Source organism: Sciurus carolinensis, chromosome 11 (genome assembly GCF_902686445.1).
Source record: "Sciurus carolinensis chromosome 11, mSciCar1.2, whole genome shotgun sequence".
Taxonomy (NCBI): Eukaryota; Metazoa; Chordata; class Mammalia; order Rodentia; family Sciuridae; genus Sciurus; species Sciurus carolinensis.
In genome coordinates, this window is record NC_062223.1 from 17,202,788 (window position 1) to 17,274,876 (window position 72,089).

Here is a 72,089-nt window from a genome sequence, read left to right on the forward strand (position 1 = left end):
ACCACTGACAAAATTGACTTACTAATATAAGACCTGTGACTATTATGAATTTAGGCCATTAAAGCTGTAAAAGCAATAGAGATTTCTTATACATTAAGGGGAAATAAAAATGGTTAACCTGAGATGCATTTTCAAATGATTAAGAGTATGTTTATTGTAGGAGAATTTTATCCATTAAATCAAGAAATATAATGAACAGAATCAACCAGGTCCAAGACAAGATACATAATGTATATCAAGAGAGTAAATAATGATGTAATTCATAAACTTTAAAACAAATGTTCTTCAAATTCTCATCAGTTGTGGAGGAAATACCTGCATTAAACAAGACTATAGAAGGAAAGAAAAACATGTGTTCATTAATCACTTCTGGATGTGTGTCCGTTAAAACAAAAAAGGCATAAAAAAATCCCTGGAGATAAACTTTACCTTATCAAAAACATGTAAATTTTTTAATGGATGGGTTAAATATTAATCTAAATAAAACTGTAGTCAGAATCAACATGTGGATACCAAATTTAAAAATATTTAAATACTCCTTTAAAAAAAGAGAAGAAAAAAATGAAAAGCTACTAAAAAGACAAGCAGACCAGAATGAGAAGCTCCAACATAGACCTCTAAAAAATTAGAGAGGAAAATCTTTCTGAGGCCTTGAAAAAAATATTCAAAGTAATAATAAACAAACTGATAGCAGACTTTCCATCAAAAACTATAGAAGTTGGCAAATATTAGAGTCACATCTTTCGTATTCTTTTTGTAATATGTCTTTACATGGTTAGGTTTCATGGTGATACCGGTTTTATAGGATAAATTTGGGTGTATTCTTCCTATTTCTATTTCATAGGTTAATTGGAAGGACATTGGCATCTTTGTCAAGAATCAGGTGACTCTGTGTAGGTGAATCCCTATGTCTTTTATGCAATCCCATTGGTCTATGTGTCTGTTTATGTCAGATCCATGCTGGTTTTTTTGTGAGAGCTCTATGTATAACTTAAAATCTAGTAATAGATGCATTCAACATTGTTCTTAATGCTTAGAATTGTATGGCCTGGTCTAGAATTCAATGAACTTGGTTCATTGTTTTTCCATATAAATTTTAAGATTTTATTCCTAGGTCTGTGAAGAATCACATTAGCATTTTGGTGAGTATTATACTAAATTTGTGAAGCTTTTTTGGTAGTATAAATCATTGGCCTTTCTTAGCAGTGAGCAAAATGGGCATGTTTCTGGCAGTGGACAAACTCTGTATTCACAGAGCAACAGAGCATAAGAAAGACAACCTACTCTTGCAAGTCTGTTTTCTGGCAGCCTTAACCCATCAGTGGGGGCAAAGCCCTCATCACTTAAAAACTTTACCTAAAGTCCTATTTTCCCAACACCATGGCATTTGAGATTATGTTGACAGCACTGGAATTTGGGATAAAACTGCAGATCATACCAGTTGCCATTTGACTCAGCAATTCACTCTGAAGTGTGTACCCAGTGAAATGAAAACAGGCCTAAACACATATCATAGACAAATGGTGTCATTTAAGAAGTAAATGGCAGAAAAAAGGTTCAGCCACTGATGAACAGAATAAATGAAATATGACAAATCCTTATAATGCAATATTCTCCAATAAAAGGGAACAGAGTACCAATATATACAACAAAATGGATAAGCTTAAAAACACTGTAAATGAAGAAAACAAGTATAAAATAACCATGACCACATATCATATGCTTTTATTTATGTAAGGTGTCCATTCTAAGGTACTCCATGGAAACAGAAACCAGGTGAGTGGTTTACTAGGGCTTAGATAGAAATGGAAGGAAACAGGAATCACTGCTAATCATTTCAGAGTCTTTTGAAAATGTTCTTGAATTATTGTGCAACTGTCATAAAACTCTATATATACGTTTGAAATTGGCAAATGTTGTGATCTCTTAATTCTATCATGACAAAGTTATTATATAAAAAACAATGAGTCAGAATAAGGGGAGGAGTTCCCAAAAACTTATCTGAATTTTTTAAAATGATACACAGTGTATTATATATGCTATTAGGTAGAATGAATTGTGTTACATATGGGAAAAAATAAAGTCAATATCTCAATAATTGAACATGACAAGGATTTATTTCTTACTTTGCTGCCAGCTGCACATCACAGGGTGTCTAGGACACTCTTGGTCCCTCTCCACATGTTCACTCAAATTCCTAGTCCAGCGGGAACTTAGCCTCCTGGAGCTCTTCCCTTGGGAGCACAGAACTAAGGAGCTACTCCGGTGGAAACAGAGACAAGAGACTGGTTGTGCACAGAGCTCACTGTACCTCAACTCAGAAATGACACACATTGGTGATTCTCTTTTCCATTTGGTAGAGAAGTTTGAAGACCCTGCCAACTTCACACATTCAGAGCAATATAGGAAGTAGCTGTAGTATTTCCACACTACTATTTTTTCCACTTCCAAAATCAGCTTTAATAGGTGATAAAGTAGTAACACTGAACATCTTTTTTTGGTAAAAATATTTGGGGGGGGGTGCTGGGGATCGAGGTAAACATATTTTTTGAATAACAAGTATGCCTGACATAAGCAGATTTGGGAACAACCATAATAGGACCCATGTCAGCACATGATTCAACAATAGGAAGCAGGAGTAACACTCAAGGTTCTTAAACTCCTGGTACACATCATGCTTAGCTTTCTCATTTCATTTCATCTGCAAGACTCTCCTATGAGAGATAAATAATATTTTTGCTTTCTTTTCCTCAGGGAAATACTCAGTTTGGCAACACTAATTAATTGACCAAAGTTACAAAAGCAATAGGTGGCAGGAGTGGATTTGAGCTAATCCATATGGCCACACAATACTAACTCACAAAACAACCCTTGAGAACACTGATAAAAGAAATTTACACTAAGCAGTGGGATAAGAGGTGGGAAAAAAAATGGACACAAAAGGATGGAGACATTCTGGAAATTTTATAAAAAGGAAGAACTTGTTCCTCCTATCTACAATAGCACGATTGAGCAGAGTTACTATTACCTACTATAATGCATTGCATATATTAAATCACAAAAAGCAGGATTTTTAGTGTTCTCACAATAACAAAATGACATATGTTAAAGATGGAGGCCATGCTCTTACTCTGACTTCATGATGACCTTTACTTAGTATGAACATGTGCTGAGATCCCATTGCACCCATAAATGGGAATATGACATGCTTCCAAAAAGTGTTTTAAAATAACAGCAAAAAATAGCCCCACCCCCGTCCTATAGAGAAAAGACAAACAGATATTTTTTTTTTAAAAAAAATAGAATAAATGAAAGAAAAATTGTACCATGAAAATTCCAGACCTTTGAAAAAAAGGTAAAGGTGAGAAAGATTGCATGAGGTCCTGGTCTCACTGACTGTGGATATTTTATCAAGGTTTTACTTTGTTGCCTCACATGCCTGAGGCACAGCTCATTGGGTGACTGGGCCCTTGTTGCTCTAAGACACTGTCCCCCTGGGTCCTCACCAGCACTCTCAGTAAAAATGCACACAACACCCTCTGCTCTCTCCAGACAGGGTCAAGTTAGGGGGCCAATGTGGGAGTGGAGGTCTCCAGAGGGCTCCACTCTCATGGCACTGTTTCCCCTGGGACTCCAGTGCAAAGCTGCCATCTCTGCCTTCATATTTGCAAGAGCACAGCCCACACTGTGTGCCACAGCACAGAGCTCCGTGCTGGGGAAGGAGACTCCTGCAGGATGCTTTTGCAGGAGTGGACGTTGGGACAATGGTCTGGATATCTTTCCATTTGTTCCATCCTATATCTGTTCCCAGGACAAAAGTAAGTATCATAAAAACAGACAATCGTATCTGGTTAGAAGTCTAAGGGGCAATAAAATGCCCATTCATTTTTATTTTACAAATGAAAACAAAATAAAAGGGAAATAACAACCAGTGAGTGTAAACACCAGCAGCACAGAAACTTACTGCTGGTCTTCTCACTCCTAGTCCCTGCTCTCTCCTCCCTACAGTGCTACTCTGTGGCATCCAGATGTACACGCTAACTGCCTTGCCTTGTGCAAATGGCTGGAGTGATGGTTAGACTAAGGGGAAAACACACACCTCATTTTCTTGCATTGAGAATGTGATACAGGAATACTGCTGCAGCATTTCAGCTACATTTCTCAGTGTCAAGAGTTGTGGCTCTTGTTACATATCCTTGACCATCTGAATAACTAGACTGCATTCATTAGGAATCTCAAAGTCTGGACATTAATTTTGGTTAGCTGAATATTCTGCCAAAGCTGAGAAAAGATGAGAGAAGCAAATTATGACTCCAGCGCTTTCTTTTGAAAATGTTAGTGTCATGATTCTCAAAGAACACTCATGTTAACGACCACAAAGAGCCAAGGAGGGAGGGAAAACTACTTTCACATTAGTCATGCTTAACAACAGGGGCTGCACCATCCCTGCCTTGAAGTGGCAGTTTGGTCTTCCGGGAGAGACCAGGATCACTCAGGTTTTCAGTCAGCAGGTTCTCCTGGGCTGAGACGACCTCTCATGCTATAACCACAGCAGCACAGTGAGCTGGCACCTGAGCACCCGAGATGAGGACAGCCAGATGCACCATGAATGGTGGCTTGGTAGAGGACACAGAGTTTCTAGGTCAGGACAAATGTAACTCTACTCTCTCTCTCTTCTCCCTCCCCACAACTAAAGCAAAGATAGGGGCAATGGCAGGAGATGGAGAACTTAAGTGTATGTGAAAATGATGATTGTGACATAAAAAAGAGAGCTAATATTTGCATCTACATTTGGAAAATCTTTTCCTCCCATATTGTGGCACCAAAAGACACTGAGACATCACTACATATGTGTCCATACCTTATGAATGCTCTAGGGACCAAGGTTTAAAAAGGAGCCTCCAATTTAGGACCCTCATGACTTAGAGATAAAGCATGTATATTCCTAGAGTAGGGCCTCAAGACACTGTATATCCACAGTTATTATGAGCAAATTTGAGAAAAATTTATCAGAGACTGGACATGCATTTTACAGTTTTTGCTAGTGTCATACACCAAAGAGTAACCAAATATTTTATAGATTGTACTTCTTCCTGATTAAGTTTTGCATGTATATTTTAGAAAAGAGTGTTGCAACATATTTCAAATAGTGAAATGGACTCCTACATGCTTTATTATAATAAGCAATGCCAGACATCAGAAAAGCTGAACTGAGCCCTTTTGTGAAAGTAAGGGAAAGTAAGGACCGCCGGGAAAGCCACACTCAACACAGACCTTCAAACCCATCTATTATTTTCTGTGATCAGAAGAAGGACCTGCCTCAACCATCATGTTCTCAATGCTCAGTTCAGCTTCTTTCACAGACTATTGCATGAACAGGAAGTTATACATGAGCAAGAGTCCCTAGACACACATCAGCTCTCATGGTAGTATACAACTTGAAGGACTTATTTTCTCATCTCGTCAGTCCTTTCTCATGGTAATTCCCAACTGACTGTGATGGAGAACATCTCAAAGGTGACTGAATTTATTCTGCTGGGGTTATCAGATGCCCTCGAGCTACAGGTTCCATTATTTATGGTCTTCACTCTCATCTACCTCTTCACTCTGATTGGGAACCTGGGGATGATCCTGTTGATCCTGCTGGACTCCCGTCTCCACACTCCCATGTACTTCTTCCTTAGTAACCTGTCTCTGGTGGACTGCATTTATTCTTCAGCTGTCACTCCCAAGGTAATGGAGGGGTTGCTCACAGGAGATAAGACCATATCCTACAATGCATGTGCAGCCCAGATGTTCTTTGCAGGCTTTGTCACTATTGAGAGTTTCCTCCTGGCCTCCATGGCCCTGGATCGCCATGCAGCCGTGTGTAAGCCCCTGCATTACACCACCACCATGACAAGCACTGTGTGTGTCCTGATGGTCACCGCCTCCTATACCTGTGGACTCCTGCAGGTTTCTATCCATGTTGCCTTCACGTTCCATCTCTCCTTCTGTCATTCCAATGTGATCAATCACTTTTTCTGTGACATTCCCCCACTACTGGCTCTTTCTGCTCAGATATCTACACAAATGAGATTGTGCTTCTCACACTGGCAGCATTTGATGCTTTTTTCACCCTCTTGGTCATCTTGACCTCCTATTCATCCATTATGGGTGCCATCCTGAGGATGCGTTCACCTGAGGGACAGAAGAAGGCCTTCTCCACCTGTGCATCCCACCTCACAGCTGTCTCCATCTTCTATGGGACCATCATCTTCATGTACTTACAGCCAAATTCTAGTCATTCTATGAACACAGACAAAATGGCATCTGTGTTCTACACAATGATCATCCCCATGCTGAACCCCCTGGTCTACAGCTTGAGGAACAAAGAGGTTAACAGTGCATTCTTGAAGGCTATTGGAAAAGCAAAGTCCTCACTAGTCTTAGTCTGTTAATTGTATCTTGCTTGCACTCAATGTGAAACAGTCACTGGACATATAGTGCTTAATAATATTATGTAATTACAATTAATCCTTTTCTATCATTTCTCTGAACAGTTCTTTCACAATGAGAATTCTTCTCTTCATGGTTTGGAAATAAAATTAGATGTTAGGAAAATTTGCATGTCCTTTTTAAGGACATGGATGCCACTCCTATTTTAAGAGCCAGATTCTAATCCTAGGTACTATAAGATCCCATACTGCCCCACACCATTAGAATGAGTTCCTTTGTAGGTTATCCTCATGTGTACATTATACCAGACTTGTACACTCAATTCTTCAAATACAAAATAGCAACATGCTTCTCATACACAGCATAGGCCATAGTTGTCTGATGTCCTTGCTCCTGAGAATCACCTTGAAAGACTGTCATAGTGCAGAATACCAGGAAATAATTTAAAAATAATATCTTTATGTATTTGTTGTACGATTCATAAATCTATAGTATGATAGTTCATTATCTGCATCTACTTGACTCCAGAGCTTCAATACAGCATAAGATACAATGAAGAGTTTGAATAATGAAAGATACTTTAAAACCAAATCTATTTCTTTGTCCATTTCAGGTATCAGAGACAGAGTTCAGAGTAGAGCAATTTATTCCAAATATATTAATATGGAATCCTTACCTGAGTTCTAGATAGTAGTCAGGTCTACCAAAATCATTGTATAGTAATATGTCCTGTCATAGATGCTTCTATGTGTTTTTTAATAAAAACAACAGAGTTGTAAACCTGGTAGTTTATGTTTGCATTTTTTATGGAAATGGAATTCAGAGAAAGAAAAGGAAGGCAAGTTCTTCCCCACACTACCAGCTGTCATATTGCCTTCTAACGAGGTGCTGAGGTCAAGATCAACAAACACAGGAAACTCTTTCAGTTGTGTTACAAAGGAATGAAATAATATTGTTAATCCCTCAGAGACATGCAATCATGCACATTCAAAATCACAGCCTAGACTGAGTTTCCTCTTTTAAGAAGCAAACTCTGGGACTAGCATGGAAGGGGAATTGTACGTGTAAGGAGGACTGGCATCAGCTCATACTTCAGACCTCTCCTCTCCCACTGGGCTCATTTTATTAGAGGAATCCTTAAATGCTTGCTCCATTAAACGAAATAAGTATAATAGGGAACTAAATGATGAGAAAATGAGTGACTGGTGGTTACCCTAGTGAGGAAGTGAGTGACTGAGTGGGAGCAAGGGAACTGAGTCTGAGTACTTGATCAGAACCAAACTGGATCTGTAATGACTGATCCCAGGATTCGAGGCTCCTTATGTACGTACATAGGGGGAAGATGTCTGTAATTCCATCTGACAAAATTCTCCCTTTGTTTGCCATTTGGTATAAATACCATGTATTTTTTCAGTAACTAAACCCAAAGCCCATATGTAAGGATGTAGCCCATATGACAACCTGCTACCTTCTGGAACATCATCAAATTCAAAAAGTAGAAAATCACCAGTGTGAATCAATCCATCAAGGCAATTAAGATCAGGATGGCCAATCCTTATAGGAAAACCTGTAATTGTGAAAATGGAGTCAAAGAAAGTGAACCCCTTTTTCTGCCTCTGTGGGGCCAGACATCAGTTGGTAGCTATGGCATGAGGACTGACATGCTTCTAAAGCATCACCAAGTGTCACACATAGTGCTCGATGCTGACAATGAGGGTATTTGTTCCTCAAAAGAACTCACGATGGAGGTTCTCAGTCCTAGAAAGTCAGTTCAATGAACTAAACATTTTATTGGAGGAATTCTCAATGGGAAGAAAAATATTGAGAAAAGAGATCACCAGCAGCCTTACAAATGTGAGAAGATCAATTCATGAATTATCTGTAAAGAAGTCATTTTAATGTATTCATTTAATAATGACGATCAAAGTACCAATAGGAGACAATATGATCAAGTGTGTAATTTCTCTGTGTCGCTCTTTCTCTGTTTCCAATATATGCATCATAATGCTACCTACTCCATGGGGTTGGATGATGTTTAGTGAGTAGTACATATCAGGTATTTAGTACAGTCCTTGGCCTTCTGTAAGGAAATAAATATAATGTACGGTTATTACACCTTCAGCAAAGGAATAAAGAATTGGACCATGTCTTCCTTCTCTCTCTCTCTCTCTTTCTACTAAAGTGCTGTCTCACCTTTTTTCTCTACTTCATAATAAGATATTTTTCAACATGGACCTGCAGACAGGCCTATATCTATCCACCTAGAGACACATTCCTGCATCAAGCACCTTCTGAGGATACCAGAACAGGGACACATTTCTCTGTCGGTCTTTAAGATAATCAGCTAAGAAATGTTTAACTCTCTGATCTCAGACACAAAATCACCTCATTCTTCTCCAGGATTTGCAAGAAATGTGTTGAGAACCCAGGAACTTCACATACTTCCATCAACCATACTAAAATGAAAAAGAATAAGAATTCCCAGGAATAATCACATTAGTGATATCCTCTACAGCATTATTAAACAGGGAAATACTTTTGAACTTTTTTATTGCACTAAACATTGTTGATTGGGGAGTTAAAAGATTATCTGACTCAAGTCAATTTGCTGATATTTCACTACTTTATATTAGGGACAAATTAATTTCTATCAGTAGCTGCCCATGAAATATGTGGTATAACGTAATAAGAAAAAATATTCTATATACAATTTATATAGAATATATTTATAAATTTGTAACCAAACTCAAATATTATTTGCAAATATTGTTGTCCAGAGCTATACAAAAATATGGTAAATGAGAGATGAGCCTGTGATTTACAGAGCTTTAGGAATAAAACAAACTGTTGAGCCCTGATGGCAATACTCTCTCCAAAAAAGCAAAAAAGGAATGTGTACACATTCAGGATAGATTCCCTGGATAAAAGCAGGAAATCTATGTTGATTCCTCCAATGAATCAAAAAAAATGAAGTTGGGTTATTCATTTGGGGATTAAAAAAAAAAACAGAAACAAACTACCAATGACAAAACAGACTTACAAAGACCTGTGAGTATTAAGAATTTTGGCCATTAAATCTGTAAAAGCAATAATAGAGATTTCTTTCACATTAAGGGAAAATAAAGTAAGTTGGTCTGGGATGCATTTTCAAATACTTAAGAGGATATTAAATGTAGGAGGATTTTATCCATGAAAGTCAGAAAATCTAATGAACACAATCAACCAGACCCAAGAGAAGATACATATTGTATAGCAAGATAAATAAATCATAGTGCAATACATAAACTTTAAAACAAATGTTCTTAAAATTCTCATCAGTTATGGAGGAAATACCTGCGTTAAACAAGAGTGAGTAATAAAGGAAACAAACACATGTGCTCACTAATCATTACTAGATGTGTTTTCTTTACAAAAAAAAAAAAAAAGAGCAGTTTCCAAAAAGCTTATCTGATATTTTAAAAGACATATACAGTTTATTATATAATGTATTAAGAGAATAGATTCTGTCACATGTGGAATGAAATAAAGCCAATACCCCAATGATTGAACATGACAAGGATTTGTTTCTTACTCTGCTACTAGGTGCACATCACAAGGTATCTAGGACAGTCTTGTCCCTCTCCACATGTTCATTCAAATACCCAACCCAATGGAAACTGTCTCCTGGAGCTCTTCCAAAGAGAAAAGAGACTCCTCAGCATCCCCAGTGGAAAGAGAGACAACGGATTGGTTGTGCACAGACCTCAAATACCTCAAATAACTCAAATCAAAAATGACACACACAGGTGATTCCCTTGTCCATTTGGTAGAGAAAGTTGATGACTTTGCCATCTTCAACGATTCAAAGAAATACAGGTGTAGATGTAGTATTTCTACACTATTATTCTTCCACTTCCAAAATCAGGTTTAATAGGTGATAAAGTAAAAGCACTTAAGCTTCTTAATCTCTTCATACATGTTACACATCATGCTTTTCTACATACATACATCATTTCATCTGCATGATTCTCCTATGAAACACAAAGAATATTATTACTATATTTCCCAAGTGATATACTCAAGTTTGGCAACATTAGTTAATTGGTCAAGGTCAAAAAGTGCAATAGGTGGTAGGAATGGAATTTGAGCTAATCCGCATGGACACACAATTCTGAATCACAAACCTACACTTGACTGTACTGATGAAAAAGAAAATTCTATTCTAAACTTTGGATTAGAGGTGGAATATATGGAGGAAAATGATGGATATATTCCTTGATTTTTAAAGATTAGAAAGAACTTATTCCTCCTACATACTATAACACAATTGCACAATAGACTTACGGAATGTAATGCATTGCATATTTTAAATCACCAAAATGCAGGATTTTGAATGATCCCACAATAGCAAAGTAAGACGGATGTTTAAGCAAGGGACATGTTTTACTCTGATTTGCATGATAATTTTTATATAATATCTACTTGTGCTGAGATTCCATTGCACCACATAAATGGGAATGTTACATGCTTACAAAAAATTGTTTAAAAATGAGACTAAATATCAGGCTCACAGCAGCTCTATAGTGGAAAGCCAAGTAGATATTCAGTTTAAAAAATGGAATAAATGATTGAAAAAATGTACCTGGAAGATTCTAGACCTTTAAGAAAAAGCTAAAAGGCAATATAAATTGCATGGGGTCCTGGCCTCACTGAAGACAGAGATTTTTTCAAGGCTTTTACTATGCTGCCTCACATGCCTGAGGCACAGCTCATTGGGTGACTGGGCCCTTGTTGCTCTAAGACACTGTCCCCCTGGGTCCTCACCAGCACTCTCAGTAAAAATGCACACAACACCCTCTGCTCTCTCCAGACAGGGTCAAGTTAGGGGGCCAATGTGGGAGTGGAGGACTCCAGAGGGCTCCACTCTCGTGGCACTGTTTCCCCTGGGACTCCAGTGCAAAGCTGCCATCTCTGCCTTCATATTTGCAAGAGCACAGCCCACACTCTGTGCCACAGCACAGAGCTCCGTGCTGGGGAAGGAGACTCTCCTGCAGGATGCTTTTGCAGGAGTGGACGTTGGGACAATGGTCTGGATATCTTTCCATTTGTTCCATCCTATATCTGTTCCCAGGACAAAAGTAAGTATCATAAAAACAGACAATCATATCTGGTTAGAAGTCTAAGGGGCAATAAAATGCCCATTCATTTTTGTTGTTGTTCTTGCTGTTCTTAAAATGAAAACAAAATAAAAGGGAAATAACAACCAGTGAGTGTAAACACCAGCAGCACAGGAACTTACTGCTGGTCTTCTCAATCCTAGTCCCTGCTCTCTCCTCCCTACAGTCTCCCTGCTCTGTGGCATCCAGATGTCCACACTCACTGCCTTGCCTTGTGCAAATGGCTGGAGTGATGGTTAGACTAAGGGGAGAACACACACCTCATTTTCTTGCATTGAGGATGTGATACAGGAATACTGGTGCAGTATTACAGCTACATTTCTCAGTGTCAAGAGTTGTGGCTCTTGTAACATCTCCTTGACCATCTGAATAACTAGCCTGCATTCATTAGGAATCTCAAAGTCTGGACATTAATTTTGGTTAGCTGAATATTCTGCCAAAGCTCAGAAAAGATGAGAGAAGCCAAGTTATGACTCCGACACTTTCTTTTGAAAATGTTAGTGTCATGATTCTGAAAGAACACTCATGTTAACTATCACAAAGAGTCGAGGAGGGAGGGAAAAACTACTTTCACATTATTCATCCTTAACAACAGGGGCTGCACCATCCCTGCCTTGAAGTGGCAGTTTGGTCTTCCAGAAGAGACCAGGATCACTCAGGTTTTCAGTCAGCAGTGTCTCCTGGGCTGAGAGGACCTCTCATGCTATAACCACAGCAGCACAGTGAGCTGGCACCTGAGCACCCAAGGTGAGGACAGCCAGATGCACCATGAATGGTGGCTTGGTAGAGGACACAGAGTTTCTAGGTCAGGACAAATGTAACTCTACTCTCTCTCTCTTCTCCCTCCCCACAACTAAAGCAAAGATAGGGGCAATGGCAGGAGATGGAGAACTTCAGTGTATGTGAAAATGATGATTGTGACATAAAAAAGAGAGCTAATATTTGCATCTACATTTGGAAAATCTTTTCCTCCCATATTGAGGCACCAAAAGACACCAAGTCACTACTAAGTGTGTGTCCATACATTATGAACGCTCCATAAGGAACAGTGTCTAAAATGGATCCTCCAATATAGGACCCTCGTGAATTAGATATAAAAACATGTGTCCCTAAAGAAGGGCCTCAAGACATTGTGTGTCTTCAGCTATTATGAGCAAGTTTTAGAGAGAACAATCAGAGAAAGGACATGCATTTTAGAGGTTTTGCTAGCATCATACACCAAAGAGTAACCAAATGTTTTCTAGAAAGGACTTTCTGCTGACTAAGCCTTGTGTATATATTTTAGAAAATATTCCACATAGTGAAATGGACTCCTATATACTCTAACATAATAAGCAATGCAAGACACCAGAAAAGCTGAAATGAGCCCTTTTTTCAAAATAAGGACCGACTGGAAAACCAGTTAACAAGATCTTCCAAATCCATCTATTACCCTTTAAATGACCAGAAGAAGGACCTGCCTCAACCATACTGTTCCCACTATCACTCCATCTTCTTCCATAGACTGCTCCATGAACAAGGAGCTACACATGAGCAATAATCCCTGGACACACTTCAGCTCTCATCGTAGGGTTCAACTTGAAGGACTTGTTTTCTCATCTTGTCAGGTCCTTCTCATGGTAATTCCCAACTGACTGTGATGGAGAACATCTCAGAGGTGACTGAATTTATTCTGCTGGGGTTAACAGATGCCCTCGAGCTACAGGTCCCCTTATTTATGGTCTTCACTCTCATCTACCTCATCTCTCTGTTTGGGAACCTGGGGATGATCCTGTTGATCCTGCTGGACTCCCGTCTCCACACTCCCATGTACTTTTCCTCAGTAACCTGTCTCTGGTGGACTGTGTTTATTCTTCAGCTGTCACTCCCAAGGTAATGGAGGAGTTGCTCACAGGAGATAAGACCATATCCTACAATGCATGTGCAGCCCAGATGTTCTTTGCAGGCTTTGTCACTATTGAGAGTTTCCTCCTGGCCTCCATGGCCCTGGATCGCCATGCAGCCGTGTGTAAGCCCCTGCATTACACCACCACCATGACAAGCACTGTGTGTGTCCTGATGGTCACCACCTCCTATACCTGTGGACTCCTGCAGGTTTCTATCCATGTTGCCTTCACGTTCCATCTCTCCTTCTGTCGTTCCAATGTGATCAATCACTTTTTCTGTGACATTCCCCCACTACTGGCTCTTTCTTGCTCAGATATCTACACAAATGAGATTGTGCTTTTCACATTGGCAGCATTTGATACTTTTTTCACCCTCTTGGTCATCTTGAGCTCTTATTTATTCATTTTGGTTGCTATCCTGAGGATGCACTCATCTGAGGGACAGAAGAAGGCTTTCTCCACCTGTGCATCCCACCTCACAGCTGTCTCCATCTTCTATGGAACCATGACTTTCATGTATTTACAGCCAAATTCTAGTCATTCTATGGACACAGACAAAATGGCATCTGTGTTCTACATGATGATCATCCCTATGCTGAACCCACTGGTCTACAGCTTGAGGAACAAAGAAGTCAACAGTGCATTCAGGAAGGCTGTTGGAAAAGCAAAGTTCTCACTAGGCTTAGTCTGTTAATTGCTTGAAAACATTGTAAAAGTTCATTGGGCATCTAGTGCCTGATTATTTAATTATAGTTATTCATTTTCTTTCATTTCTCTGAACTGTTAGTTCAGAATGAGAATTCTTCTCTTCATATTTTGGAAATTTAATTAGTTATAAGGAAAATTTTCATGTCCTTTTTCAGAAATAAGATGCCATTCCCATTTTAAGAGCCAGATTCTAATCCTGGGTACTATAAGATCCCATATTGCACCACACCATTAAAATGAAGTCCTTTTCAGATAATCCTAATATGTATATGATATCAGACTTATATTTTCAATTCCTAAGATGGAAAATAACACCATGACTCACATATATAGAATACAGTCATAATTCTTAGAAATTCATGCTCTTAACAATCACTTAAAAAATTTTACAGAATGCAGAATACCGGGATCTAATTTAAAATGATTATATTATGTATTTGTTGTAAAATTCATGAGTTCATAGTGTGATCCCCCATGATCAGCATCTTCTTGACTCCAGAGCTTTAATAGAGCTGTAGGTCTAATGAAATTTTGAATAATGGAAATACAAGCATCTAACCAAATCTATTTCATCTGTCAATTTTAGATATCAGAGTTCAAAGAATAAGAATTTGTTCTAAGTATATCAATATCTAATCCTTATCTGACTTCTACATACAGTCATGTCTACCAAATTTGCTGTACAGAAATATTTCCTGTCACAGATGCCTCTATATGTTTTTTAATAAAAACAACAGATTTGTAAAACTGGGAGTTTATGTCTGCATTATTTTTGGAAGTGGAATTAGGAGAAAGAAAAGGAAGTCAAGTTCTCCCCCACACTACCAGCTGTCATATTGCCTTCCAACAAAGTGCTGAGGTCAAGATCAACAAACACAGGAAACTCTTTCAGGTGTGTTACAAAGGAATGAAATAATATTGTTAATCACTCAGAGACGTGCAATCATGCACATTCAAAATCACAGCCTAGACTGAGTTTCCTCTTTTGAGAAGCAAACTCTGGGACTAGCATGGAAGGGGAGTTGTAAGTGTAAGGAGGACTGGCATCAGCTCATACTTCAGACCTCTCCTCTCCCACTGGGCTCATTTTATTAGAGGAATCCTTAAATGCTTGCCCCGTTAAACTTATTAAACTTATTAACTTATTATTGTTAAACTTATTATTATTGTTAAACTTATTATTATTATTGTTAAATTCCGTTAAACAGTAAATACTTATTGCTCCGTTAAACACAATAAGTATAATAGGGAGCTAAAGGGTGAGAAAATGAGTGACTGGTGGTTACCCTGGTGAGGAAGTGAGTGACTGAGTGGGAGCAAGGGAACTGAGTCTGAGTACCTGATCAGCACCAAACTGGATCTGTAATGACTGATCACAGAACTCGAGGGCTCCCTGTTAGATGTACATAGGGGGAAGACGTCTGTAAGTCTATCTTACAGTTCTCTCTGTCCCATTAACGTACATATCAGGGATGTTTTCAGTAACTAAGCCCATAGGTAAGGATGTAGCCCATGTTGCAACCTACTAGCTTCTGGACGATCATGAAATTCAAAAAGTAGAAAATGATCCGTGTGAATCAAACCATCAAAACAATTAAGATCAGGATGGCCAACCTTGTAGGAAAACCTACAATTGTGAAAATGGAGTTAAAGGAAATGCACCCCACTCTTCTCTCTCCAGTGGGCCAGTTGGGAACTGGTATGTTTCTAAAGCATTTCCACGTGTCACACGTAGTTCTAGATGCTGATATGAGGTTATTTATTTCACTAGAAGACTCACAGAGGTGATTTTTAGTCCTTGCAAAACCAGATCAAAAACAAAACTTTTTCTCTAAGGAATTCTTAATGGGAAGACAAATATTAAGAAAAGAGGTCACCTGCTGCATTATGTAATAAATTAATTCTTGAATTCTCCCCTCTGTAGTCATCACTTCAAATTGTACTAATTTAATGATCAAGATCAAAGTCCCCAATAGGAGATACTGTGTACAAATTTTATAATTTCTCTGTGTCTCTATTTCTCCTCTTTCAATATGTGCATAATAATGCTACCTGTCCATGGGGTTGGGTTTAGTGAATAGTACATGTCAGGTATTTAGTACAAAGCTTGGTCTTCAGTACAGAAGTATGTGTAATGTATGTTTAGTACACCTTCAGGAAAGGAATGAAGAATTGGACCATGTCATCTCTCTGTCCCTCTCTACTAAAGTGCTGTCTCACCTTTTTTTTTTTTTTTAACTTCTTCATTTTAAAATATTTTTCAACATGGGACACAGACAAGACTCTACCTATCCACCTAGGGACATATTCCTGAAATCAAGCACTTTCTGAGGAAACCAGAACTGGAAAAATTTCTCTCTCTGACTTTAAGATAATCAGTAAGAAATGTCTAACTGTCTGATCTCAGACACAAAATCACCTCATTCCTCTCTGCATTTTCCTGGAAATGTGTTGACAACCCTGACCTTTTCATGTGCTTCTCATCAATTGTATTAAAATTCTAATGGAAAAAATCCCCATGAATAATCACATTAGTGATATTCTTTACATTATTCTTAAAGAGGGAAATACTTGAACTTCTTGTTTGGACTAAATATTCTTGATGGGGGATTAAAAGATTAATTGATTCAAGTCAATTTGCTGTGTAATAGTTCAGTATTTTATATTAGGGAAAAATTAATTTCCATCAGTAGTTTCTCATGAAGCATCTGATATAAAGTAATCAGAAACATATTCGTCCACTACATTAAACTTTTACAAATTATATAGCATATATTTGTACCCTTGTACTTTTAAATTTCATATACAAACATCCATTGTCCAGAACAATACCAAAATAAATGATAAATGAGACAGAAGCCTGTCATTGACAGAGCATTGGGAATAAAGCAAGCTGTTGGGACCTTAATAGGAATATTCCCTCCAATAAAAGGAAGTGTACACATTCAGGATAGATTTCTTGGAAAAACCAGGACATCTATATCTCATTCCTTCCAAAAACCAGAAGCCCCATTTGGTTTGTCCCTATACCCAGTTCTCATGTCTCTAGTAAAGAAAGAAGTTGAGTTGTTCATTTGAAAACAAATGAAACAGAACCAAACTACTCCTTACCAAACTGACTCCTTAATATAACATCTGTGAATGTTAAGAAGGTGGGCCATTAAAGCTCTGAAAGCATTATGCAAATATTTCTTGTACATTAAGGAAAAACAAAATAGTTAGCATGAGATGAGTTTTTAATGAATTAAGAGTATGTTAAATTTAAAAGAATTTTATCCATGAAAAAAGAGTGAGGAAATATAATGAACAGAGTCAACCAGACCAAGAGAAGATTACATACTATATATCAAGAGAAAAGAAATCATAGTGGATTACACAAACTCTTAAATAAATGTTCTTAAAATATTCATCAATAATGGAGGAAATACATGCATTTAACCACAGTAAGCAGTAAATGAAAGAAAAACTAGTGCTCCTCCCATTATTGGATGGATTTAAAAGAAAATAAAAAGCACAAGAAAAGCCCTGGAGATAAAATTTACATTATTAAAAAAAAGTTATAAAATTTTTGAATGGATGGGTTCACTATTAACCTATACAAAATTGAATTCAAAATTAGCATGTAGATATTAACTTTAAAAATTATTCATGTAATACTTCAAAAATACATGGAAAACTCAAAAAAAAACTATTTAATAGACAAGCAGATAAGATTGAGAAGTTCCAACAAAGACCCACTAAAAACCAATGAGAAGGAAAAACATCTAGATGCCTGAATGCAATATATACAAAGAATTATAATCAGACCAACAGCATACTTTCAATCAAAAACTATAGAAGTCAGTAAACAGTAGAGTCACATTTTTCCAAAGGATCAGGGAAATTAAATACCAATTCAGATTTTTATACCCAGATGAACTGTCACTCCAGTGTGAGGAGAAATTAATGACACCTTCAGATATGCAAAAATTAAAAGTTAATTTACTCTTCATGAGAGCTGAACAAAGGAACATATTTAAGCAAGGAAGGAAAGGCAGTTTGAAAACTGACAAGAAAGAATGGAGTGTTCTTGGTTCATAGGCTACTTTCTCTGTCTATTTTGCTCTCCCAAGTGTCAACAGGAGATGTTTTGCTAGAATCATTATATTTTTTATTGGAACATTGTAATTAAGTATAATAACTATTCATTGTGCATATACATAAATGCATATAACATAATTTGGTTGATTCCATTCCATGGTATCTCTTTTTATTCCTCCCCTTCTCCCTAACCCAAGTACCTTCCTATAATCTGCTGGCCTGTTTTCTATCTTTGTGGAATCCCTCTTTCATTCCTTTTTCTCTCTAACTTTTAAATATGAGAAAAAATATACTTCCCTGAACTTTTGGAATCTGGTTTACTTCATGTAGCATGATATTCTACAATTCCAGTCATTTACCAGTGTGTGACAGGATTTCATTCTTCTTCACCAATGAGCAAAAACTCCCCTGTGTATACTTACATATTTTCTTTATCAATACATCTGTTGATATGTACTGAGGCTGGTTCCATAACTTGGAAATTGTTAATTGTGCTGCCGGAAACATGGGTATGTATGTATTTCCATAGTATGCTGACTCTAGTTCTTTAGGATAAATACTGAGGGTAGAATAACTGGGGCATATGTAGGTTTCATTCCTAGTCATTTTAGGAATCTCCATACTGACTTCCATAGTAGATGTACTAAATTTTAGTCACATCAATGTGTCAGTGTTTCTCTCCCTGCATCCTCACCAGCATTTATTACTCATCATATTCTTGATGTTTGCCACTCTAACTGGAATGTGATGAAATCTCAGTGTATTTTGACTTGCATTTCCCTGATTGAAAAGGATGTTGAATTAATTTCTCACTTGTTTGTTGACTCTTTTTCATTTCTTTTGAGGAATATGTGTTTAGGTCATTTGCTAATTTATAGCCTGGGTTTCCTTGTGTATCTGAGTGTGTGTGTGTGTGTGTGTATGTGTGTGTGAACTAGCATGCACATGAGTGTGCTAAATTTGTGAATTTTTGTATATTCTAGATATAAATACCCCTCCAGAAGAGTAACTAGCAAAGACTGCTCCTGTGGAGAATGGTGATTTGAATTATGGTCTGACTATCTCATGACTGTATTCTGTGGGAAACTGCTTGTATAAAGGTGCAGATCAAGATGTCCCAGTTTGGTGACACTAGCCTGAGAAACTCTGTGTAAAGGCTCAGAGTTATCAGTTGAGGCCTTGAGTTCAGTCAACACCTCTCAGGAACAGAGAATTCTGAACATAACAAGATAATCCTAATGTCTTGCCAGTCCTGTGTCCTTCAGATTGCCTGCTTTGCTGAAACGTTCTGACAAATAACTTTTTGATGAAACCTATAAAATTAATATGCTAAGCTAGCTCTGGGTCAGTCATTCCCCATCAGAGGTTGGCCACCCACCTGGCCCCAACGTCTTCTCTCTGTGTGTATCTGTTTGTCTTTTCTTCATTCCCCCATCACCCCTCATCTGGTATCTCTTTCATGAATGAGCATGGCTCAGAGAGATGAGAGGGCGACAGCTTTCTCCCATTCTGTAGGCACTCTCTTCATATTCTTTGTTGTTTCTGTTTCAGTGCAGAAACTTTTCAATTTAATTCCATCCTATTCATTGCTTATTGTTTTATTTCTTGAGCTTCAGGGGTCTTATTAAGAAGCCAATGCACACACCTATCTTGTCAAGTGTTGACCCTATATTTTCTTCCTACATTTGCAAATTTATGTTCTAATTCCTAAGCCTTTGATCTACTTTAAATTTACTCTTGAAGGAAGTGAGTATGGGGATCTAGCTTCATTCTTCTACATATGTATGTCCAGTTTTCCATCATAATTTTTTAACAAGAGTACCTTTTCTTAAACATGTTTTAGTGCCTTTCTGAAGCATCAGGTGAACATATCTCTTTGGACTTGTCTTCTATTGTTTTGGTCTACATGTATAATTCTATTTTGTTATGATGCTACTTTTGTTCCTATAATTCTGTAGCATAATCTGAGATTGGGTCCCCTGATGTTTCCAGGATTGCTCTTAGTGCTGAAAACTGCTTTTGTTATTCTAGGCCTTGTATACTTCCATATGAATTTCAGCAGTGTTTTCTATTTCTTTGCAGAATGCCATTAGTATTTTGATGGGTTTGTATTGAATCTGTATATCTGTTTTCATTTTAACAACAACAAAAAAAAACTTCTGCCCATCCAGAAACATGAGTCTTTCCTCTTTTAAATGTCTCCTTCAATTTCTTTCCCTAAGTGATATGGAATTTTCATTATATAAGGTTTTGCCTCCTTGGTTAGATATATTTGTAGACATTTTAATTTTTAGGAGTATTGTGAAACTAATTGTTTTCCTATTTCTTTCTCACAAGGTTCATTACTGTTTAAAAAAAAAAAACACTGATATTTGTATGTTGATTTTACATTCTGCAACTTTGCTATATTGTCACCTGTAGAAATCTTCTGGTAGAGTTTTCTGGCCTTTTAAATGTAGGATAGTATCATCTGTAAACAGAAATCATTTCAATTCTTCTTTTTCTATTAGTATCTCTTTAATTTTCTTCTCTTTCCTCCTTACTTTGGCTAAAACGTCAAGTACTATGTTAAAGAGGACTGTTGAAAATGGAAATCATAGCTTTGGTGCTGATTCCAAAGGAATTACTTTCAGTTTTTCCCTGTTGAATATAATGTTGGTTTTGTGTTTGTTATACCTATCCTTTATGATATCAGGTGGGTTTCTTTTCTCCCTAGTTTCTTCAGTATTTTTAACATAAAAGTGTGCTGAATTTCTTTGAATGATTACTCTACATTTGTTGAGATGATTGTGTGATATTTGTCCTTAATGTATTCATGTAATGATCACACGTATTGACTTGCGTTTGTTGAACCAACTACACATCACCAGGATGAATTAAAATTTGTCATAGTGTACAAAAGTTTTAATTCATTTTTATTATGGATCACTTCTATTTTATTCATGCTTTTGCAATTATGTGTCAGAGATATTGTTCTATAGTGCTATTTTCTTAACATATCCTTATATGGGTTTGGAAAACACAATGATGATACTGGTTTTATAGGATAAACTTGGGAGTATTCCTCCCCTTTCTATTTCATGTAATCATATGTGGAGAATTGGCATCTTTCTCAAGAATCAGGTGACTATCTGAATCAGGTGACTATACCACATATGTGGGTATGTCTCTAGGTATTGTATTCAATCCCATTGGTCTATGCTTTTGTTTCATGCCAGTACCATGCTGATTTAGTTGTGAAAACTCTAAGGATAATTTGAAATCTAGTAATTGATGCATTCCACATTGTTTGTAATGCTTGGAATTATATGGACTATGCTAGGTTCATTTTTTTCCAAATAAATTTTAAGTTTCTTTTTAGGCCTGTAAAGAATTTCATTAGCATTTTGGTGGGTATTATACTAAATCTGTGAAGAATTTTTGGTAATATAAATCATTGACCTTCCTTTGGAATGAGCTAAATGGACATGTATCTGGGATAGACAAACTCTGTATTCACATAGCAAAGAGCATGAGACAAACTGCTCTTGCAAGTCTGTTTTCTAGCAGCATTAATCTCTCAGTTGGGGCAAAGCCCTTACCACCTAAAAGCCTCCCCTAAAGTCCTATTTTCTCAACACCATAGCATTTGGGATTACATTGCCAGCAGCACTGGGATCTGAAGTGCAAATGCAAACAATATCAGTTGCCATTTGACTCAGCAGTTCAAAATTGAAACGTGTACCCAAAGAAATGAAAACAAGCTCACATAAATATCATACAAAAATGGTATCATTTTAACAATTCAGTGATAGAAAAAAGTTCATCCACTGATGATAGGAATAAATGAAATATGATAAATCCTTAGAATGCAATATTCACCAATAAAAGGGAACACAGTCCCAAAACATGCAATAAAGTGGATAAGCGTGAAAATACTCTAAATGAAGAAAATCAGTGTAAAATGACTCTGACCACAGGTCATATGATTTTATTCATATAAAGTGTCTGTTCTAAGGTACTTTATAGAAACAGAATCCAGGTGAGTGGTTTCCACGGGCTTAGGTAGAAATGGAAGGAAACAGGAATCACTGCTAAAAAGTTCAGGGTCTCTTTTCCATGTAGGAAAATGTACTTAAATTATTGTGCAACTGTCACACAACTCTATGCATTTGAAATTGATGAATGTTGTGATCTCTTAATTATCACAACAAAGTTGTCATATAAAAAACAATGAATGAGGCTGCCCCTGTCGCTGCCACCACCCCAAGGTCTTTCCTCAGAGTGCTGCTGCAGACACAGCCACCACCACCTACATGCAGCCTGACACCAATCCACTTCTACCACCACCACTGACCCACCACCACCACACAAAGGTCAATTACCAGAGTGCCTGCAGGTTTGGCTACCTCCATCTTGGGATATCAGCCAGTACCTAGGGGACCCGGGTGCCTGCAGGTTGGTTGGCAAGTCATCTCTGGGCAGAGCAACCTCTGTCTGGGGATGTCTGCCAGGGCCTGGATGTCCAGGGTCAGGGTGCCTATGGGTGTGGCTGCACCTAAAGTCTTCCTAATGGGTGTGCAGTGGCCACCATCTTATAACTTCTTTGCAAGGTTGCTCCTCTGTGTGAACACATCCCTGGTGGTCCCTCTGCACATTGAAACAACATTGAGATCTTCAGAATGTAACTGTGGCTGAACCTGGGGTATCTGATCCTGTATCCATCAGATAATGACTGGGTCTGTGTGGGCTTGTCTGGGCCTAGCAATCCCGTGAAAAGTCAGTGACTAGCCCATTTACTCAGGGTGGAACGCAGGTTGGAGAGACAGGAAAGAGCCAAGCTGTCCCCAGTTCTGTGAGTCCTGAAGTGTGAGAGGACACATGGGCTGGCCATATCAGTTCTGAAGTTTAGAAGAGGGTTTGAGAGCATCTTTCCATCAGTTCACCCAGTCTGCTCATGTGGCACCCACCAGGCTGGGGCTAACATCAAACTCCAGACATTCCCACCTATTAGCGAAGAAGGGAAGTGGAGAAACTTTTGAATGCAAAAGGAAACAATTACTCAATTTTTCCTCTGGATTATTTTTCCTCTCTAAAGTATCAACCATGTTCGACTCCAAGATTTTTTCATGCATCAGTTTATAAAGACTGAGATATGTGAATAATATTCTATCTACAATTTTGTCATGGATTCCTATACTTTTACTTTTTTATTTGAAATATATTTTTCCTTTCACTAATGTATTTCCCTGAATTCTCTTTCTCTCATTTCTCCTGCTAAGAGCCAATCTCTGTCATTTCCTCTTTCACTATTCCTATAAATTTTTACTTCTATCTTCTCTCCTCCTCCCTCATAAATATCGTGTCCTATATCCCTTCTGTTCTCTCCTTATTCACCATTTGAAATTCCAAGCCCTTTTAGCAGTCTTACTGATCATGTGGTAGACAATAATTGAACACATCATTTCTCTTTACTGTGACAACACTATAGATGTATTAATAGGAGACATTAGGTTTAAGACTGTGTGTTGTTTATATTGGGTACTGTTAATATTGGTCTCCCCCTTAAAGGTGAGGTGCTGGAAATCTTCAGAGACACTATAGTCTACAGGGTAGAATCTGTACTGCCTCAGATTTATACTACTAGATGGGAAAACACACAAACAACATGAAAAAACAAGGAAGCAATGCACCCCAAACAGAATAAGATGCTCCAAGAAGAGAATCCATTGACCACACAGTAGAAGAAATGTCAGAGAAGGAGTTCAGAATGTACCTGGTTAAGCTGATCTGCAAAGTAAAGGATAGTATAAGGAGTGAAATCAGACAAAAAATACAGGAAGTGAAAGATCACTTCAATCAAGAGGCAGAGATCCTGAAAAAAAAATGTAGAACACCTTGAAAGAATTAATAAACAAATTTAAAATTCATGAATGAAAGAATGAATAAACAAATTTAAAATTCAATAGAAAGCATGACCAACACAGTATAGACCACATAGAAGACAGAATCTCAGGCAATAAAGACAAACTATATAATCTTGAAAATTAAGTCAACCATACACAGAAGATGGTAACAAACCATGAACAGAACTTCCAAGAATTATGGGATAACATTAAAAGACCAAATTTAAGAATTATTGGGATTGAGGAAAGCACAATCTTTTCAATGACATGATATCAAAAAGTTTCCCAGATTTAAAGAATGAAATGTAAAATCAACTACAAGAGACCTACAGGACCCCAAATTTACAAAATTACAGCAGACCCACACCAAAACACATTATAATAAGAATGACAAATATATGGAATAAAGATAAAAATCTTAAAGACTGTGAGAGAAAAAAATCACATTATAAATAGGGGAAAACTAATTCAGATCTCAGCTAACTTCTCAACCCAGACCCTCAACACCAGGAGGTCCTGGAATAAAATATTTCAAGCTCTGAAAGAAAATGGATGCCAACTGACAACTTTATATCCAGCAAAATAAAGCTCCAAATTTAGAAATGAAATAAAAACCTTCCATGATAAACAAAAATTAAAATAATTCACAACTAGAATGCCTGCATAACAGAACTTTCAAAAAAATATTCCAAGAGGATGAAATGAAAAAAAAGTGAAACCCAGCAAAGTAAGGAACTACACTAAAGGAATAGTTAAACAATGGAGAAACTAACTCAAATTAAAAACCAGAAATAAACCAAAAAGACCAGGAACACAAATCATACCTCAATAATAACCTTGAATGTGAAGGGCCTAAATTCATCAATCAATAGACATAGACTGGCAGATTGGATTTACAGAAAGACCCATCAATATGCTGTCTTCAAGAGACTCACTTTCAAGGAAAAGATATTCACAGACTGGAGGTGAAAGGAGGGGAAAAGACACATCACTCATATGAATCATATAAACAAGCAGGGTTTTCCATCCTCATATCAGATAAAGTGGACTCCAAGCCAAAGTTAATCAGAAGAGATAAAGAAGGACATTTCATTCTGCTTAAGAGACATCAACAAGACATAAAAATTGTAAATAAATATGCCCCAAATAATGGAGCATCCATGTACATCAAACAAACCCTTCTCAATTTCAAGACTCAAATAGACTGCAAAATAATAATACTTGGTGGATTTAACACACCTGTCTCACTACTTGACAGATCTTCCTAATGAAAACTAAATAAAGAAGCTATAGAACCAAATAATGCAATCAATAATTGAGATAACACACATATACAGAATATTTCATCCATCAATGAATAAACAAACTTTCTTCTCAGCAGCACACAGATCCTTCTCTAAAATGACCATATCCTATGCTACAAAGCAACTCTTTGTAAATACTAAAAAATGGAGATAATACCTCTATCAGATCATAAAGGAATGGAATTAGAAATCAATGATGAATTTAAAAACAGAAGCTACTCTAACACCTGGACACTAAATAATACACTGTTGAATGACAAATGGATAGCAGAAGAAATCAAGAATGACATTAAAAAAATACTTAGAGGTAAATGAGAATAATGATGTAACATATCAATATCTCTGGAATACTATGAAAGCAACACTGAGGAAAGTTCATTGCACTGAGTTCCTTCTTTAAAAAAATAAAAAGTCAACAAATAAATGACTTAAAATTACATCTCAAAGTTCTGGAAAAAGAAGAACAAATCAACACCAAAAGCAAAAGACAGGAAATAATTAAAATCAGAGCTGAAATCAATGAGATTGAAACAAAAGAAATAATTCAAAACTTGACAAAACAAAAAGTCCGTTCATTGAGAAAAATAAACAGAATTGATAAACCGCTAGCCATTCTAATGAAGAGAAAGGAGGAAAACTCAAATTATGAAAATATGTGATGAAAAAGGAAATACCAAATGGACACTACTAAAATACAAAAGATAATTGAAACTATTTTGAAAATTTATACTCCAATAAAATAGAAAATCCTGAAGACTTTGACAAATTTCTAGTGACATATTACCTACCCAAACTGAATCAAGAGAATATGCACAATTTCAACAGATAAATTTCAAGCAATGAAACAGAAGACACCAGCAAAACATACCAATCAAGAAAAGCACAAGACCAGATGGATTATCAGCTAAGCTCTCTAAGACCTTCAAAGAAGAGTTAACACCAATACTCTTCAAAGTAATTCATGAAATAGAAAAGGAGAGAATCCTCCCAAACTCATTTTGTGAGGCTAATATCACCCTGATACTAAAACCAGACAAAGACACATCAAGGAAAGAAAACTTCAGTCCAATACCCCTGATGAAACTACAGGAAAAAATTCTCAATAAAATTCTGGCAAATTGCATACAGAAACATATTAAAAAATAAGTCATATAAACATATTAAACATATAAACATATTTAAAAAATAAAAAAATAAAATATTAAAAACATATTAAAAAGATAAGTCACCACAATTGAGTGAGGTTCATCCCAGGGATGCAAGGTTGATTCAACATATGAAAATCAATAAACATAATTCACATCAGTAGATTTAAAAACAATTATATGATCATCTTGATAGATGCAGGAAAAGCATTTGACAAAATACAACACCCCTTCATGTTCAAAACACTACAAAAACTATGGATAGTAGGAATATATATCAACATTGTAAAAGCTATCTATGCTAAAGCCAGGTCTAACATCATTCTAAATAGAGTAAAGTTGAAAGCATTCCCACTATAAACTGGAACAAGACAAGGATTTTCTCTTTCACCACTTCTATTCAGCATCATCCTTGAAACAATAGCCGTGACAATTAGACAGGAGAAAGAAATTAAAGGGATATGAACAGGAAAAGAAGAACTCAAACTATCGCTATTTGCTGATGACATGATTTTGTATTTGGAAGGTCAAAAAAATTCCACCAGAAACATTCTAGAACTAATAAATGAATTCAGCAAAATAGCAGGATAGAAAATTAACACCAATAAATCGAACATATTCCTATACATCAGTGATGAATCTACTGAAAGAGAAATTAGCAAAATTACACCATTCACAGTAGCTTCAAAAAAATAAATACTTTGGAATCAATCTAACAAAAGAGGTGAAGATCTCTACAATGAAAACTACAGAACATTAAATTAAAAACTGAAAAAGACCTTAGAAGTTGGAAAGACCTCCCATGCTCCTGGATAGACAGAATTAATATTGTCAAAATGGCCATACTACCAAAAGCATACTGATTTAATGTAATTCCTATGAAAATTCCAATGACATTCTTCATAGAACTAGAAAATCAATCATGAAATTCATTTGGAAAAATAAGAGACCCAGAGTAGCCAAATCAATCCTTAACAAGAAGAATGAAACAGGAGGTATCACAATAGAGCCATTGTAACAAAAACAGTATGGTATTGGCACAAAAATAGAAATGAAGAACAATGCTACAGAATAGAAGACACAGAGACAAATGCACATAGTTATCTCATACTAGATATACAAAGGTGCCAAAAAACATTCACTGAGGAAAAGATAACCTATTCAAAAAATGGTGCTGGGAAAATTGGAAATTCATATGTAACCAAATGAAAGTAAACCCCTACCTCTCACCATGTAAGAAATTCAACTCAAATGCATCCAAAGTCTTGGCACTAGAACAGAGACCCATGACTAATAGAAGAAAAGTAGGCCCAAATCTTCACCATGTTGGCCTAGGATCTGATTCCTTAACAAGACTACTAAAGTGCAAAAAGGAAAATCAAGAATAAATAAATGGGGATACAGCTCAGTTGGTACAGTGGTATCCTCAAAAGCACAAGACCCTGGGTTCAATCCCCAGCAGCACAAAAAAATAAATAAATAAAAATTAAAAAATAAAAGAATCAATAAATGGGATGGATTCAAACTAAAAAGCAAAAGAAACAATCAATAACATGAAGAGAGAGCCTACAGAATGGGAGAAAATCTTTACCACATGCACCTCAGATAGAGTATTAATCTCCAAGATATATAAAGAACTCAAACAACTTTACACCAAAAGAGCAAATAACCCTAGGGTTTCAAGATGGTGGACTAGGGGGCGGCTGCATTTCACGTTGCTCCAGGACGCAAGATTCAAAAGAGGAGATAGTGAGAGACTTGGGACCAACTCAAAGCCGCCGGGTGAATCTCTCCCGTTGGGGAGGCGTTCCGGATGGGGCGGTAGCTCCGGAACGCAGGGAACTTTGTGAAGTAGAGTTGCCCGGCGAGACGCCCCTCCCCCCGCTGGAGCAGTGAACTCGGACAACTGGGAGCATCGTAGAGGTGGCTGATCAGCACAGCACTTGGACTCGGAGCAACCACTGGGGCTCCGGGTGGCTGCGTGGCAAGCTGTTTAGACCCAGAACAACCGCTTCTGAACACCGGGGGGCTGCCGGGAGGAAGAGGAGGAGCACGGCGGGTCGCTTGGTCTAGGAGTGACTGCATCTGAGCCACAGGCGGTTGCCAGAGGAGGAGGCGAGTGGTGAGTTGATTGGACTAAAAGCGACTGCTCCTGAACACTGGTGGCCTGCCAGGAGGAGGAGCGTGGTGGGTCACTTGGTCTCAGAGCCACCGCTCCTGAACACCTGGAGGGCTACCCCGAGGAGGAGGAGGAGGAGGAGGAACAGGGCAGATCACTTGGACTTGGAGTGACTGCCTAGGGCTACGGGCAGTTGGCGGGAGGAGGAGACGCAAAGTGAATTGCTTGGGCGCCTAGTGACTGCGTCGGAAACCCGGCTGCTGTCCGGGGGAGGAGGTGTATGCCAGGTCTCTGGGTATCGGAGCTATTGTACGGGGCTCCAGGTGGCGGCTCAGAGGAGGGGCTGCATAACCAGGCGATTAGGTGCAGAGCAGGGTCCCAGGAGCTGGGTGGTTTCTTGCTGGAAGAGCCACACCTAGACATGCCTAGGAGCGGAGCGAAGTTTCCAGGACTGCGGGCAGATTCCCTGGGAGAGGCAGCCTAAGGAGACTCGCCTGCGAAGGGTGAAGCTCCCAGGCCCAGGAGGTAGGTCCGGGCCCCTGGGAACGTTGCAGAGGAAGACAGCCCAGCCCAGGCGGTAGTTGTAGATTGAGGGGAACCTCTAGGAGGGGAACTGACCAGCGAGACGTCCCCACCGAGTGAGTCTTCCCTGCCGGGGGAGGTTTTCCCACAGGGACGGTAAAACCAGAGACACAGGCACAAAAGGACTTGCCTCAGCCCGCAGCCTAGTTGCCTGTTGGATGACCATTGGTCAACAAGTAGAGGCACCTCTGCCCACTAGCAGGGAATATACGCCACCTGAGGGTCACCACCCCTAGAGAGGCAGCTTCTTCGTGCAGCACCGCATGATCAACTTCCTCCAAGACTGCAGGCTACTGAAGGATAAGAGGGGATATACCAGCAATCTTCAGGGACATTATAAGTCAATAGAGGAAATCTGCAATATCTTAATGACCCACTGATTCCTGAACAATATGAGAAAACAAGGGAAGAAAATGCCCCAAACAAATCTAGATGTTACATCAATAAAATCCAATGACAGCATGGGAGAAGAAATGACAGAAAGGGAGTTCAGAATGTACATAATTAAAATGATTAGGGAAGCAAACGATGAGATGAAAGAGCAAATGCAGGCATTGAATGATCGCACCAATAGACAGTTAACAGAGCAAATTCAGGAAGCAAAAGATCATTTCAATACAGAGTTAGAGATATTGAAAAAAAACCAAACAGAAATCCTTGAAATGAAGGAAACAATAAACCAAATTAAGAACTCCATAGAAAGCATAACCAATAGGATAGAACAGCTGGAAGACAGAACTTCAGATATTGAAGACAAAATATTTAACCTCGAAAGCAAAGTTGAACAAACAGAGAAGATGGTAAGAAATCATGAACAGAATCTGCAAGAACTATGGGATATCATGAAAAGGCCAAATTTGAGAATTATTGGGATTAAGGAAGGCTTAGAGAAACAAACCAAAGGAATGAATAATCTATTCAATGAAATAATATCAGAAAATTTCCCAATCTGAAGAATGAAATGGAAAATCAAGTCCAAGAGGCTTACAGGACTCCAAATACACAAAATTACAACAGACCCACACCAAGGCACATTATAATGAAAATACCTAACATACAAAATAAAGACAGAATTTTAAAGGCTGTGAGAGAAAAGAACCAAATTACATTCAGGGGAAACCAATATGGATATCAGCAGATTTTTCAATCCAGACCCTAAAAGCTAGAAGGGCATGGAACAACATTTTTCAAGCTCTGAAAGAAAATGGATGCCAACCAAGAATCTTATACCCAGCAAAACTTACCTTCAAATTTGACGATGAAATAAAATCATTCCATGATAAACAAAAGCTAAAAGAATTTACAAAAAGAAAGCCAAAATTACAGAACATTTTCAGCAAAATATTTCATGAGGAAGAGATAAAAAACAAAGAAGCATAACAGCAAAGGGAGGAATTACCCTAAAGGAACTGCCAAATAAAGGAGGAACCAAGATGTGTCAAGAAAGAATAAATAAATAAATAAAATTTTAAATATGAACCAAATGACCGGGAATACAAATCATATATCAATAATAACCCTGAATGTTAATGGCCTGAATTCATCAATCAAAAGACATAGACTGGCAGATTGGATTAAAAAGAAAGATCCAACAATATGTTGCCTGCAAGAGACTCACCTCATAGAAAGAGATACCCATAGACTTAAGGTGAAAGGATGGGGAACAACATACCATGCACATGGACTCAGCAAAAAAGCTGGAGTATCCATCCTCATTTCAGATAATGTGGACTTCAAGCCAAAGTTAATCAGAAGGGATAAAGAAGGACATTTCCTACTGCTTAAGGGAAGCATAAATCAGCAAGATATAACAATCATAAACATCTATGCCCCAAACAGTGGCTCATCCATGTATGTTAAACAAATCCTTCTCAATTTTAGAAACCAAATAGACCATAACACAATAATACTAGGTGATTTTAACACGCCTCTCTCACCACTGGACAGATCTTCCAAACAAAAATTGAACAAAGAAACCATAGATCTCAATAACACAATCAATAATTTAGACTTAACAGACATTTATAGAATATACCATCCAACCAAGAGCGAATACACTTTCTTCTCAGCAGCACATGGATCCTTCTCTAAAATAGACCATATATTATGCCACAAAGCTAATGTCAGCAAATACAAGAAGATAGAGACACTACCTTGTATTCTATCAGATCATAATGGATTGAAGTTACAAATTAATGAAAGAGTAAAAAACAGAAACTACTCCAACACCTGGAGATGAAACAATATGCTATTATATGATGAATGGATAACAGAAGATATTAGGAAGGAAATTAAAAAATTCTTAGAGGTAAACGAGAACAAAGAAACATCATATCAAAATCTCTGGGACACTATGAAAGCAGTACTTAGAGGAAGATTTATTTCATGGAGCGCATTTAATAAAAGAAGTAAAACTCAAAAAATAAATGACCTAACACTACAGCTCAAAGCCCTAGAAAAAGAAGAACAGACCAACACCAAAAGTAGTAAAAGACAGGAAATAGTTAAACTCAGAGCTGAAATCAACGAAATTGAAACGAAAGAAACAATACAAAAAATTGACAAAATAAATAGTTGGTTCTTTGAAAAAATAAACAAAATTGATAAACCTTTAGCCACACTAACAAAGAGAAGACGAGAGAAAACCCAAATCACTAAAATTCGGAATGAACAAGGAAATATCACAACAGACACGACTGAAATACAAAACATAATTAGAAGCTATTTTGAAAATCTATACTCCAACAAAATAGAAAATTTCGAAGACATCAACAGGTTTCTAGAGACATATGAATTGCCTAAACTGAACCAGGAGGACATACACAATTTAAATAGACCAATTTCAAGTAATGAAATAGAAGAAGTCATCAATAGCCTACCAACAAAGAAAAGTTCCAGGACCAGATGGGTTCTCAGCCGAGTTCTACAAAACCTTTAAAGAAGAGCTCATTCCAATACTTCTCAAAGTATTCCATAAAATAGAAGAGGAGGGAACCCTCCCAAACTCATTCTATGAAGCCAATATTACCCTGATACCTAAACCAGACAGAGACACATCGAGGAAAGAAAATTTCAGACCAATATTCTTAATGAACATCGACACAAAAATTCTCAACAAAATTTTAGCAAATCGCATACAAAAACATATTTAAAAGATAGTGCACCATGATCAAGTGGTTTTCATCCCAGGGATGCAAGGTTGGTTCAACATCAGGAAATCAATAAATGTCATTCACCATATCAATAGACTTAAAGTCAAGAATCACATGATTATTTCGATAGATGCAGAAAAAGCATTTGATAAAATACAGCACCCCTTCATGCTGAAAACACTAGAAAAAATAGGGATAGTGGGAACATTCCTTAACATTGTAAAGGCCATCTACGCTAAGCCCATAGCTAATATCATTCTAAATGGTGAAAAACTGAAAGCATTCCCTCTAAAAACTGGAACAAGGCAGGGATGCCCTCTTTCACCACTTCTATTCAATATCGTCCTTGAAACTCTAGCCAGAGCAATTAGACAGACCAAAGAAATTAAAGGGATACGAATAGGAAAAGAAGAACTCAAACTATCCCTATTTGCTGATGATATGATTGTATACTTAGAGGAACCAGGAAATTCCATCAGAAAACTTTTAGATCTCATTAGTGAATTCAGTAAAGTAGCAGGATATAAGATCAATGCATATAAATCTAAGGCATTTTTATACATAAGTGATGAATCTTCAGAAAGAGAAATCAGGAAAACTACCCCATTCACAATAGCTTCGAAAAAAATAAAATACTTGGGAATCAATCTCACAAAAGAGGTGAAAGACCTCTACAATGAGAACTACAGAACACTAAAGAAAGAAATTAAAGAAAACCTTAGAAGATGGAAAGATCTCCCATGTTCCTGGATAGGAAGAATTAATATTGTCAAAATGGCCATACTACCAAAAGTGCTATACAGATTCAATGCAATTCCAATTAAAATCCCAATGATGTACCTTACAGAAATAGAGCAAGCAATTATGAAATTCATCTGGAAGAATAAAAAACCTAGAATAGCTAAAGCAATCCTTGGCAGTAAGAGTGAAGCAGGGGGTATCGCAATACCAGATCTTCAACTCTACTACAAAGCAATAGTAACAAAAGCGGCATGGTATTGGTACCAAAATAGAAAGGTGGATCAATGGTACAGAATAGAGGACACAGACACAAACCCAAATAAGTATAATTTCCTCATACTAGACAAAGGGGCCAAAAATATGCAATGGAGAAAAGATAGCATCTTCAACAAATGGTGCTGGGAAAATTGGAAATCGATATGCAACAGAATGAAACTAAACCCATATCTCTCACCATGCACGAAACTAAACTCAAAATGGATTAAGGATCTCGGAATCAGACCAGAGACCTTGCATCTTATAGAAGAAAAAGTAGGTCCAGAGCTTCAACATGTCGGCTTAGGACCAGACTTCCTCAACAGGACTCCCATAGCACAAGAAATAAAAGCAAGAATTAATAACTGGGATAGATTCAAACTAAAAAGCTTTCTCTCAGCAAAGGAAACTATCAGCAATGCGAAGAAAGAGCCTACAGAGTGGGAGAAAATCTTTGCCAATCATACTTCAGATAGAGTGCTAATTTCCAGAATCTATAAAGAACTCAAAAAACTCTACACCAAGAATGCAAATAATCCAATTGACAAATGGGCTAAGGAAATGAATAGACACTTCACAGAAGAAGATATACAAGCAATCAACAAACATATGGAAAAATGTTCAACATCTCTAGTAATAAGAGAAATGCAAATCAAAACCACCCTAAGATTCCATCTCACCCCAATTAGAATGGCGATTATCAAGAATACAAGCAACAACAGGTGTTGGCGAGGATGTGGGGAGAAAGGTACACTCATACATTGCTGGTGGGGCTGCAAATTAGTGCAGCCACTCTGGAAAGCAGTGTGGAGACTCCTTAGAATACTTGGAATGGAACCACCATTTGACCCAGCTATCCCACTTCTTGGCCTATACCAAAGGACTTAAAATCAGCATATTACAGAGATACAGCCACATCAATGTTCATAGCTGCTCAGTTCACAATAGCCAGATTGTGGAACCAACCTAGATGTCCTTCAATTGATGAATGGATAAAGAAAAAGTGGTATATGTATACAATGGAATATTATTCAGCCATAAAGAATGATAAAATTAAGGCATTTGCAGGCAAATGGATGAAACTGGAGAATATCATGCTAAGTGAGATAAGCCAATCTCAAAAAACCAATGGACGAATGATCTCGCTAATAAGTGGATGATGACACATAATGGGGGGTGGGAGGGTTTAGTGTTAGGGTTAGATTTAGGGCTAGGGAGGGGGGCAAGAATGGAGGAAGGAAGGACTGCATAGAGGGAAAAGAGGGGTGGGAGGGGTGGGGGGGAAGGGAAAAAAATAACAGAATGAATCAAACAACATTACCCTATGTAAATTTATGATTACACAAATGGTATGCCTTTACGCCATGTACAAATAGAGAAACACCATGTATCCCATTTGTTTACAATAAAAAAAAAGAGCAAATAACCCAATCAATAAATGGGCTATGGAACTGAACTAATACTTCTTAGAAAAAGAAATATAATCAATCAACAAATGTATAAAAAATGTTCAACATCTCTAGTAATAAGAAAAATGCAAATCAAAATTAAGATTTTATCCCATTCCAGTCAGAATTATCAAAAATACAAGCAACAATAAATGTTAGCCAGGTTGTGGGGGGAAAGGTACACTCATCCATTGCTGGTGTGACTACAAATTGGTGCAACCATTATGGAAAACAGTATGGAGATTCCTCAGAAAACTTGGAATGGAACCACCATTTGACCCAGTTATCCCACTCCTTGGTTTATACCCAAAGCACTTAAAATCAACCACATCAATGTTTATAGCAGCTCAATTCATGATTGCTAAACTATGGAACCAACCTGGGGTCCTTCAGCACATGGATGGATAAATAAAATGTGGTATATATACAATGGAATATTACTCAGCCTTAAGGAAGAATGAAATGATGTCATAAGCCAATCAATGTAGAATATCATGCTAGGTGAAATAAGCCAATCCCCAAAAACCAAAGACTGAATGTTTTCTCTGATATGCAGATGCTAATTAACAATAGATGGGGGATGTCTAGGAAAGAACTGAGTTGCTTCAGATTTGGTAGATGGGAGAGAATGGAGGGGAAGGCATTTGGGGGAAGAAAGGATAGAGAACGAATCAGGCTTTATTACCCTATGTACATGTATGACCACATGACCCATGTGATTCTACATCATGCACAACCAGAAGAATGAAAAATTATGCTCCATATATGTATGATGTGGCAAAGTGTATTCCACTGCCATGTATAACTAATTAGAACAAAAATATCAAAAAATCTAAAAATCCAATGAGTGAATGATAAGGGGACTAGTTCCAAAAATTTGTCTAATTTTTGAAAAGACATATGGGTTATTATATATTGCATATAAAATATATTCTGTCACATGTGGGAACAAATAAACACCAAATACTAATGATGGAACATGACAAGGATTTATTTCTTACTTTGCTACCAGATACACATCACAGGGTGTCTAGGACAATGTTGGTCCCTCTCCACACGTTCACTCAAATACCCGGCCCAGTGGGAACTTCGTCTCCTGGATCTCTTCCCAGGAGCACAGAGACTCCTCAGCTACTCTGGTGGAAAGGGAGACAACAGATTGGTTGTGCAGACTTCACGTACCTCATCTCATGAATGACACACACTGGTGCTTCTCTTGTCCACTTGGTGGAGAAGGTTGATGATTCTGCCCACTTCAAAGATTCAGAGAAATATAGGAAGTAGATGTCGTATTTCAACATGACTATTTTTCTTCCACTACCAAAATCAGTTTTAATCGGTGAGAAAGTGGTAACACCCAAGCCTCTTAATTTCATCATATATGTAAGACATCATGCTTAGCTTTCTACATATCTCATTTCATCTGCGTGACTCTCCTATGGGAGATAATATCATCACTATATTTTCCCAAGTGATATGCTTAAGTTTGTTGAGACTAATTAACTTGGCCAAGGTCAAAAAGTGCAATGGATGTCAGAAAGAGAATTGGAGCTAATCCACATGGCCACGTGGGGGTTTCAGGGACAGGATAGTAGAGCGAATCAGGCTTTTTTACCCTATGCACATATGACTACATGACAGTGGAATTCTATCTACATCATATACAACCAGAAGAATGAGAAATTATTCTCCATATATGTATGAGGTATCCAAGTGTATTCTGAGGTCATGTATAACTCATTAGAACAAAAAATAATGAAAAAAAGTCAAAAAACTGCACTTGATTGTATTGGTGAAAGAGATAAATCAACCATAAGCAGTGAGATAAGAAATGGGAAAAATGAAGAGTAAAACAATGGATACACTCTTGAATTTTAAAAAGAAGAAAGAACTTATTCCTGCTATCTACCATAACATGAATGCACAGTAGAGTTACTATTACCTAAAATAAAACATTGCATATGTTAAACCACCAAAATGCAGGATTTTGAATGTTTCCATACTAACAAAAAAGACAGGTGTTAAAGATGAAGGACACGCTCTTCTCTGATCTTTACTAGTATATACATGTCTGAGATCCTTTGTACCCCATAAATGGGAATGTTGCATGCTTATAAAAAAATTGTTTAAAAATTAGAGCAAAAAGTAACCCCACCCCAGCCCTATAGAGAAAAGACAAATAGACATGTTCTTTTTAAAATAGGATAAATGAAAGAAAAAATGTACCATGAACATTCTAGACCTTTGAGAAAAACCTAAAGGCAAGAAAGATTGCACGGGGTCCTGGCCTCACTGAATACAGAGATTTTTTCAAGGCTTTTACTTTGCTGCCTCACATGCCTGAGCCACAGCTCATTGGGTGATTGGGCCCTTGTTGCTCTAAGACACTGTCCCCCTGTGTCCTCACCAGCACTCTCAGTAAAAATGCACACAACACCCTCTGCTCTCTCCAGTCAGGGTCAAGTTAGCAGGTCAATGTGGGATTGGAGGTCTCCAGAGGGCTCCGCTCTCGTGGCACTGTTTCCCCTGGGACTCCAGTGCAAAGCTGCCATCTCTGCCTTCATATTTGCAAGAGCACAGCCCACTCTCTGTGCCACAGCACAGAGCTCCGCGCTGGGGAAGGAGACTCTTCTGCAGGATGCTTTTGCAGAAGTGGACGTTGGGACAATGGTCTGGATATCTTTCCATTTGTTCCGTCCTATATCTGTCCCCAGGACAAAAGTAAGTATTATAAAAACAGACAATCGAATCTGTTTAGAACTGTAAGGGACAATAAAATGTCCATCCTTTTTGTTGTTGTTCTTGTTGTTTTTAAAATGAAAACAAAATAAAAAGGAAATAACAACCAGTGAGTGTAAACCCAGCAGCACAGGCACTTACTGCTGGTCTTCTCACTCCTAGTCCCTGCTCTGTCTTCCCTACAGCGCTGCTTTGTGGCATCCAAATGTCCACACTCACTGCCTTTCCTTGTACAGGTGGCTGGGGTGATGGTTAGACTAGGGGGAGAACACTCCTCATATTGTTGCATTGTGAATGTGCTAAAAGAACTGATGCAAAGATTACAGTTGCATTTCTCAGTGTCAGGGGTGGTGGTTCTTGAAAAATTTCCTTGACCATCTGGATAACTAGCCTGCTTTCATTAGGAATCTCAAAGTCTTGACATTCAATATGGTTAGCTGAATATTCTTTTTTTTTTATCTTTAGTCGTAGATGGACACAATACCTTTATTTTGTTTATTTAGTGTTTTTATGTGGTGTTGGGGATCGAATGCAGGGCTTCACTCATGTTAGCTGAATATTCTGACAAAGCCAAGAAAAGATACATTCCAACACATTCTTTTGGAAAGTGTTAGTGTCATGATTCTCAAAGAACACTCATGTTAACTATCACAAAGAGCCGAGGAGGGAGGGAAACACTACTTTCACATTAGTTATCCTTAGCAACAGGGGCTGCATTATCCCTGCCTTGAAGGTGGCAGTTTGTTCATCCAGAAGACAACAGGATCACTCAGGTTTTCAGTCAGCAGGGTCTCCTGGGCTGAGAGGACCTCTCATGCTATAACCACAGCAGCACAGTGAGCTGGCACCTGAGCACCCAAGGTGAGGACAGCCAGATGCACCATGAATGGTGGCTTGGTAGAGGACCCAGAGTTTCTAGGTCAGAATAAATGTAACTCTACTCTCTCTCTCTTCTCCCTCCCCACAATTAAAGCAAAGATAGGGGCAATGGCAGGAGATGGAGAACTTAAGTGTATGTGAAAATGATGATTGTGACATAAAAAAGAAAGCAATAAATATGTGAAATATGTGCTTCAACATTTTGAAAATCTTTTCCTCCCATTTTGGGCACCCAAAGACACCAAGTCACCACTAAGTATGTGTCCATACATTATGATTGGTCTATAGGGACCCATGTTTAAATGGGAACCTCCAATTTAGGACCCTCATGACTTAGAGATAAAGCATGTGTGACCCTAGAGCAGGACCTCAAGACATCGTGTATCTTCAGCTATTATAAACAAGTTTGGAGAAATCCATCAGAGCCTGGACATGCATTTTATAGGTTTTGCTAGCATCATATACCAAAGAATAAGCAAATATTTTCTAGATCTGACTTTCTGCTGATTAAGCTTTGTGTGTGTATTTTAGAAAAGAGTGTTGCAACATATTGCAAACAGTGAAATGGACTCCTACATGCTTCAATATAATAAGCAATGCAAGACATCAGAAAAGCCGAAATGAGCCCTTTTGTCAAAATAAGGACTGTCAGGAAAGCCAGAGTAAGCAAGACCTTCAAAACCCATCGATTGAGTTTTCTGATGATTAAGGTTTTTGCTTATACCTTAAGAAGCGTGCTTGCAGGAAATTCTAATTAGTAAAAAAGAATCCTGTGTGTTTTATTGTAATAAAGTAAACCAGACTCCAGAAAAGCTGAAATGAGTCCAAGAGTCATGATATGGGCGACTATGGCAGCCACAGTGAGCAAGATCCTTCGAAACCCACCCATATCACCTTAATATAAAGAAATGAAGAACTTAACCCAGTTAACCTGTGCCCAGATTTCATCCATCTTTTTCACAGACTCCTCTGTGAACAAGGAGCTATACATGGGCAGGGGTCTCTAGACACACTACAGCTCTCACGGTAGTTTACAGATTGAATAATTTGTTTTCTTATCTTATCAGGTTCTTATGGTAATTCCCAACTGACTGTGATGGAGAACATCTCAGAGGTGACTGAATTTATTCTGCTGGGGTTAACAGATGCCCTCGAGCTACAGGTTCCCTTATTTATGGTCTTCACTCTCATCTACCTCTTCACTCTGGTGGGGAACCTGGGGATGATCCTGTTGATCCTCCTGGACTCCCGTCTCCACACTCCCATGTACTTTTTCCTCAGTAACCTGTCTCTGGTGGACTGTGTTTATGCTTCAGCTGTCACTCCCAAGGTAATGGAGGGGTTGCTCACAGGAGATAAAACCATATCCTACAATGCATGTGCAGCCCAGATGTTCTTTGCAGGCTTTGCCATCATCGAGAGTTTCCTCCTGGCCTCCATGGCCCTGGATCGCCATGCAGCCGTGTGTAAGCCCCTGCATTACACCACCACCATGACAAGCACTGTGTGTGTCCTGATGGTCACCGCCTCCTATACCTGTGGACTCCTGCAGGCTTCCATCCATGTTGCCTTCACGTTCCATCTCTCCTTCTGTCATTCCAATGTGATCAATCACTTTTTCTGTGACATTCCCCCACTGCTGGCTCTTTCTTGCTCAGATATCTACACAAATGAGATTGTGCTTCTCACACTGGCAGCATTTGATACTTTTTTCGCCCTCTTGGTCATCTTGACCTCCTATTCATCCATTATGGTTGCCATCCTGAGTATGCACTCATCTGAGGGACAGAAGAAGGCCTTCTCCACCTGTGCATCCCACCTCACAGCTGTCTCCATCTTCTATGGGACCATCATCTTCATGTACTTACAACCAAATTCCAGTTATTCTATGGACACAGACAAAATGGCATCTGTGTTCTACACAATGATCATCTCCATGCTGAACCCCCTGGTCTACAGCTTGAAGAACAAAGAGGTCAACAGTGCATTCAGGAAGGCTGTTGGGAAAACCAAGTCCTCACTACACTTAGTCTGTTAATTGTGCTTTGCTTGTAAACATTGTAAAACATTCATTGGGCATCCAGTGCCTAATTATATTATGTAATTACAATTTTCCTTTTCTTTCATTTCTTTGAACTATTCTTTCACAATGAGAATTCCTCTCTTCATGGTTTGGAAATTTAGTTAGGTGTTAGGAAAATTTGGATGTCCTTTTTCAGAAATAAGATGCCACTCCCACTTTAAGAGTCAGATTCTAATCCTGGGTACTATAAGATCCCATACTGCTCCACACCATTAAAAGGAAGTCCTTTGCAGGTAATACTAATATGTATATAATATCATCCTTGTATTTTCAATTTTGCAAATGCAAAATAACACCATGATTCACATACATACAATACAGTCATAATTCTCAGATTTCATGCTCCAAAACAATCACTTGAAAGACTGTCATAGTGCAGAATACCAGAATCTAATTCAAAATGGTAATATTATATATTTGCTGGAAAATTCATGAATTCATAGTGTGATTCCCCATTATCTGCATCTGCTTGACTCTAGAGCTTCAATATGAAATGAAATTTATATAATAAAAATATAACCATATACCCAAATCTATTTCCTTTAGCAAAGGAATGTAGAAAATGGACCATGCCATCTCTCTGTCCCTCTCTTCTAAAGTGCTGTCTCACCTTTTTTGTTACTTCTTTATATTAAAACATTTTTTAACATGAACCTACAGACAAGCCTATAACTATCCACCTAGGGACATATTCCTGAAGTCAAGCACCTTCTGAGGAAATCAGAACTGGGCAAATTTCTCTGTCTGACTTTAAGACAAACAGTAAAAAAGGTCTAACTATCTGATCTCAGACACAGAATCACCTCATTCCTCTCTGCATTTTCCTGGAAATGTGTTGACAACCCTGACCTTTTCATGTGCTTCTCATCAATTGTACTAAAATACTAATGGAAAAAATTCCCATGAATAATCACATTAGTGATATTCTTTACATTATTGTTAAACGGCAAAATACTTGAACCTTTTGATTGGACTAAACATTTTTGATAGGTGGATAAAAAGATTAACTGATTCAAGACAATTTACTATTTGATATTTCATTATTTTATATTAGGGAAAAATTAATTTCCATCAGTAGTTGCTCATGAAGCATCTGATATAAAGTAATCAGAAAAATCTTCCTCCACTCATTAAATATATACAAATTATATACCATGCACCTCTACTCTTGTACATTTTAAATTTCATTTAAAAAAATCTGTTGTCAAGAACAATAGCAAATAAAAATGATAAATGCAAGTGGAGCCTGTAATGTATAGAGTTTGGGGAATAAAACAAACTGTTGGGACCTTGATAGCAACATTCCCTCCAAAAAAAAAAAAAAAAAAAAAAAAAAGGAGTGTACCCATTCAGGATAGATTTATTGGAAAAAGCAGGAAATCTATTATCTGGTTCTTCCCAATGACCTGAAGCCCCATTTGATTTGTCCTATAATCAATTTTCATGTGTCTAGTAAAGGAAAGAAGTTGAGTTGTTCATTTGAAAAAAACAATAAAACAGAATCAAACTACTCTTTATCAAACTGACTCCACAATATAACATCTGTGAATGTTAAGCAATTTGGTACATTAAGCTCTAAAAGCATTATACAAAGATTTCTTGCACATTAAGGAAAAACAAAATAGCTTAGCATGAGATGAGTTTTCATTAATTAAGCATATGTTAAATTTAGGAAAATTTTATCCATGGAAAAAGAGTGAGGAAATATAGTGAACAGAATCAACCAGACCCAGAGAAGATACACATTGTATATCAAGAAAAAAGAAATCATAGTGGATTACACAAACTTTAAAATAAACGTTCTTAAAATATTCATCTGTTACGGAGGAAATACATGCATATAACCAGAGTAAGCAGTAAATGAAAGAAAAACTAGTGCTCATTTATCATTATCAGAAGTATTAAAAAAAAGAAGAAGAAGAAGAAGAAGAACCACAAGAAAAGTCCTGGAGATAAAATTTAAATTATCAAAAAATTAAAAAATTTTTGAATGGATGGGTTCACTATTAACCTATACAAATTGAATTCAGGATTAGCATGTAGATATTAACTCTAAAAAAATAGTCATGTAATCCTTAAAAAATACATGGAAAACTCAAAAATCTATTGAACAGACAGGCAGATCAGACTGAGAAGCTCCAACAAAGACCTAAAAAAAAAAAAAAGAAAAACTTGATGAGAGTGCGGCGAGGGCGGCGGCCTGACCTTGGATGAGGAATACGATGGGATCGTGCTGGGGACCAGCCTCACCGAATGCATCCTGTCAGGTATCATGTCGGTGAATGGAAAGAAGGTGCTGCACATGGACGGAAACCCCTACTGTGGGATTGAGAGCTCTTCTATCACTCCCTGGGCGGAGCTGTATAAGCGCTGTCAGTCATTGGAGGGGCCGCCTGAGTGATGGGCCTGGGCCGAGACTGGAATGTTGATCTGACCCCCAAATTCCTCATGGCCAATGGGCAGCTCGTAAAGATGCTGCTGCATACAGACTTCAAGGTGGTGGAGGGGAGCTTTGTCTACAAGGTGGGCAAGATCCACAAAGTGCCATCCACTGAGACTGAGACCGAGGCCTTGGCTTCTAATCTGATGGGCATGTTTGAGAAACGGCATTTCCTCAAGTTCCTGGTGTTTGTGGCAAACTGTGAGGAGAACGACCCCAAGACCTTCGAGGATGTTGACCCCCAGACTACTAGCATGCGTGATGTCTACCGGCAGTTTGCCCTGGGCCAGGATGTTGTTGACGTCCCTGGCCACGCCCTGGCGCTGCACCGCACTGATGGCTACCTGGACCAACCCTGTCTTGAGACCATCAACCCCATTAAGTTGTACAGCAAGTCCCTGACCCGGTGTGGCAAGAGCCCACATTTATACCCATATATGATTTGGGTGAGCTGCCTCAGGGCTTTGCAAGATTGAGTGCCATTTGTGGAGGAACACATATGCTCAACAAACCTGTAGATGACATCATTACGGAGAACGGCAAAATGGTGGGCGTGAACTCTGAGGGAGAGGTGGCCTGCTGCAAGCAATGGATCTGTGACCTCAGTTACATCCCAGATGGTGCCAGGTTATCTCAGAAGGCTGGCCAGGTTATCCACATCATCTGTATCCTCAGCCACCCAATCAAGAACACCAATGATGCCAATTCCTGCCAAATCATCATCCCCCAGAACCAGGTCAACAGGAAGTCAGACATCTGTGTGTGCATGATCTCCTATGCACACAATGTGGCCTCACAGGGCAAATACATCACCATTGCCAGCCCCATGGTGGAGACTGCGGAGTCTGAAAAGGAGATTGAGCCAGCATTGGAGCTGCTGCAGCCCATTGATCAGAAGTTTATGGCTATCAGTGATTTGTGGTAGCCCCTTGATGATGGTTCCGAGAGCCAGGTGTTCTGTTCCTGCTCCTAAGATGCTACCACACACTTTGAGACAACCTGTAATGACATCAAAGATATCTACAAATGCATGGCTGGTTCTGCTTTTGACTTTGAGAACATGAAGCACGAACAGAATGACGTCTTTGGAGAAGCTGACCAGTGATTGCTGACCCCCCTCCCCTAGGCCCTGCTGCCCACTGCCCACTTCCCCAACTCTGTTCTCCTCCAGAGCAGGGGAGACAGTATGGCTGGGCAACCCTGTTTCCAGCATCCTCTGCTTCCCCCACCACGTTCCCATCACCCACCTCACGGATTCACCGATGGGGTAGTGGGGGTTGGATAGCATCCTCTTTCTTGGCCCCTCCTTACCCTAGAAAAAGAGGGTTGCTCTCCTTGTGTGGGTTTCCCCCCACCACTACCATTCTTCTGCTCTGTTTGGGAAGGACATGGAGGAAAAGTTGACTTCTGCCCCAACTGCTCTTACCCCCATTGTAGTGGCCTTTGGAGATGCCCCCTGCCTCCCCCCACCAACTTTCATGTGTTGGAAAGAAGGGGCCCTCCCAGCACAAAATTGCACCCCCCACCATAATTTATTCTAATTTATTAACTTCTTCCGCCCTTCCCTGTGAGCCTGAAGCCCTCTGATGGGGGCTGTAGAGTAAGCTTCTCCAGCCCCTCCTAGTCCTGGCAAAGTCTAGGGAAGGGGAGGAGGTTTAGGTGTGGCCCCAACGAAGGATTGATCTTCCTGTTTTTATTCCTTGTCTTTGTGTTCTTTGGTACTTGCTGAGAGAAAAGAAATGTGAGCAAAGCAGAAGGAAGTGGAAAAATGGATCCAAACCCCAGTGTGCCCTGCCCCATGCCTTTCCTTTAGTGGCGGGAAACTCTTATCTTGCAAAGAGTGAATGTGTCCCTTTCCCCCAGTCTCTAGTGTATTTCACAGAAAACAAAACCTCCCAATAAAAACTGTGTTGAAACCTGAAAAAAAATCAATGAGAAGGACAAACATTTAGATGCTTGAGTATAATATATACAAAGTGATGATAATCAGACTGACAGCATCCTTTCCATCAAAAACTATAGAAGTCAGTAAACAGTACAGTCATATTTTTCCAAAGGATGAGGGAAATTAAAAACTAATCCAGATTTCTATACCCAGATGAACTGTCACTCCATTGTGCGGACAAAATAACGACATTTTCAGTTATGTAAAAATTAAGTTAATTTACTGTTCACAGGTGCTGAACACAGGAACATATTTAAGCAATGGTGGACAGGCATTTGGAAAGCTGATAAGAAAGAATGGATATTTTTGAGATTGGCTTATCTCACTTAGCATGATACTCTCCAATTTCATCCATTTGCCTGCAAATGCCATAATTTTATTATTCTTTATGGCTGAGTAATATTTAATTGTGTGTGTGTGTGTGTGTGTGTGTGTGTGTGTGTATCACAGTTTATTTATCCATTCATCAATTGAATGGCATCTAGGTTGGTTCCACAACGTGGATATTGTAAATTGAGCAGCTATGAGCATTGATGTGGCTGCATCACTGCATTACTGATTTTAAGTCCTTTGGGTATAGGCCAAGGAGTGGGATAGCTGGGTCAAATAGTGGTTCCATTCCCAGTTTTCTAAGGAATCTCCACACTGCTTTCCAGAGTGGCTGCACTAATTTGCAACCCCACCAGCAATGTATGAGTGTACCTTTTTCCCCACATCCTCGCCAACACCTATTGTTGCTTGTATTCTTGATAATCGCCATTCAAATTGGGGTGAGATATCATGCTAAGTGAGATAAGCCAATCTCAAAAAGCCAAAGGACAAATGAACTCGGTGATAAGCGGATGATGACACATAATGGGGGATGGGAGGGAGGCAAGAATGGAGGAAGGAGGGACTCAGAGGGAAAAGAGGGGTGGGAGGGGTGGGAGGGGTGGGAGGGGTGGGAGGGGAGGGAAAAAATAACAGAATGAATCAAACACCATTACCCTATGTAAATGTTTGATTATACAAATGGTATGCCTTTACACCATGTACAAACAGAGAAACAACATGTATCCCATTTGTTTACAATAAAATAAAAAAAATTTTTAAAAACTTAAAAAAATAAAAAGCAGCAATAAAGACACACACACACAAAAAAACAGAGAAACAAGTTGTACCCCATTTGTTTACAATAAAAATAAATTAAAAAAAGAAAGAAAGAAAGAACAAAAGAAAGAAAGAAAGAAAGAAAGAAAGAAAGAAAGAAAGAAAGAAAGAAAGAAAGGAGTGTTCTTGGTTCATAGCCTCCTTTCTCTTTCTCTAATGCTCTCCCAAGTGTCAAAAGGAGATGTTTTGTTAGAATCATTTTATATTTTATTGAAACATTTTAATTAAGCATAATAGTTATTCATTGTACATGCTCATAAGTGCCTATGACATATTTTGGTTGATTGCATTACACAGTACCTCCTTTTTTTCCTCCCCTTATCCCTAACCCAAGTCTCTTCCTCTAATCTACTGGCCAGTTGTCTATTTTTTTGAAATCCCTCTTTCATTCCTTTTTCTCTATAACTTTTGAATATGAGAGAAAATCTACTTCCCTGAACTTTTGGAATCTGGTTTATTTCACGTAGCATGATATTCTACATTTCCAGTCATTTACCAGCGTGTGACAGGGTTTCACTCTTCTTCATCAATGAGCTGAACTCCCCTGTGGATACTTACATATTTTCTTTATCTGTATATCTGTTGATATACACTGAGGCTGCTTCCATAACTTGGAAATTGTTAATTGTGCTGCTAGAAACATGGGTATGTATATATTTCTACAGTAACCTGCATCTATTTCTTTAGGATAAATACTGAGGGTAGAATAGCTGGGGCATGTGTGGATTCCATTCTCAGTCATTTTAGGAATCTCCATACTGACTGCCATAGTAGTTGTGCTAAATTGCAGTCACACCAACAATGTGTCAGTGTTTCTCTCCCTGCATCCTCACCAGCATTTATTACTCATCATATTCTTGATGTTTGCCATTCTAACTGGAATGAAATCTCAGAGTGTTTTGATTTGCATTTCCCTGATTGATAAGAATGTCCAATTATTTTCTCATCTGTTTGTTGACTTTTTGTATCTCTTTTGAGGAATGTGTGTTTAGGTCATTTGCCCATTCATAGCTTGGGTTTCCTTGTGTGTCTCTTTGTGTGTGTGTGTGTGTGTGTGTTTGTGCATGCATATGCATGCACATTCGTGTGTTAAATTTGTGAGTTCTTTGTATATTCTGGATATGAATACCCTACCAGAAGAGTAGCTAAGAAAGTCTTTCTCTTGTGGAAAGCAGTGATTTGAATCTTGGTCTGACTCTCTCCTGACCGTGTTTTTCTGGAAACTACCTGTGTGAAGGTGCACGTCAACATAGCCCAGTTTCTATGGTGACATTAGCCTGAGAAACTCTGTGCAAAGGCTCAGAGTTATCCACTGAAGCCTTGAGTTCAGTCACTGACTCTCAGGAACAGAGAATTCTGAACATAACAAGATAATCCTAATGTCTTGCCAGTCCTGTGTCCTTCAGATTGCCTGCTTTGCTGAAACTTTCTGACAAATAACCTTTTAATGAAACCTATAAAATTAATATGCTAAGCTAGCTCTGGGTAGTCATCCCCCCTCAGAGGTTGGCCACCCACCCGGCCCCACCATCTTCTCTCTGTGTGTTTCTGTTTGTCTTTTCTTCATTCCCGCATCACCCCTCATCTGGTATCTTTCATGAATGACCATGGCTCAGAGAGATGAGAGGGTGGCATTCTTTCTCCCATTCTGTAAGCCCTCTCTTCATACTCTTTATTGTTTCTATTTCAATGCAGAAACCTTTTAATTTAATTCCATCCTAATTATTACTTATTGTTTTATTTCTTGAGCTTCAGGGAGCTTATTAAGAAAGCTGATGCATCCACCTGTATTTTCAAGGGTTGACCTGATATTTTCTTCCTGTATTTGCAGAGTTTCTGGTCTAATTCCTAGAGTTTTGATCTACTGTAAAGTAACTCTTGTAGAAGGTGAGTATGGGGATCTAGCTTCATTCTTCTACACATGGATGTCCAGTTTTCCCATCATGATTTGTTAACAAGACTATCTTTTCTTCAAGATGTTTTGATGCCTTTCTGCAGGATCAGATGAACTTATCTGTTTAGACTTATCTCACTGTCTTCTATTGTTTTGGTCTACATGTATAATTCTATGTTGTTATGATGCTGCTTTTGTTCCTATGGCTCTGTAGCATAATCTGAGATTGGGTGCTCTGATGTTTCCAGGATTGCTCTTAGTGATGAAAACTGCTTTTGTTATTTATACCTTCTATACTTCCATATGAATTTCAGCAGTGTTTTCTATTCCTTTGCAGAATGCCATTAGTGAATCTGTGTATCACTTTTGGTAATAAGTTCATTTTAACAAAAAAACTTCTGCCTGTCCAGAAACATGAGTCTTTCCTCTTTTAAATGTCTCCTTCAATTTCTTTCCTAAGTGATATGGAATTTTCATTATATAAGTGTTTTGCCTCCTTGCTTGGATTTATTTGTGGACATTTTATTTTTTAAGGGTATTGTGAAACTAATTGTTTTCCTGTTTCTTTCTCATTACTGTTTAAAAAAATCACTGATATTTGTATGTTGATTTTACATTCTGCAACTTTGCTATATTGTCACCTGTAGAAATCTTCTTATAGAGTTTTCTGGCCTTCTAAATGTAGGATAGTATTATCTGTAAACATAGATCATTTCAATTCTTCTTTTTCTATTAGTATCTCATTAATTTCCTTCTCTTGCCTCATTGCTTTGGCTAAAACTTCAAGTACTATGTTGAAGAGGACTGTTGAAAATGGACATTCTAACCTTGGTGTTGATTCCAGAGGAATTACTTTCAGTTTTTCCCTGTTTGGTATGATGTTGGTTTTGTGTTTGTCATACCTAGCCTTTATGATGTCAAGGTGGGTTTCTTCTCTCCCTAGTTTCTTCAGTATTTTTAACATAAAAGGGTTCTGAATTTTGTTGAAAGATTGCTCTGCATTTGTTGAGATGATTGTGTGATATTTGTCCTTAATCTATTCATGAAAAGATAGCATGTACTGACTTGCAGATATTGAACTAACCACACATCGCTAGCATGAAGTAAAATTTGTCATAGTGTACAAAAGTTCTTAATGCATTTTTATTACAAATAATTGCTTTTTTTATTCATGTTTTTGCATTTATGTTTGCAGAGACATTGTTCTGTAGAGTTCTTTTCTTAGTATGTCCTTATCTGGTTTTTGGCATCTTGGAGATACTGGCTTAATAGGATAAATTTGGGAGTACTCCTCCCGTTTCTATTTCATGGATTCATTTGAGGAGCATTGGCATCTTTCTCAAGAATCAGGTGACAGTATCTTTGTGAGTGTGTCTCTGGGTCTTGTACTCAATCCCATTGGTCTGTGTGTCTGTTTAAACCAGTTACATGCTGATTTAGTTGTGAGTTCTACAGTATAATTTGAAATCTAGTAACTGATGCATTCCACATTTTTCTTAATGCTTAGAATTGTATGGACTAGCCTAAGTTCATTGTTCTCCCAAATAAATTTTAAGATTTTATTCCTAGGTCTGTGAAAATTTTCTTTAGCATTTTAGTGGGTATTATACTAAATCTGTGAAGCATTTTTGGAAGTACAAATCATTGACCTTTCTTAGCAGTGAGCAAATGGACATGTATCTGGGAGGGGACAAACTCTGTATTCATATGGCAAAAAGAGCATAAGACAAACTACTCTTGCAAGTCTATTTTCTGGCAACCTTAACCTATCAGTTGGGGCAAAGCCCTTACTACATAAAAACCTCTCCTAAAGTCCTATTTCCCAAACACCATGGCATTTGGAATTATGTTGCCAGCATTGGAATTTTGAGTGCAAATGCAAACAATACCAGTTGCCATTTGACTCAGCAGTTCAACACTGAAATGTACACCCAAAGAAATGAAAACAGGCTCACACAAATATCATACACAAATGGAATCATTTTAAGAATTCAGTGATAGAAAAAAATTCATCCATTGATGACAGGAATAAATGAAATATGATAAATCCTTAGAATACAGTATTCACCAGTAAAAGGGAACAGAGTACCAACGCATGCCACAAAATGGATAAGCATGCAAATACTCTCAATGAAGAAAGTCAGTGTAAAATGACCATGACCCCGGGTCATACGATTTTATTTATTTGAGGTGTTCATTCTAAGGTACTCTATAGAAACAGAACCCAGGTGAGTGGTTTCCAAGGGCTTAGGTAGAAATGAAGGAAACAGGAATCACTGCTAAAAAGTCCAGGAACTCTTTTAAAGGTGTCGAATATTTTCTTGAATTATTGCACAACCGTCACGCAACTCCATACGTTGGAAATTGATGGATGTTGTGATCTGTGAATTATATCACAACAAAGTCGTCATACAGAGAACAATGAGTGAGGCTGCCCGTGTCACAGCCACCACCCAGAGGCCTTTTCTCAGGGTGCTGCCACTGATGCAGCCACTGCCACCAACCCACTGTCACCACCGCCACTGACCCACCAGCGTCACAGAAAGGTCCATTACCAGGGTGCCTGCAGGTTTGGCTGCCTCCATCCTGAGATGCCAGTCAGGACTTAGGGGCCAGGGTGCCTGCTGGTTTGCTGCCACTGCCATCTTGGGGTTCAGCCGCCTCTGTCTGGGAGCATCAGCCAGGGCCTGGAGGTCCAGGGCCATGGTGCCTATGGGTGTGGCTGCACCTGAGGTCTTCCTTCTGGGTTTGCTAGTGGCCACCCTCTTGCTACTTCTTTGCAGAGTCCCTCTTCAGTCTGAATGTGTCCCTGGTGGTCTCTCTGAAAGGTGAAATGGCACTGAGAACTTTGGAATGCTACTCTAGCCCAGCCTGGGGTACCTGAAGCCCAGATCCGTCAGATAATGACTGAGTCTGTGTGGACCGGTCTGGGCCTGTGAAAAGTCAGAGATTGGGCACATTTGGGGAGCGGGGTGGAGACACAGATTGGAGAGGCTGGAGAGAACCAGGCTACCCCCAGCTCCGTGAGTCCTGAAGTGTGAGGGGACAAACAGGCTGGCTGTATCAGTTCCAAAGTTAGGAGGAGGGTGTGAGGGAATCTTGCTATCAGTTCACCAGACCTGCTCCTGTGGCACCCACCACAAACTCCAGACATCCCCACATATTAGCAAAAAGGGAACCAGAGAAACTTCTGAACACCAGCAGAAACGATTATTCAGTTTTTCATCTGGATTTTTTTTTCCCACTCTAAAGAATCTACCATATTTGAAACCAAGATTTTTTTCACACATCAGTTTATAATGGACTGGGATATATGAATTGTATTTTGTCATGGAGTCCTATACTTTTACTTTTTTATTTGAAATTTATGTTCCTCTCACTAATCTGTTTCCCTGGATTCTCTTTCTCTCTTTTCTCCTGATAACAGTCAATCTCTATCAATTCCTCTTCCACTATTCCTATAAATTTTTACTTCTGTCTTCTCTCCTTTTCCCTCATAAATATCACATCCTCCACCACTTCTGTCCTCTCTTTATTCACCATTTGAAATCGTAAACCCTTTTAGCAATTTCACTGTTCATGTTGTAGGCTGCGGGGCTTTCTCAGTCACATCCTGCATGGATGAGGAAAGGGTTAACTGCTGGAGGACGATGTTAGCTACAAATCAATCAATTATCCACAAACTTATCTAATCAATAAACACACAAAAGCCAATACTCTTTTTAAATGAGAGAGGGCGTGATGGATCAGACAATACCAGATCTGGCCTCTAACAACATGGAGTCACCCAACTCTCTTTGATTTGTAGGCACACAGGTAAAGGGGCCTGGAATGGGAGGAGCTTCTTCTGTGATGAACAGGATGGGGTGGAGATAGGGGGATCACTTACCCAGGGGAAACTATCATAGAAGCAGATGGGGAACCCCTCACAGACAGTGCCACATACTCCCTGGGGATATGGGACAGTCCTCCATGGTAGCCAGTTCCTAGAAGTCAGGCCTGAGTCCCATGACTCAACCTCATCTGATTCTGCTAGATAAGGATGGCTCTCCACAGTAGACAATAATTGAACACATCATTTCTCTTTATTGTGACAAAACTGTAGATGTGTTAATAGGAGCTATTAGGTTTAAGACTGTTTATTGTTTACATTGGGTGCAGTTAATATTGCTCTCCTCCTTAATGGTGAGGTACAGGAAACCTTCAGAGACACTCTAAGTCTACAGAATAGAAACTGTATTATCTCATAACCAACTACTAGATGGAAAAGCATACAAACAACATGAAAAAACAAGGGAACAAAGCACCCCAAACAAATTAAGATGCTCCAATAATAGAATCCATTGTCTCACAGTAGAAGAAATGTCAGAGAGGAGTTCAGAATGCATGTAGTTAAACTGATCTGCAAAGTAAAGGATGGTATAAGGAGTGAAATCGGAGAGAACGTACAGGAAGTTAAAGATCACTTCAATCAAGAGGCAAAGATTCTGAAAAAAAACAAACAGAACTCCTAAAAATGAATGAATTAATAAACCAAATTAAAAATTCAATAGAAAACCTGACCAACAGACAACACCACTTGGAAGACAGAACCTCACGCAATAAAGGCAAAATATATAATCTTGAAAATAAAGTCAAACATTCAGAGAGAATGGTAAGAAACCATGAACAGAACTTCCAGGAATTATGGAATAACATGAAAAGACCAAATTTAAGATTTATCAGAATAGATGAAGGTACAGAGGTACAAACCAAAGGAATGCAAAGTCTATTCAATGATATAATATTAGAATATTTCCCAAACCTAAAAAAGAAAATGGAAAATCAACTATAAGACGCTTACAGGAACACAAATATACAAAATAACAGAAGACCCACACAAAGACACATTATAATGAGAATGACTAACATATAGAATAAAGATAAAATCTTAAAGACTATAAGATTACATTACATATAGAGGGAACCCAATTCATATTTCAGCTAACTTCTCAACCCAGGCCCTCAAAGCTAGGAGGCCCTGGAATAATATATTTCAAACTCTGAAAAAAAGTGAATGCCAGCCAAAAATTTTATATCCAGCAAAATTAAACTTCAGATTTGAAGATGAAATAAGAACCTTCCATGATAAATAAAAGTAAAAAGAATTCACAACTAGAATGCCTGCACAACAGAACATTCTCAAAAGAATATTCCATGACAGGGTGGGAGGGGTGGGGGGGAAGGGAAAAAAAATAAACATCATTACCCTATGTAAACGTAAAAAAAATAAATAAATAAATAAATAAATAAATAAATAAAAAATAAATAAAATAAAATAGGTACTTTGACTATCCTGAAAAAAAAAAAAAAAAAAAGAATATTCCATGAGGATGAAATGAAAAAAAAAAAAAAAAAAACAAGCGAAAACTAGCAAAGGGAGTAACTGCACTAAAGGAATAGTCAATGAATGGAGAAACTAAGTCAAATTAAAAAACAGAAATAAACCAAAATGACCAGGAACACAAATTGCATCTCAATAATAATTTTGAATGTTAATGGCCTAAACTCATCAATCAAAAGACATAGACCAGCAGACTGGATTTACAAAAAGACCCAACAATATGCTGTTTCCAAGAGACTCACCTTCCCAGGAAAAGGTACTCACAGACTCAACAAGGTGAAAGGATGGGAAAAGACATATCACTCATATGGATGATGTAAACAAGCAGGGGTTTCCATCCTCATATTGGATAAAGTGGACTTCAAGCTAAAGTTAATCAGAAGAGACAAAGAAGGACATTTCATTCTGCTTAAGGGACTTATACATCAGCAAGACATAAAAATTGTAAATAAATATGCCCAAATAATGGAGCATCCATGTACATCAAATAAACCCTTCTCAATTTCAAGAATCAAATAGACCACAAAATAATAATACTGGGTGAATTTAACACACCTCCCTCATGACTGGACAAATCTTCCAAATAAAAACTAGATAATGATAACATAGAACTAAATAATAAAACTAATAATTGAGACTCACCAGACATAGATAGAATATTTCATCCATCAATAAGCAAACACACTTTCTTCTTAGCAGCACATGGATCTTTCTCTAAAATGGGCCATCTCCTATGCCACATAGCAATTCTTAGTAAATATTAAAAATGGAGATAATAGCCTGTACTCTATTGGATCATAATGAAATAAAATCAGAAATCAACAGTAAAATAAAAAACAGAAGCTACTCTAACACCTGGACACTAAATAATACACTACTGAATGACAAATGGATAGTAGAGAAAATCAAGGATGACATTTAAAAAATACTTAAAGTAATTGAGAATGCAGATACAACATATCAAAATCTCTGGGACACATGAAAGCAGCACTGAGGAAAGTTCATTGCATTGACCTCATTCATTAAAAGTCAACAAATAAATGATACAACATTACATCTCAAAGGCCTAGAAAAGGAAAAACAAATCAACACCAAAGCTGTAGAAGACAGAAAATAATTAAAATCAGAACTGAAATCAACAAAATTGAAACAAAAGAAACAACTCAAAAAATTAACAAAATAAAAAATTTGGGCATTGAAAAAATAAATAGATAAAGTATTAGCCATGCTAATGAAGAGAAAGAGAAAACTCAAATATCATCAAGTGAATACACTTTCTTCTCAGCAGTTCATGAATCCTTCTCCAAAACAGACCATATGCTATGCCACAAAGAAGCCATTAGTAAATACAAAAAAGTAGAGATACTACCTTATATTCTATCAGACCATAATGGAATGTGATTAGAAATTGAAGAAAAAATAAAAATAAAAACTACTCCTACACCTGGATAGATGCTATGGAATATGCAATGATAACAGAAGACATCAGGGAGGAAATAACAAAACTCTTAGAAGTAAATGAGAAACACGGCACTGCGTATCAAAATCCCTGGGACACTCTGAAAGCAGTACTAAGAGGAAAGTTCATTGCACATTAAAAAAATAAAAAGTCAGCAACTTAATGACCTAACATTACATCTCAAAGCCTTAGAAAAAGAAGAACAGATCAACATCAAAAATAGTAGAAGATGGGAAATAATTAAAATCAGAGCTGAAATCAAAGAAACTAAAACAACTGAAACAATTCAAAAAATTGACAAAACAAAAAGTTGATTCTTTGAAAAAGTAAACAAAATTGATAAACCCTTAGCCACACTAACAGAGAGAGAAAACTCAAATTACTAGAATTAATGATGAAAAAGGAAAGATCACGACAGACACCATTGAAATACATAACATAATTAGAAGCTACTCTGAAAATCTATACTCCAACAAAATAGAAAAGAAATACTCCAAGAAAATAGAAATACTCCAAGAAAATAGAAAATATGGAAGTGGAAGACATTGACAAATTTTTCTCAGCAAAGGATATAATAGGTAATGTGAAAAGAGAGCCCACAGAGTGGGAGAAAATCTTTTCCACACACACTTCAGATACAGCACTCATCTCCAAAATTTATAAAGAACTTAAAAAAACTTTACACCAAAAATACAAAGAACTCAATCAATATATGGACCAAGGAACTGAACAGACACTTCACATAAAAACACATACAGGCAATTAATAAATATATGAAAAAGTGTTCAAAATCTCTAGTAATTAGAGAAACGTAAATTAAAACCACCCTAAGATTTCATCTTACTCCTATTAGAATGGCTATTATCAAGAACACAAACAATAATAGATGTTGGCAAGAATGTGGGCAAAAAGGCACACTCATTCCATTGCTGGTGGAGTTGCAAATTGGTGCTGCCACTCTGGAAAGCAGTGTGGAAAATCCTCAGAAAACTTGGAATGGACCCACCTTTAGACACAGAGTTATCCCACTCCTCAGTTTATACCCAAATGACTTAAAATTAGCATACTACATTAACACGGCCACATCAATGTTTATAGTGGCTCAATTCACAATAGCTAGATTGTAGAACCAACCTAGAATGCTCTTCTACAGATGAGTGGATAAAGAAACTGTGGTATAGCTACACAATGGAATATTATTTAACCATAAAGAATAATAATATTATGGCATTTGCAGGTAGATGGATGGAATTCGAGAATATGATGTGAAGTGAAATAAGCCAATCCCCCCCACCAAAAAAAGGCCAAATTTTTTTCTTGATAAGTGGATGATGATATATAATGGGGATGGGGAAGTGGGGGGTTGTAGGGAACATTCCCCAAGCTTATTTGACAGCAGTCACCAACACCATGGTTTAAATAAACCTAACAGTGTGGACAGAGAAACTGAGGAGATGGTAAAGACTCACCATGGATTGTAGGCCTTTGCAGTTACTGAGGCTGAGCTACGAGCTGAGGGGAAGCCTCGCTCAGCAGGCATCACAGCAAGCTGTGGTGTGAGTTCCCGGGCTGCTTCCCCTCACGCTGTGTGCTAGAGCCTGTCCTTCCCCAGTCCTTTGTCTCAGGCTTGCTGCCAGACAGAATCACTTAGGCATACTCGGTTTGTTTACATTAGTATGATGTCTAGCTTCCCTATAGGTCGGTTCTGTTATGATTTAACAAGTGTCTTAACCTGACTGGATAATGTGCCTGTAGACATCTTGTACAATCCTAAGTAAAATTAGATCTGTGCCTTCCGAGCCTGGTCTCTGATATCTGTGTTTATTGGGGGACATCGTCATCATCACCCTCAGCGGGACCTCCATTCCAAATAACTACAGGGAGTGAGAGAAGAATGGAGGAACTTTAGATTACATAGAGGAAAATGAGAGGGAGAGGGGTACGAAAGATGATGGACTGAGACAGACATCATGACCCTATGTACACGTATGATTACACGAATGGTATGAATCTACATCATGCCCAACCATAGAAATGAAATGATGTATCCCATTTGTGTACAATGAATCAAGATGTACTCTGTAAAAAATAAATAAATAATTAAATTTTTTTAAAAAATCTAAAAATCCAATGAGTAAATGATAAGGGTACTAGTTCCAAAATCTTATCTGCTTTTCTGAAAGGATACACAGATTATTAAATATCACATGAGGTAGAATAGATTCTGTCACATGCAAGAACAAATAAACCCAAAATCACAATGACTGAACATGACAAAGGTTTATTTATTTGTTTATTTTGCGGTGCTGGGGATTTGAACCCAGGGCCATGTGCTTGTGAAGCAAGCACTCTACCAACTGAGCTATATCCCCATCCCTAAAGGTTTATTTTTTAATTTGCTACCAGGTGTACGTCACAAGGTGTCTAGGACAATGTTGGTCCCTCTCCACACATTCACTCAAATAGCCCAGTGGGAACTTCGTCTCCTGGATCTCTTCCCAGGAGCAGAGACCCCTCAGCTACTCTGGTGGGAAGGGAGACAACAGATTGGTTGTGCAGACTTCATGTACCTCATCTCATGAATGACACACACTGGTGCTTCTCTTGTCCACTTGGTAGAGAAGGTTGATGATTCTGCCCACTTCAAAGATTCAGAGAAATATAGGAAGTAGATGTAGTATTTCAACACTATTTTTTCCACTTCCAAAGTCAGTTTTAATAGGTGAAAAAGTAATCTCATCATAAGTGTAACATCATGCTTAGCTTTCTACATATCTCATTTCACCTGTATGACTCTCCTACGGAAGACAAACAATATTGTTACCATATTTTCCCAAGTGATATACATAAGTTTGTTCAGACTAATTAACTTGGTCAAAGTCACAAAGTGCAATAGGTGTCATAAAGAGAATTTGAGCTGATTCACAGGACCACACATTTCTAAATCGAAAAACTACACTTGACTGTATTGGGGAAACATGTAATTTTACCTTGAGCAGTGGAATTGGAAGTGGAAATTATGAAGAGGAAAATGATGGATACATTCTTGAATTTTAAAAAGAGGAAAGTATTTTTTCCTCCTATCTACCATAACATGATTGCGACCATAACTCATAACATGAGTTAGAGTTACTATTCACCTAATATAACACATTGCATATATTAAACCACCAAAATGCAGGATTTTGAATGTTTGCACATTCAAACAGATGTTAAACGACAAAAATTTAATGACAGATGTTACAGATGAAGGGCATGCTCTTCATCTGATCTTTGGTAGCATGTGCATGTGCTGAGATCCTGTGGCACCCCATAAATGGAAATGTGACATGCTTACAAAATATTGCTTACAAATGAGAGCAAAAAAATAGCCCCAACTATTCTATAGAGAAAAGACAAATATATATTTTCTTTAAAAAATAGGATAAATGAAAGAAAAAATGTACTATGAACATTCTAGACCTTTGAGAAAAACCTAAAGGCAAGAAAGATTGCGTGGGGTCCTGGCCTCACTGAAGACAGAGATTTTTTCAAGGCTTTTACTTTGCTGCCTCACATGCCTGAGGCACAGCTCACTGGGTGACTGGGCCCTTGTTGCTCTAAGACACTGTCCCCCTGTGTCCTCACCAGCACTCTCAGTAAAAATGCACACAACACCCTCTGCTCTCTCCAGACAGGGTCAAGTTAGGGGCCAATGTGGGATTGGAGGTCTCCAGAGGGCTCCACTCTCGTGGCACTGTTTCCCCTGGGACTCCAGTGCAAAGCTGCCATCTCTGCCTTCATATTTGCAAGAGCACAGCCCACACTCTGTGCCACAGCACAGAGCTCCGTGCTGGGGAAGGAGACTCTCCTGCAGGATGCTTTTGCAGGAGTGGACGTTGGGACAATGGTCTGGATATCTTTCCATTTGTTCCATCCTATATCTGTTCCCAGGACAAAAGTAAGTATTATAAAAACAGACAATCATATCTGTTTAGAACTCTAAGGGACAATAACATGTCCATCCATTTTTGTTGTTTTTCTTGTTGTTTTTAAAATGAAAACAAAATAAAAAGGAAATAACAACCAGCGACTGTAAACTCAGCAGCACAGGCACTTACTGCTGGTCTTCTCACTCCTAGTCCCTGCTCTCTCCTCCCTACAGCGCTGCTTTGTGGCATCCATATGTCCACACTCACTGCCTTTCTTTGTACAGGTGGCTGGGGTGATGGTTAGACTAGGGGGAGAACACTCCTCATATTGTTGCATTGTGAATGTGCTAAAGGAACTGGTGCAGAGATTACAGCTGCATTTCTCAGTGTCAAGGATTGTGGCTCTTAAAACCTTCTCCTTGACCATCTGGATAACTAACCTGCATTCATTAGGAATCTCAAAGTCTGGACTTTCAAAACGGTTAGCTAAATATTCTGCCAAAGCTGAGTAAAGATGAAAGAAGCCAAATTATGACTCCAATGCTTTCTTTTGAAAATGTTAGTGTCATGATTCTCAAAGAACACTCATGTTAACTATCACAAAGAGCCGAGGAGGGAGGGAAAACTACTTTCACATTAGTCATGCTTAACAACAGGGGCTGCATCATCCCTGCAAACTGAAGTGGCAGTTTGTTCATCCAGAAGACAACAGGATCACTCGGTTTACAGTCAGCAGGTTCTCCTGGGCTGAGAGGACCTCTCATGCTATAACCACAGCAGCACAGTGAGCTGGCACCTGAGCACCCGAGGTGAGGACAGCCAGATGCACCATGAATGGTAGCTTGGTAGAGAACACAGAGTTTCTAGGTCAGAACAAATGTAACTCTACTCTCTCTCTCTTCTCCCTCCCCACAATTAAAGCAAAGATAGGGGCAATGGCAGGAGATGGAGAACTTCAGTGTATGTGAAAAGAATAAAAAAGAAAGCAATAAATATGTGAAATATGTGCTTCAACATTTTGAAAATCTTTTCCTCCCATTTTGGGCACCCAAAGACACCAAGTCACCACTAAGTATGTGTCCATACATTATGATTGGTCTATAGGGACCCATGTCTAAATGGGAGCCTCCAATTTAGGACCCTCATGACTTAGAGATAAAGCACGTGTGACCCTAGAGCAGGACCTCAAGACATCGTATATCTTCAGCTATTATGAGCAAGTTGGTGACGGGTCTGTCAGAGGGGAAATGAGTTTGACCCAGGAGGATGGCAAGTTCAAAGCCAGACTCAACCACCTAGTGAGGCTCTAAGCTACTCAGCATAACCCTGCCTCTCCATAAAATATAAAAATGTCCAGGGATTTTGTTCAGTGGTTAAATACTTCTGAGTTCAATCCCCAGCACCAAAAAAGAAAAGAAAAGAATCCAGGTAGTGAAAACGACTCCTACCTGGTTTAATATAATAAAGAATTTCAGATAGCAGAAAAGCTAAAACGTGCCTGACAGTCAAAATAAGTACCACCAAGGCAGCCACACAGCACAGACCTTCCACACCCCTCTATACCACTTTCCGTGACCAGAAGAAGGAACAGCCTCAACCATCCTGTTCCCAGCTTTCAGTCCAGGTTCTTTCACAGACTCCTGCATGAACAAGACGCTAAACAAGAGTCCCTGGTCACACGTCAGCTCTCATGGTAGTGTACAAATGGAATAATTTGTTTTCTCATCTTATCAGGTCCTTCTCATGGTAATCCCCAACTGACTGTGATGCAGAACATCTCAGAGGTGACTGAATTTATTCTGCTGGGGTTAACAGATGCCCTCGAGTTACAGGTCCCCTTATTTATGGTCTTCACTCTCATCTACCTCTTCACTCTGGTCGGGAACCTGGGGATGATCCTGTTGATCCTGCTGGACTCCCGTCTCCACACTCCCATGTACTTCTTCCTCAGTAACCTGTCTCTGGTGGACTGTGTTTATTCTTCAGCTGTCACTCCCAAGGTGATGGAGGGGTTGCTCACAGGAGATAAGACCATATCCTACAATGCATGTGCAGCCCAGATGTTCTTCTTTGCAGCCTTTGCCATCATCGAGAGTTTCCTCCTGGCCTCCATGGCCCTGGATCGCCATGCAGCCGTGTGTAAGCCCCTGCATTACACCACCACCATGACAAGCACTGTGTGTGTCCTGATGGTCACCTCCTCCTATACCTGTGGACTCCTGCAGGCTTCTATCCATGTTGCCTTCACGTTCCATCTCTCCTTCTGTCGTTCCACTGTGATCAATCACTTTTTCTGTGACATTCCCCCACTACTGGCTCTTTCTTGCTCAGATATCTACACAAATGAGATGGTGCTCTTTATGCTAGCAGCTTTCAATATTTTTTTCACCCTCTTGGTCATCTTGAGCTCTTATCTGTTTATTTTGGTTGCTATGCTGAGGATGCATTCATCTGAGGGACTGAAGAAGGCCTTCTCCACCTGTGCATCCCACCTCACAGCCATTTCCATCTTCTATGGGACCATCATCTTCATGTACTTACAACCAAATTCCAGTCATTCTATGGACACTGATAAAATGGCATCTGTGTTCTACACGATGATCATCCCCATGCTGAACCCCCTGGTCTACAGCTTGAGGAACAAAGAGGTCAACAGTGCATTCAGGAAGGCTATTGGAAAAGCAATGTCCTCACTGGGATTAGTTTGTTAATTATAAATTATTTGCAAGTCATGTGAAACATTCCATGGACCTGTAGTGTCTAAGAATGTTTTTAATTATAATTAGTTCTTATTTTTCATTTCTCTGAACTCATGAGATTTCTTCTCTTCATAGTCTAGGAATATGTAAGTCAGCATACAATAATGTCTATAATGACTATTTGCCACCAGTTATATTCTGGGAAATGTCAATGAAAGAAAAATATGTTCCTCGTAGTACCATTATTTTTATATTGCCTATACACCAGACTAATGTCCTAATGTTCAGCATCTGAGCATGCATCAAACTGAAGGAAAATACTTTGCTGGCATAGTCTACTTTTTAAATTTGTCTTCCATATTGTTAGATGGTTTCTGAATACATAAAAGTATGGTATTGACTTTTATTCACAGATTTGTTGACTTTTTAGCCACCATTTTCAATTATCTCTGATGCAGTCACTAGCTTATGTACCAATAATTACATACAATGATTTTTAGTTTTGACAACATGAAAATCCATAAAACATGAATGCTTATAATCAAATATTAAATTTCTGCTCCTATCACCTTTTAAATTTGGTGTTCTTTTAGTATTGAAGTTATTTCTTCTTGTTTTATATGCAAATGTTGCTAGGTTTTCGTGGTTTTCTAGCATCCTTAACTAGTCTATCTGTGCCAATAACACTGTATGGTTTTTAGTACTTCACCATTAATTGTGGTCAAAAAAATTGAACTTCCCGTATGAGAGATCACATTTCTGTGCAAAAATACCATCAACTCTTGGTCTTTATTTCTTTGGAATCATAGTCATTGTTATCATTTGTTTTCTGCTTGTTTTGTCAGCTTTCCATCACTATAACAAATGTCTGGGATAATTAACTTATAAAGAGAAGGTGTACTTTGGCTCACAGTCTTGGAGGAATTTTCAGTCCATCACTGGTTGGTCCTGCTGCTTTTGGTCTGTGGCAAGGCAGCGCATCATGGCTGCGAGTTTATGGTGGAGGAAAAGTGCTCACCACATGGCCTAGAAGTGAACGAGAAAGAGTCTGGGGTCCCAAGAACCTCAAGAACTCCCACTATACCTCACTTCTTAAAGTTACACCACCTCCCAATAGCATCATACTGGGAACTAAACCTTTATCATGTGAACCTTTGAAGGACACTTCAAAGGATACTTTGAAGGATCCAAACATAGTGCTACTATGAAACATTTAGAAAATGTATTCCACTTTTTGACAAAAATATCCAGTGAACACTGAACTGTCCTGACCCTTTCCCACCAATGAGATTTGCTAGAACCCATACCCACAGGTCCCTACAGGTGAAGATAGGAATGGGAAGACCATCTGTGGTCCTTAGAAGGTGATTGTCTGTGATGCCCACATGAAAAGGGGTCCATCAATCTTGGTATGGTTGACCAACCCAGCAATGTTCTTCCCACTCTGTTTTAGTTAATTTGGTTTAGAAAAGCTACTAGAGAATTCCTTTCTTTTTGAGACCCATTGCTTTTTTTTTTTAAGACATCATATAGGTCATTAAATTATTTGGTTAAATCAGGCACGAAGGTCCTCTGAGTGAAGAGGAGAATGCAGAAAAGGAGGCTGGGCCTCCCTCTCTGAGTCTGGCTTAGGATGATTTTATACCATTCCTATTTTCCTGGTATCCCTCTTTATCTTGCATTATCCTCCAGCATAGCTTTCTAAAAATCTGGCTCTTCCCCTGGCAGAATCGCCTTTTCCACCAACATCTAGATGAGATCAGAAGTAATTCCCAGGGGATTCTACTCATCTGGAGCCAGTATCCTTACTGCATTTCATTCTTTAACAGCATGATATGTGGCTCAGAAAGCATTCTGGGAAAGTGTCCTTCTTCATCTAGAACAGGAACGTTAAGCATCTTGGAAAAATGAAAACTTCTATGACTTTTCTCCAATGACTGATAAAGTAAATTGCAAAGAGGTATGGGAAGGAAACATTACTTTTAAATAATGAAGAATATTTTTTCCTAAAATGATCTTAACTCACATAGAATATAATACTTTACAGCAGGAGTTGGCAAATGGGAGCTAAAGACCAAATTCAGTCTGTTTTTGTTTTGGTTTCAATTCTTGAGCTAAGAATGGGTTTTATGTTTTTAAAGGAATGAGAAAGGAAGGAAGGAGAGAAGGAGGGAGGAAGGAATAATATTCCACAGGGACAATTTGTGGTCTACAATGCCTACATTAACTTACTAGTTGTCTTTCTTATAGAAAATGTCTGCTGATCTCTACATCAGAGTGTATGGAGTGCTTTTAGTTATCTTCAATATTGATTAAAACAATCAAATAATGGGTTGGATAAAATTATCCACACTTCCCGGATGAGGAAAATGGGGCTTGGATTGTGGCTTGTCCTACATGATATATCCAGAAAGTAAGGATACCAGGAACCAAATTCAGGTCTTTTTGTCTAGATTCAAACTGTTTGGGCTTTACTCTCCTTTCTATTACTGCTTAATTGTTTGATATCATACTGGCTACAGAATCTCTTGGGACCTCCATCTTTATCTATAAAATAAACATTAAAATATTGCATGCCCCTTAGCATTTCGTGGAAGTATGACTGAATTAATACATACGGAGAGCACTTGCCTAGCATGATTGAGGCACTGGGTTCAGTCCTCAGCACCACATAAAAATTAATAAAATAAGGAATTGTGTCCATCTATAACAAAAAAAAAACTTTTTTTAAAAAGAAGAGCCTAGAACAGAACCTGCACGCTGTGTCTTAACTCATTCTTGTTATACTTGAATATGCTTTCCATGGCATCCAAAGAGGTTTTGATGAAGCACTAGTTCCACCCACTCTTAATAAGTACCAGCCTAGGGAAAGCATTCCACAGAGAAAGAAACTTTTTAAAAGCACAGTAAATTTACACATTCTTCTTCACTAGGATTTTCAGAACCTTTTGTAGGTCACAAAAATATAGGGCACTTAGTATTTCCCAAATATGCTGGACTACAGATGTGTGCATCTATCTGTCTGTGCTTCTGTTTCTGAATCTCTTCATGTGTGTATGTACATGTATGTATATATGTACATATCCATCTCAGGAGTGGGAACACTTTTAGATTCCATATTCCAAAAAAAGATAATTTGATATGTTAAAATAATTTTGATAATCTTCACTTATTACATTTTTTTGCTGAATTCTATTAAATGTCATCTTACATGATTGGAATCAAGGACCATTTTATATTTTCTCATATTTTCCAGAGAGCTAAAATTGATTTCAGCATATAGTGATGCTCAAAAAATGATAACTAGCTTCCTAAATTGTTCATTTGATTGATTAGATGGATGGATGGATGGATGGATGGATGAATGGGTAGATGGATGGATGGATGGGTGGGTGGATGAATTACACATAGCCAAATGCAGGAATGAAAGTTTTGTATCAGATGAATCATGACCATAGGATAGTCATTCACAAAATGAAGAGACAAAGAGAATCAGGCACAATGACTGGAGAGTTGAGTACTGTCTGAAATCTATATACATTAGCTAAGATAATGAAAGAAAAGTGTTTGGGCTGAGGGAGGTTCCATGATTTTAGGAGAGAAGATACTCAAGGGGCTACAAAGAGGAATAAGTGGGGAGAGATGAGTTCCTATTAAAAGCCAAGTGCAGCACATGACTCTTTACATATATTTTTACTAACATCATACTAACTCTACAAGGTCTTAGCTGGGAGAACTGAAGTATATCGATTTACTTACTAAGTAAATTCCCCAAGGCCAGAGATTAGACCTGTGGCTGAGCCAGAACTTAAATGCAGGTGAAAGGATCTTAAAGCCTCTACCTTTTCTCCTAGGAATAATTAACTCCAGAATTTCCCAGTGGTCAGTGCCCTTGGAGGCACCATGTGAGGCAGGAGAGTTTCTGAACCTTCTCAGATAACTCTTCATCAAAGATGGGCTCCCTCTCCTCCAACTATTTCCAGAGACTGAATCCAACAAAAGTTTCCAACTCCTCTATCCTTTCTGTGTATGTCTTTGCAATCTTTACTAAGTTGGAAAGCAATTGATAAAGATTTTACAAACCAATATCCAAAAGCATACATGCATAATAATTCAGTTTTCTGAACTGTCTTTGTTTTGCCCTTAACTATATAGCTTTCTAATCCCTTTATGATTTCTTGTTTTGAGAATAAAAATGCTTTTTCATTTAAAATAAATTTCAGCATGTAACAATTTAGGAAAATTAGTCAAAAATGAATGCTGATCATTATCCCAATCCTGTGGTGATTTGAAGAAATAATAATGGTTAACGTTTAGTAGATGTTTATAGAGGCTGGACACTATTTTAAGTGTCTTTCCTTTATTTTTGTCATATCATCAAAGAAATCCTATGAGTTAAGTCCTACAAGATGTGTTATCTTCCCTTGCCATAGATGAAGTGTAGAGATTTCATGTAAAACACCTGAGATTACTTTGAACCCAAGTAGTCTGATGCAGAAAGCCTGCTCTTAATCACTCTGTACACTATCTTAACTTCATTATGGGTGTGATTCCTGTGCTTCCCAGGTGCAGTCCACCATCTTTGAACCACATGCTGCAGCTCCCCATGTACCAACACATGGGGTAGCCTCTGCCCACTATCATGGAGTAGTCCCAACCTGGACGCCACCATCCGTAGTCTGGGCAGCTCCCTTCCTGGGATACTGCGTTATCAAGTACCTCTCATACATCAGGCTACTGAAGACTAGGAGGCAAGGTATTGGAAACCTGCAGGGACACTATAAGCCTATAGAGGAGAAATCACAATACCTCGGATCTGCACTGCTAGAGGGGAAGATACATGAACAACACGAAAAAACAAGGGAAGAAAGTGTCCCAAACAAACTAAGATGCTATATTAATAGAATCCAATGACAGCACAGTAGAAGAAATGTCAGAAAAGCACTTCAGAATGTACATAATTAAAAAGATGTGAGAAGCAAATGCAGGCAATGAATGATTACTCAAAAAAACAGTTAAAAGAGCAAACGCAGGAAGCAAAAGATCATTTCAATAAAGAGAGATTCTGAAAAAAAAAATCCTTGAAATGAGGGAAACAATAAACCAAATTAAAAACTCAATAGAAAACATAACCAATAGACTAGATGACTTCGAAGACAGAACCTCAGACAATGAAGACAAAATATTTAATCTTTAAAACAAAGTTGACCAAACAGAAAAGATGGTAAGAAATCATGATCAGAATCTCCAAGAATTATGGGATATCATGAAAAGACCAAGTTTAAGAATTATTGGGATTGAGGAAGGCACAGAGAAACAAACCAAAGGAACAAACAATCTATGCAATGAAATAATATCAGAAAATTCCCCAAATGAGAAGAATGAAATGGAAAATCAAATACAAGAGGCTTACAGGATACCAAATGTACAAAATTACAACAGATCCACACCAAGGCACATTATAATGAAAAGACCCAACATACAACTTCATTATGTACCAAATTCACACATTCATAAGTCTGCTTAGTCTTTATTGCACTCTCTATGCCTATCCTTATTTTGATCTGTAAAGTAATTTTAATATATTTGTGACATTATAACTTATGGTATATTTTTCATTTTTAGTGCATATCTTTTCCTTATCTTTTTGAACATTTGCTTAGTCTCACTTGATTATTCTTCTAAATAAACTATATATTCACATTATGTAGAACTTATGAACTAGCATGCCCAAAGGCACCTCTCCCCTAACCCCATCACAAGTCCTTTGGGAACTGTATTACATTTGTGCCAAATTCATGCATTATTTTGGAGGACCTTACCCCTAAAATATTACATTCAGGAAAACAATGCTCTAGTTATTGCCTTAAATTTGATTCACATATTACACATTATATTTGTCAACGTATTCTATTTGCATTTCTATGGGGGTCAGAAGTTTCCAGCTGATTACAGTTGGTATAACAAAAATTGGAATTTTATGTAAAAATCATATCCCACACAATTGGGGAGTTAGACTTTTGAGTGCTAACTACTGATTTTTTTTTACATGAAACAAACTCACAAATCCTTGTCTATAGTTTGAAGTATCCAGGTATTTAATTTGAAATAAAAATGTAAAGACACTTGGGAAACAAAATGTATGTTACATTAGCCAAGATTTTTAAGATTTTTTTCCCTCAAACATACACTGTAGCTCTGCATGTCTTAAGTTAGTTCATCAGTAAATTAATTATTTGCAACCCACTTGCATAGAATAGTTCTAAAGCATTCTATTTGATTCCCATTGAAAGAATCCTCTGTCACATTCATAGTTCAATTTTGCATGCAGCATTTCATATGCTATTTTATTAACTTTTGCAAAATATCAAGTGCCCTTGACTTCTTTGAAATTGGAACAGTTGACTTGATAAGCCTTGAGTGGAGGGAGTAGAAGTTCTCAGATGCTTTTTTATTGAGTCCACTTGCCCAGAGCTGATGGACTGTGGACACCAACAGATTATAGCAGGAGAAAAGAACAGTTACTAAAAAGAAATTGCTTAATTATTGATCAACTTAAGTTATTTCCTTATTAGTACTAACAATTTCTCTGTTAGTTGTTTGAGAGTTTTCTTGGGTAAAATCAATTTCTAACAATTTCTCAGTTAGTTGCTTTGGGGTTTTCATGGAACCAATCAAACGTCAGGCATCATCTCTAGTTATTGTTGGGTGGGTGGAAGTTGCTGTGACTTATTTCATCTCTTAGAGCTTCCAAAAATCTTTTGAATAAAAGCAAGGACAGCTTTTCTATGGAATTTATTTTTGCCCTATAGAAACATTTTTATTTCTTAAATCAATCTAATATCTTTATATTTTAACAGGGCTATATGCTTATCAACATTTATTATCTTGATCAATATACATCATCTTGATTCTTATAACTTTCAGTTTACTACCATAACTAATTTTGTCTCTTTTTCATTTTTAATTATAGCTTCCTTATTTAGTTTTTTATTTAATGATTTATGGAAGATATATTTAACTTGCAATTATATAAAAAATTAATATTGTGTTTAAAGTACAACTTGAATCAATGTCTCAATAATACATGTCAAATAATAATGCATTCTCTACTGTATCACACCTTATATAATAGTTGGAAGAAATTAGCACAATTTTAACTACCTGTTCTTTCCCCTACTAATTGTTATTTCTTTGCAGTACTACATAGAGTGGTCAAGATATGGATATGACCCACATGTCCATCAGTAGATGAATGGGTACAGAAAATGTGGTGTGTACATACAATGGAATATCAATCCGCTTTAAAAATAGGAGAATACTGCAGCATGAACCAAGTGGTGCAACATTGTTATAGTTAATAATACAGTTATTGTATTTAGCAAAACTTTATTATTAATGATATTGCATTGTCTGCTTAAAATTTTATGAGGGTAGATGTCTTATTATAGTATCCTTACCACAATAAAGTAAAATAAAATCGGTCCTGAAAAATGTAATGGATGTGGACAGAGCTGGTTCTGGGAAGGAGAAAAGACTCTGATCCTATTCATCTATTTTAATCTCAGACCCTGGCTTGGTAACACCCATTCTTGCCCTGATCTGCCCTTCTCTGTCTCTTCTGTGTGTAGAGGGGGGAAAATGTGAGTCACATGGTCTGGGGGAAGCCAGCTGATACTGAGGGAGTTTGTCTCTACCCCATCCGATCAGCCCACTGCCACCCATTCTGGTCTTCCTGGAAATCACACTGGTGAGTACCATGATCCTGGCTGAATCGTCAGCACTACCTTTCTTGTGGCCACCTAGAGGATGACTGGCACATGCCAATGCATTACTCAGGGGCAGCTTCACCGTGAAAAAGACAGCCTCACTGAAGTGGTGGCATCCAGGTAATGTCTATCGGGAGTGGACAGTGCCTTCTTCTTGGGACATCCTGAACACATGGCACTCTTGATGGGACTTGGAAGTGTTGTGTGGGTGCTATTTTGTTTTGTTTCTGCTACAGTGGCTTCTAATTAATCTGAGGTCATTTGCTGTGTGCACTACCTCCTCATTTGACTTAGAAGTTCTGCACTTACTCGTGGTATTCTGTGTGATCACTGTTTCTTTCCCATCTACACAGCTGGTGGCCTGCATCTTCTGCATGCCATTTCCTCAAGCCACGTCACCTACTGCTTCACCCACAATGTGCCATTGCTAAAGGACCTGGTCTAGGCAAGAGTCCATTCCACAAGCTGCCAGTGCAGGCAGCAGGATCACTGACCACAGCTGCTTTCTTCCTTCCATTGTCTTCTCCTCCATCTTCATAGCTGATGCTGCACTAAAGATTAGGTCTACCTCCAACCTTACCAAACCTTCTCCACCTCTCCTTCCTCCTCACGATGGCCTCAAGCCAGTGTGGTACTGCGCATTCGCGTGCCCTCTCCAGGACCACCTCTCCCCTGAGCAGGACCCAGCACCACACTGACATCACCTCCAGGCAGCCCCACGCTCCACCCACGCATCCACAGCTGGAAGAACAGCAGAATGAAAGGGTCCTCAGGCAGTTTCTCACAGGAAGGTTTTCCCCCAGTGGAAGAGAAAAGCAGAAGTCCCGTGCTTTCTGAGAAGTTTACTAGCCAAAAATTCTGGTTAAATTCATGTGTCATTGTCCAGTGTTATTAAACACCTGCTGTATTCCTAATACTTTTCTGGGTATTGAGGATACAGGGATGAATAAAACAACATTTTGGAGTGACACAGACAAATTTCAGTATAGCAAAATTATTGCATGGAAAGGGTTAATGTACATAATGGATTAATATTCCTATAGGTTAATAAATGTATTATAAATTAGCAGCTGGGCGTTACCATATTCTTATGTAGAAAGACAGCGTGTACTGACAATGCGTTCTAGGTAGAGAATCCTAGCTGTCTCATTCTGTCAAACTCTAGTCATTTCCACGGACACTGTCTAAATGCAGAGCTTTCCTTGGGGATTGAATACCTGTCCATTCTCTTTGCACATTGCTTTAATCTGAGGGATGATCTTGCCTATTGTCTATATAACAAAGATGTATTAGCAGAACAGTGAAATAGGGAAACAGAATATATTGAACTCCTAACAACGAATATCTTCTCAAAGTAACTGATTTTTCACTTGAACGATTTATGAAGTTCCAAACTAGTGAATTTTTCATACTCACCCACAATCTAAACAAAGATAAAATCTTATTCTAGAGGTAAACACTAGGCCTTTTGGATTTTCTTACAAGGCTCAGAAGATAATCAGTTTGTGAACTGAATCTGACTTGCTACTGCTCCTGTGTGTGTGTTTGTGTGCTACTAGTGTTTTTTGTTGTTGTTGTTGTTGTTGTTGTTGTTGTTGTTATTTTGTCTTGTTTTGCTTTCCAGTGAATTTAAATGCACGTGGGAATCTCACAAACATTCAGGTCTCCAGCATCCTTTCTTTTCCACTTAAAGTTTGCCTTCTGGTGCACAGACTGCTTGTGCCTTGAAGCAGTTTTGGGTTAGAACCTCTTCCTGGGGCCTCACAATAGTTTTGACAACTAATAATAGTTCCATAAGGTTATGAGCCTGACTTTGGACCATAGTTCCAATGACATGACAAAGAAAATGACAAAGCACTGACAGCCTCTGAAATCTCATTGACATTTTGTTTTGATCATAGCAATTATGACAAGTTTTTTAACAATATTTAACCTAACTAGAAATTCTTCATAAAGAGTTTTGCATCAAAATACAGTCACCACGCTGTAGTTTCAAAAAATGTGATCCTTCAACATGTAAAATCAGGAAAATGAGAAATTACACTCCCTTTATGAATGATTTATCCAAATGTACAAATGCCTTCTACTGGCATGTACAACTCATTAGAACAAGTTTAAAAATTAATTTTAAAAAGTCTCATTAGTTAAGAAGTTTTGCACTAACTACACAATTTTTACTAATCAGTTGTCACATTTAGAAAAAGATGAAATCTTTGGTCTCATTAGTTCTTGAAATCAATGTGACATTCTCCTAAAAAGATGGACATTAATTCTCCACTCATCTGAGGAGTTGCTCAGTTCCATTGCTGCCCATCAGAGGGCAGTATTGGATGAGATCAGAGCTGAGCTTCCACTATTTCTGCACTGACTTGGTGGGAACTTACACATAAATCAAGTAATTTTTCCAGACATCGGTTTCTTCGTGAACATCTCTGACGGCAGCAATTTCAAGATTCCTCCTGATTGGAAATGTTTAAATTTTAAATTCTTGTTGCATAAGACACAATGATTTTTGTTTGTTTCTTTGTTTCAGCTTCAAGTTTTTGCTAGTTCTATCACCTTTTCCCTCTGTTTGATCTGCTCTTACCCCACAAAGGGAATTTTATGATTGGGTGCTTCTCACCTTTCAGGTCAAATGTCAGCTCTTTAAAGAAGATGTTTTTGAGGACCCTCCCCTAACCACTCTCCATTAGTCACCCTCTATCCTGTTAACTCATTATATTTTATTCATGGAAACTCTCCTTGTCCTATCTGGTAATACCTCATTTACTTATTACACTTGTTCATTATTTGTTGAATCAGCTTCAAAGCAAGTTTCATGAAGGTAGGCATCCTGTCTG

General features: G+C 38.2%; 4 protein-coding genes and 1 pseudogene across 4 annotated transcripts; all 5 read left to right on the top strand.

Annotated features, from left to right (window-relative positions):
* The first annotated feature begins 5,496 nt into the window (after positions 1–5,496).
* On the top strand, positions 5,497–6,440 carry LOC124959073 (olfactory receptor 5B12-like). Its single transcript, XM_047517715.1, is given in 2 exon segments — positions 5,497–6,049; positions 6,052–6,440. Coding segments are annotated over 2 exon segments (939 nt in total). The 5' UTR covers positions 5,497–5,499.
* A 6,790-nt stretch (positions 6,441–13,230) lies between these two features.
* On the top strand, positions 13,231–14,174 carry LOC124959074 (olfactory receptor 5B12-like). The gene is given in 2 exon segments (XM_047517717.1): positions 13,231–13,405; positions 13,408–14,174. Coding segments are annotated over 2 exon segments (939 nt in total). The 5' UTR covers positions 13,231–13,233.
* A 25,436-nt stretch (positions 14,175–39,610) lies between these two features.
* Positions 39,611–40,555, top strand: LOC124959075 (olfactory receptor 5B12-like). The gene has a single exon (XM_047517718.1). It carries the CDS (start codon positions 39,614–39,616, stop codon positions 40,553–40,555), a length of 942 nt encoding a protein of 313 aa, XP_047373674.1. The 5' UTR covers positions 39,611–39,613.
* Positions 40,556–40,666: 111 nt separating this feature from the next.
* Positions 40,667–44,145, top strand: LOC124959076 (rab GDP dissociation inhibitor alpha-like; annotated as a pseudogene).
* A 16,399-nt stretch (positions 44,146–60,544) lies between these two features.
* On the top strand, positions 60,545–61,492 carry LOC124959077 (olfactory receptor 5B12-like). Its single transcript, XM_047517719.1, has one exon. The coding sequence runs from the start codon at positions 60,548–60,550 to the stop codon at positions 61,490–61,492; it is 945 nt and encodes a 314-aa protein (XP_047373675.1). The 5' UTR covers positions 60,545–60,547.
* Positions 61,493–72,089: the final 10,597 nt, after the last annotated feature.

Bases quoted from the DNA above. Each gene is read 5' to 3' on its own strand.
- LOC124959075 (XM_047517718.1), top strand. From the start codon at position 39,614: ATGGAGAACATCTCAGAGGTGACTGAATTTATTCTGCTGGGGTTAACA.
- LOC124959077 (XM_047517719.1), top strand. From the start codon at position 60,548: ATGCAGAACATCTCAGAGGTGACTGAATTTATTCTGCTGGGGTTAACA.